This window comes from Lepidochelys olivacea, assembly GCF_965140295.1.
Source record: "Lepidochelys olivacea isolate rLepOli2 genome assembly, chromosome: 1".
NCBI lineage: Eukaryota > Metazoa > Chordata > Testudines > Cheloniidae > Lepidochelys > Lepidochelys olivacea.
This window is the reverse complement of record NC_140411.1, coordinates 214699821-214771909: the sequence shown is the minus strand read 5'-3', so window position 1 is coordinate 214771909 and position 72089 is coordinate 214699821. Positions and strand designations below refer to the sequence as shown.

Genomic DNA, 72089 nt, shown 5'->3' with positions numbered 1-72089 from the left:
GAAATTCACAGGAAGCAGAGGTTTTTAATTTCCCTTATGCTGATAAAAGTAAGAGCATTTAAAGCTCATTTTCTTAGCGATTATATAGACTAATCTCTGAATTGTCTCCTAAATAAGATGGGGCGAGCTCCATTACTTAAATTATTTAGAATTAGACTTGATGAAGTGCTGGAAAATAGACTGTAAGGAAAAATGTTCCATTGGCTTGGTGCTTGGGGGAATAGGGTTTGAGATAAGAGATTACCTAATAGGTTATTTCCTCCCTTCATAGCTATGCCTCAAAAAATTCTCCAGGCACTTAGCCCCCTGCAGCCTCCAGTAAAACTGAGATTATCACATTGCTGTGGTGCACATTATTTTTATTCACTATATTTCAGTACTTTAGTTTCTTTTATAGTTTGGGGATGCTGCAGACAGTAGTCCTGGTGATGCAGTAGAGGGCACCCATCTCATAGAGTCAGCATTGAAGTTAATAACATAGCATAATACTAGGGAGTGCTATGTTGGAAGGTGACTCAGTAGGGGGGCTTACTTCTCCCTGATTCAGTACTGATCTCAATTCTCCACCATAGTGCTAGGGAGCACTGCACAGTCTAGCATTCCACAACACTAGTTAAGGCTGACTCAGAGAGTACAGGCACCCCCTACAGAATCACCTGCTGCACTGAGGTTATTTCTGGGTCTCCAATCCAAGTGTCCTAATCTGAATTTACTTAGCTAAGAGACCCGATGAGATCACAGCTCAGGGGTGGCATGATTGCAATATGGTGTAACAATGCATACCAGTACATATTCCTCTCAACCCTTCTCTTCGCTGCACCGAGAAGTGAGTTACTGCCCTCTAGTGATGTAATGAGAGTATTCGGTCAAGGTTTTGCCATGTTTCTCTGTCATTTACGAACTTCTTAAAAGTGCGGTTAAGGTCTGAAAAATGACAGCTGTGTAAAAATGGCACTTTGTTACGCAACACATCTGCTACCACTGTGCCTGAATCATACCTGTGCCTACTTCACTGACTCAGATACATTTTTTCTCCTGTCAGAACAGTAGAGCCACCAAAACTTGAGAGCTGGAGTTAGGGTTGCCAGTTTTGGTTGGACGTATTCCTGGAGACTTCCTCATATGACATAATCCAGGACAATATTGGAGGGTTGGCAACCTCTAGATGGAGTCTATTCTTCATGCACCATCATCCTAAGTGTCTGCTGGAACTCAGTGAATTATTCACTGCAAAAAAAAGTATCCAACAAATTTGGCCCATGTTTCTGCTCATGAATTATTTGCAAACCTACCAAAATGTCTATGAATCTCTTAGAATCATAGAATATCAGGGTTGGAAGGGACCTCAGGAGGTCATCTAGTCCAATACCCTGCTCAAAGCAGGACCAATCCCCAACTAAATCATCCCAGCCAGGGCTTTCTCAAGCCTGATCTTAAAAATATCTAAGGAAGAAGATTCCACCACCTCCCTAGGTAATGCATTCCAGTGTTTCACCACCCTCCTAGTGAAAAAGTTCTTCCTAATATCCAATCTAAACCTCCCCCACTGCAACTTGAGACCATTACTCCTTGTTCTGTCATCTGCTACCACTGAGAACAGTCTAGAGCCATCCTCTTTGAAACCCCCTTTCAGGTAGTAGAAAGCAGCTATCAAATCCCCCTCATTCTTCTCTTCTGCAGACTAAATAATCCCAGTTCCCTCAGCCTCTCCTCATAAGTCATGTGTTCCAGTCCCCTAATCATTTTTGTTGCCCTCTGCTGGACTCTCTCCAATTTATCCACATCCTTCTTGTAGTGTGGGGCCCAAAACTGGACACAGTACTCCAGATGAGGCCTCATCAATGTTGAATAGAGGGGAACGATCACGTCCCTCGATCTGCTGGCAATGCCCCTACTTATACATCCCAAAATGCCATTGGCCTTCTTGGCAACAAGGCCACACTGTTGACTCATATCCAGCTTCTCGTCCACTGTAACCCCTAGGTCCTTTTCTGCAGAACTGATGCCGAGCCATTTGGTCCCTAGTCTGTAGCGGTGCATGGGATTCTTCCGTCCTAAGTGAAGGACTCTGCACTTGTCCTTGTTGAACCTCATCAGATTTCTTTTGGCCCAATCCTCTAATTTGTCTAGGGCCCTTTGTATCCTATCCCTACACTCCAGCATATCTACCTCTCCTCCCAGTTTAATGTCATCTGCAAACTTGCTGAGGGTGCAATCCACACCATCCTCCAGATCACTAATGAAGATATTGAACAAAACCAGCCCCAGGACCGACCCTTGGGGCACTCCACTTGATACCTGCTGCCAACTAGACATGGAGCCATTGATCACTACCCGTTGAGCCCGAAAATCTAGCCAGCTTTCTATCCACCTTATAGTCTATTCAGCCAGCCCATACTTCTTTAACTTGCTGACAAGAATACTGTGGGAGACCATGTCAAAAGCTTTGCTAAAGTCAAGGAACAACACGTCCACTACTTTCCCTTCATCCACAGAGCCAGTTATCTCATCATAGAAGGCAATTAGATTAGTCAGGCATGACTTGCCCTTGGTGAATCCATGCTGACTGTTCCTGATCACTTTCCTCTCCTCTAGTGCTTCAGAACTGATTCCTTGAGGACCTGCTTCATGATTTTTCCAGGGTCTGAGGTGAGGCTGACTGGCCTATAGTTCCCAGGATCCTCCTTCTTCCCTTTTTTAAAGATGGGCACTACATTAGCCTTTTTCCAGTCATCTGGGACCTCCCCCGATCGCCATGAGTTTTCAAAGATAATGGCCAATGGCTCTGCAATCACATCCGACAACTCCTTTAGCACTCTCGGATGCAACGCATCTGGCCCCATGGACTTGTGCTCGTCCAGCTTTTCTAAATAGTCCCTAACTACCTCTATCTCCACAGAGGGCTGGCCATCTCTTCCCCATTTTGTGATGCCCAGCGCAGCAGTCTGGGAGCTGACCTTGTTAGTGAAAACAGAGGCAAAAAATGCCTTGAGTACATTAGCTTTTTCCACATCCTCTGTCACTAGGTTGCCTCCCTCATTCAGTAAGGGGCCCACACTTTCCTTGAGTTTCTTCTTGTTGCTAACATACCTGAAGAAACCCTTCTTGTTACTCTTAACATCTCTTGCTAGCTGCAACTCCAGGTGTGATTTGGTCTTCCTGATTTCACTCCTGCATGCCCGAGCAATATTTTTATACTCTTCCCTGGTCATTTGTCCAATCTTCCACTTCTTGTAAGCTTCTATTTTGTGTTCAAGATCAGCAAGGATTTCACTGTTAAGCCAAGCTGGTCGCCTGCCATATTTACTATTCTTTCTACGCATCGGGATGGTTTATCCCTGTAACCTCAATAAGGATTCTTTAAAATATAGTCAGCTCTCTTCAGCATTTTCAGATATTTACTGAATAGTTTTTACAAACAAATGTCAGTTTATGGGATGTTCACAAACTAGCAGTTTCATTGATATCTTTGGCTCTTTGCTGTTTGTGGGTCCAGTTGGTTGTATGTTACATCTACTGTTTCTAGTCCTTAGATGGACAATTGAAACTTTTAAAACAGAAGAATAATGATTTATGAGAAAGAGAAGCAATTAACTTTGTTGTCTGAATTTTTGGATGAATGACTATTTGCATTAAAATTCATGAACATTTTGGGATTTATGAACTTCTTCACAAATAAGTTGGCAATCATCTAAATCCTTGTAAATAATGAGCAGTATCTCCCAAAATACCAGCAAAAAAGCTGCCACACCTATAGCTTTTTGGTATTAATACCTGTCTACTGAATTCTGATGATGGAATGTTTATCATTGTTGTAAAGGTGGGACACACAGGAGTGCTGAAGGCTGCTCTTTATTTCCTGTTGTTAGTTGCTTTATGTGGTCAGGGTTAAAAAAGGTTTTAAGGTATAACCCCTGTCACATGGCAGGAGTGAATATCCACTGATTCCAGGGGCTCCTTTTACAACCATGACCAATGATTTCAGAAGAAGAAAGTGTCCAACTAGACACCAAGACAATCACTGCCCTGGACACCTTACAGTGTAGGAGGCAAACCTTTCCTGATCTGTCCTACCTAGGATGTAATTCTCATGTGACCTTCTACCCAATGCCAGAAGCTGTTGCCAATCCTCCTAAACTCCAGCTTCACCCATGATTCACTCAGAAACCCTCCTAACTTTGCCAAGACCCAACAACACCATGTGATCCATCTATTTTCTAATCTGATGCCTCCTAGGTTAGAATGCAGCAGCAGGGTGGGGGTTCAGCCTAGAGTAGAAGTTTGAGGAAAGGCTTGGTGGTGAGAGTCGGGAAAGCAGCAGGAAGGACACAGGATTGAGTAGGGGGCGGTCTGGGGTGATGGAAGAGTTGAAAGAATCATATAAAGGTGGGGCTGGAAGAGATCTCAAGAGGTCGTCTAGTTCATCCCCCCTTGCTGCAGCAGGATCAAGTATACCTACAGGGAAAGGAAACTGGGAATATTATAAATTATTCTTGCATATGTGACCGTCATGTCTGTTGTTGTGAAGGAGTCACTCCCCACTCACCAAACCTATGGGATACAGTTGTAAGAACTTGGGGTTCATCTTCCTGTAATGCATTGAACATCCCATGTGCTTGACTCTTCATGAGAGCAAGAGGGTTACTGACTGGCATAGTGGGCCCTCATTCCTTCCCAGCTTCTTCTAATTTCAAGGTCTTGGGATACAGGGCAGGTCTCCTGGGCTGCCCCAAATATACCATAGGTCAGTGATTGATGGCCTGTTCAGTGTGACCTTCATCCAGACCCTGTGTCTAGAGTGTTTTTCCATCTGAGCATCCTCCATCCACCCAAGGGCATTTTTCCACACTACATTCTTTGGAGTCACTGAGTTTATCCAGAGACATGCTTAGCAAATACACTCTCCTCACTCACATCCTCCTCTCTGTGAAATTAATTATGAGGTTAGAGTCGATAGCTCAGCAGGCAAGAGTCATTTTAATAATAACTTTCCCCCTTTAAGTCCCTATTTTCTGCGATCGATTGGTCAATTATAAAAATTAACTCCTGGCCAATGCTCATTTAATATGCATCTAATCTGCTATCCTGATTCCTACCATTAACAGATCAGATTATTGGCTCATCCAGTCAGGATTTTGCTTCCTGTCATAACAGATCTCTGTAATGTCACTTTCTGGGTTTTCTTTCTCCAAACTATACAATAAACTATCTAATCTCTCTTAATATGGAAACCTTCCTTCCTCCTATGGCTCTAACCTTTCCAGTTTTGCTGCTTTTCTCTGAAACTTTTTAATCTATGTCCTTTTTGAGATGATGTGATCAAAACTGAATATAATATTTGAGGTATGATTATGAACTGATTTATGCTACCTACTGGCATTATATAGACTTTAGTTATCTGTGTGGATAAGAAAGTGTAGCAATCTTTTCTTTCCCTCTCTCTCTTTTCTTACAGAAAGAACTGTATTTTAGCCACATAGAATTCCAAAATGACTGAAGAGATTTTCCTCACGCTACCTACCATAATGGAAATTTTCAGCCCAAATGTATCTTTTTCGCCTTGTCCCATTAGTTGGGGTCAGCTGCTCTTGTTCTTTGTCTCCAAGAGTTCTTCTTAAGTGCATCTTCCAAGCTGATACCAACCTTCTTCATGTTCTCCTTCTGTGTCTTGAACCACTATTTTCTGGGTCTGCCTCGTGGTCTTTGTTCTGTGACTACTAGATTTTGTACTCTTACAAATAGCAATAATGATAATAATAAATAAATACAAAATTTGGGGGTCCACTCAAAAGCATTTTGCAGTTCACATTTGACCCTCTGTCTGCCTATTGACTGCCCCGGCATAGCCTATCAGCTCTCAACTTACCCAGCTTCCACCTGAGCATTCTCATTTTGACAGTGTGAAGTAGTTGTACTTTTCTCTTCATCATTGGCCAGCATTCTGATGCATACATCATGGCTGGCCTAATCATGGTTGTACACGCTTTGTTCTTTAGTTTATTTGTCATATTCTTATTGCAGAGAATTCCTGTCAGTTCCCTCTTCCTGCGACTCCTAACATTCCCATCCACCTTCCCATCATGACTTAATGATGAACCAAAGTATTTAAATTGTTGCATAGACTTTAACTCTATACCATCTAGCTTTACTGGCTTCTCATTGTCCCTCTCAACAAAGCACTGTTAGGATATAGATATTCAGGTCTGTCTGAAAAGGCCTATACTTTAAGAATTTAGGTGTATTCTTACCACTTAGCTAGTTATAGAGGTAGAAAAGAAAGAATCAAAATCACTGTCTGCTGGTGTAAGGGACTTCTCTTACTGTGACAGTCTGAGGCCCTGTTTTTAGGCTAAGGCCTCTGGCTAAGCAGCAGAGGCAGCCATAATGGGGGGAGGGATAGCTGGGTTTAGCATTGGCCTGCTAAACCCAGGGTTGTGAGTTCAATTCTTGAGGGGACCATTTAGGGATCTGGGGCAAAAATTGGGGATTGGTCCTACTCTGAGCAGGGGTTTGGACTAGATGATCTCCTGAGGTCCCTTCCAACCCTGATATTCTATGATAAGCAAACAATCACATTCTTACATTCCAAACTAGTCACATTGAAATAAGGTGCTACTGGGCTGTTAGGCATACAGTCCTGCCCCGTTAATGCCTATCACCTCCAGAGAAAGGGAAGAGCCTAGAAGATGTAAAAGGAAACTTAGTTTGATCACATCCTGTCTGGCAAGAACTCACTTATCAATAGCTGGAATGTGAAATCCTCATTTCTTTGTTGTTCTATCACTGTAGTACCCATTTCCCTATTGTTTGTCTGTATAATCTATGTCTGGTTCTGTGATTGTTTCTGTCTGCTGTATAATTAATTTTGTTGGGTGTAAACCAATTAAGGTGGTGGGATAGAATTGGTTAGATAATCATGTTGCAATATTCAGGTTTCAGAGTAACAGCCATGTTAGTCTGTATTCGCAAAAAGAAAAGGAGTACTTGTGGCACCTTAGAGACTAACCAATTTATTTGAGCATGAGCTTTCGTGAGCTACAGCTCACTTCATCGGATGCATCCGATGAAGTGAGCTGTAGCTCATGAAAGCTCATGCTCAAATAAATTGGTTAGTCTCTAAGGTGCCACAAGTACTCCTTTTCATGTTGCAATAATTGGTTAGTTAAATTTCAGTAAAATAATTGGTTAAGGTACAGCTAAGCAGAACTCAAGTTTTACTATATAGTCCGCAGTCAATGAGGAAGTAAGGTGGGGAATGGGAACAGGGAATGGGGGTGGGTGAATTGGAATCATGTTTTGCTAATGGGGGGAATGGGAACTGGGAGTGGGAACAGGGATACAGGCAAGGCTCTGTGGTGTCAGAGCTGGGAAGGGGGACACTAAGGAAGGAAATTGGAATCATTGCTTGTTGGAAGTTCACCCTAACAAACATTGAATTGTTTGCACCTTCGGATTTGGGTATTGTTGATCTCTGTTCATGCGAGAAGGACCAGGGAAGTAAGCGGGTAAAGGAATAAGCCCTCTAACATCTTGGTGCTATGACTTGGATGCATCGCATTGGGTAGGTGAGTGGCGGCTTGTAAATCCCCCACCCCAACAGTCCGCACTGCTACTTGGAGGGGGTATAGCGAACTCTCGTGATGGTAGTTGCGGATTCTGGCAAGCCAGGGTAAAGGATTTTTTGGATAAATGGATAAGGAAGAACCAGAACCCATACCAGGTGCAGAGGTCAACCTGGGATGAGATTAAAAAGGAAATGGAAGCAGTGTTAGGGGACCCAGGGGGATGGGAGGTGGTTGAGGAGCCCACCCTCCTTTGGTATATGGGTAGTGGAAGAAGGTCCCTGTCCATGGGGACTGAATGCCTTCCAGGGAAAGGAGGCACTTCAGTCCACTTGTGACAGGTTTGAAGTAAGGGCAGCATTTTGGGAAGCTGCCAGTAATCTTTCAAGTTTGGTGTTTCAGCAAGGGCTGCTGAAGGGTTGTAAATTAGTTAGGGGTGGTTAAAGATGATTTGGCACAACAGGGTTTAAAGTCAAAAGCAGAGTTAACAGACTACCTTTAGAGACTGGAGCTGGGACTTGGTCCTGGGGGAGTGGAGAAAAAAAAAAAGGTTCAAAGTGAAAAATTGCAGGGTTTGCAGGAGCAGGTAGATTTGTAAACCATTTTCTTCTAATGCAGCCCTTTTTCATTCTAGATCCCTTTCCAGTTCGTATTAATCTTCACAACACAACATGTCATTGGTGAAAAGCAGATACATAAAGCCTCTCCCCTAATGACCAGAATCAAGGTGTCCATTGCAACAACAAATAGCAACAGACTTAAATCTAATCATTGATGACCTACCCTCACAGTGAATGGTTCACTGTAGCCACAGCTTCTTCTCACTAGTGTTCTGCTACCCTTGTACTTGTCCATGATAGTCTGAACATATATACTTGCAGATTGTGCATCTGCAGGCACCACCATACCAGTTCTCTAGTAACTCTTGTCATAAGCCTTCTCTAAACCCACAAACACTAAATGCCTTGCATGTCTCCCTGTATCATAGAATCATAGAATCATAGAATATCAGGGTTGGAAGGGACCCCAGAAGGTCATCTAGTCCAACCCCCTGCTCAAAGCAGGACCAATTCCCAGTTAAATCACCCCAGCCAGGGCTTTGTCAAGCCTGACCTTAAAAACCTCTAAGGAAGGAGATTCTACCACCTCCCTAGGTAACGCATTCCAGTGTTTCACCACCCTCTTAGTGAAAAAGTTTTTCCTAATATCCAATCTAAACCTCCCCCACTGCAACTTGAGACCATTACTCCTCGTTCTGTCATCTGCTACCATTGAGAACAGTCTAGAGCCATCCTCTTTGGAACCCCCTTTCAGGTAGTTGAAAGCAGCTGTCAAATCCCCCCTCATTCTTCTCTTCTGCAGGCTAAACAATCCCAGCTCCCTCAGCCTCTCCTCATAACTCATGTGTTCCAGTCCCCTAATCATTTTTGTTGCCCTTCGCTGGACTCTCTCCAATTTATCCACATCCTTCTTGAAGTGTGGGGCCCAAAACTGGACACAGTACTCCAGATGAGGCCTCACCAATGTCGAATAGAGGGGAACGATCACGTCCTTCGATCTGCTCGCTATGCCCCTACTTATACATCCCAAAATGCCATTGGCCTTCTTGGCAACAAGGGCACACTGCTGACTCAACAAGGGCACACTGCTGACTCAACAAGTCAGCAGTGTATTTCTGCAATATTTGGGTTTCAAATACTACATCCATCCATTGTTGACCTCCCAGGCATAAACCCAAAGTGGTTGTCATCTACTTGGTGCTTCACTTCCTTACAAAGTATTTTCTCAATAATTCTTTCTAATAATTTCAAAATATGAACCATGAATTTGGTGGATTGATAATTACTATATTCTTGCACATCTCCTTTACACTTGAAGATAGAGACTAGTATGCTCTTCCTCCAAGAGGAATCCCAAATGGATAATTTCTTTAAAAGTTATGAACAAATAAAAACAGGGAGAAAGCATTTTCCAATGTTAACTATGGCTTACACTACCAAGCAAATATTATAATTATTTCTATTATTATCCGTTAGCTAATCTTAACTCTACTATGTAGGCAATTTCTGTAACACTTTTACTAAATCTGTAAAGCCTTTTAAGATCCATTGGTATGAAGGCCATTATATAAAATAAAGGTTTTCTATTAATAATAGCATGTTCAGATCATACATACTTGACAACCCTTAGAAGCTATAAATAAAGGTTCTAGTGGAAAAATACCAGGGACACACTTTATAACTACAGTAAATATGGAGAGTTTGGGGGTCGGTTGTCATATAACATGATAAGAAGCTCTCAGTGAATTTGAACTTGGTCACCTTTGAGATCCAACTCAGCCTTAACATCTATGATTCTGTGATCCCTCTGGAATGAAGGACCAACCCCACAACAACCAGAAAAAAACAAACCCCCACCCCCCGGCAAAAAAACCAAAAACCAAACAAAACCCCATGCTATTTATTTCCTGGGGCAAGACTATGAGGCAAACACAAACAAACTCATCATATATCTAAGCACAGGTATCACAGTGATGAGCATAGTACAAATTCCAAGACAGATAGATTAGATTAGATACTTGGAGGTCATACTGTCAAAAACACTGTGGGAAGAATGCATATTCCAGAATGATTCTCTACCATGGTGCTGTGAGAACAGCAAAGATAGGCCATGGTACCAGAGAATATTTGGGCCAAACATAAAAAGATATTTTAAACATTCAGCATATAGTGCACACTTTATATTAAGTTTGTCTTGTAACAGGGAAGTATTAACTGTTGGCTATTATTTTATGATTATTGTACAGGAAATCTCTCTGAGGAGGAGATGAGAGAGCTCCAGGCATGCAAGAAAAGGAGATACAGACAGGGACACACATAAGTAGAGCAACTCACACACCACCGTAAGTCCCAGCAGTGCCAGTATTTGGGAAGGTCAGTTCTTTATTGTTGTAGCAATCATTTGCCCCATCTGCCTTTTCAAACTATGTTGAAAATGAATTTCAATGGAATATAAATGGGTGTCCTCCATCTCTTTCTCCATATACCTTCATGGGCACAATTAAAATGGTTATATTTCCCACACACAAATAGCAAAACATTCCCATTCAGTCTGGCTGACTTTTGTTTCCTGGTAAGGAGTAAGGAAAGCAACGAAATAAAGTAAGAACAAATATAAGGTGTCTATGGGAGAGCAGAGCATCAAACTCTCCGTACCAGCCATTTTGAAATGACTCACAATCGTGAGTATTTTACCAACAACTTCAATGGAGCCAGGATTTCACCATTTATATTTAAAGGTACAACACCTGGAAAAGATAATTTTTTCATCACCCCAAAATTTACATAGCTACATAAGCTCCACGAATATGGCAGATATGGGAAATACAGATATAGAAACAGGGAGAGAGACTGGGAAAGAGGAACTTCTCCAAGTAGAAGCAAACTGCAGTGATTTCAATTTTGTTACTAATTCGGAAGTTAAAGTCGTCTGGGTTAAATTATAATATTCAGTGGCTATTTGGAGAATGTGATTAGAATAATGAGAATTAAATAAGAATAATCTCTCCGATAATCAGGATTTTTAAATTTTAAACACAGAGTTATTTGTTTACTTAGTTCTTTTCAACCCTGGATATTCTGTCTTGTTAGAAAGGGATATCTAAATGGGTCGGTGATGGAGCTCACTAATATAGAGGCAGTTTATGGCAGCAGCTGAGATAGCAAATGAACCCCTGCACCTCCAGTTTCACAGACACCAGGTTTCCTTGGCACCCAGAGCCTAACATTCTACTGCCCTCATTCATCCTACCCTAATTGCAGCCTGGAAGAAGATTGCAACAGTGATTCGCATGTTTTAGCAAATGAAAAGTTAAATCATGTGCTCTACTTTGGAACAGGGAAATGAAGACAGAATCCAGCAGAACTGCGCATTCATAAAGAAAACATGTCAGAAAAATGTCAGTGATTCTGTGCCCGGGGAGGAATGAACGCAGTGGCCTGCCAGTGCACTCAGTGACTCTGTGCAGCAGCTCTATGCCAACCTCCTACCATTGCTTTCGGTAAGCACATTCACTGAGGCATGGCACCCCAGACCCAAGGTAGCCCAAGTAGATAGCCTGCACTCCCTTTCCAGTGGCCCCCATATCAATAATAGTAATTACGACTGTTAGAAATAAGAACACCTAGCCCTGATGTGTTGCTTTTATCCATATATCTCAGAGCACGTTACAAAGGAGGAGAAGCAGCATTATGCCCACATCTCACAGAGGGTGAACCCAAGGTACATAGGGTAGAATCATAGAATCATAGAATCATAGAATATCAGGGTTGGAAGGGACCCCAGAAGGTCATCTAGTCCAACCCCCTGCTCAAAGCAGGACCAATTCCCAGTTAAATCATCCCAGCCAGGGCTTTGTCAAGCCTGACCTTAAAAACCTCTAAGGAAGGAGATTCTACCACCTCCCTAGGTAACGCATTCCAGTGTTTCACCACCCTCTTAGTGAAAAAGTTTTTCCTAATATCCAATCTAAACCTCCCCCACTGCAACTTTAGACCATTACTCCTCGTTCTGTCATCTGCTACCATTGAGAACAGTCTAGAGCCATCCTCTTTGGAACCCCCTTTCAGGTAGTTGAAAGCAGCTATCAAATCCCCCCTCATTCTTCTCTTCTGCAGGCTAAACAATCCCAGCTCCCTCAGCCTCTCCTCATAACTCATGTGTTCCAGTCCCCTAATCATTTTTGTTGCCCTTCGCTGGACTCTCTCCAATTTATCCACATCCTTCTTGAAGTGTGGGGCCCAAAACTGGACACAGTACTCCAGATGAGGCCTCACCAATGTCGAATAGAGGGGAACGATCACGTCCCTCGATCTGCTCGCTATGCCCCTACTTATACATCCCAAAATGCCATTGGCCTTCTTGGCAACAAGGCCACACTGCTGACTCATATCCAGCTTCTCGTCCACTGTCACCCCTAGGTCCTTTTCTGCAGAACTGCTGCCTAGCCATTCGGTCCCTAGTCTGTAGCTGTGCATTGGGTTCTTCCGTCCTAAGTGCAGGACCCTGCACTTATCCTTATTGAACCTCATCAGATTCCTTTTGGCCCAATCTTCCAATTGGTCTAGGTCCTTCTGTATCCTATCCCTCCCCTCCAGCGTATCTACCACTCCTCCCAGTTTAGTATCATCCGCAAATTTGCTGAGAGTGCAATCCACACCATCCTCCAGATCATTTATGAAGATATTGAATAAAACCGGCCCCAGGACCGACCCTTGGGGCACTCCACTTGATACCGGCTGCCAACTAGACATGGAGCCATTGATCACTACCCGTTGAGCCCGACAATTTAGCCAGCTTTCTACCCACCTTATAGTGCATTCATCCAGCCCATACTTCCTTAACTTGCTGACAAGAAGATATACACAGATTCCACAGCAAGACAGGTAGGTATAGAACCCTGGCCTTACCGCCCATGTCATGCCCCCCTCCCTGTTCCCCACCATTGCAACAGACCCCAAATCAAGGCCTTGCATGCCTATTGCAATGAACTCACTGTGGCCCTGTAGCCTTGCTCCCAAACAGATGCTCTGGATGAAGGTCCTGCAATCCCAAGGACCCTCCATTAAGGTCTTGTGCTCATGGATTCCCTAATTGAAGCCCTGTGCTGCTGTTCTGACCTCCATCCTGACACCCTTAGCCCCTCTGCTTAGATGCTTGTGTTGGGTATGACATAAAATTGAAGTCCTCGGCACTCATGTTCATTAAATTAAAGATCCCACAGAACTTTGTACAGCAATGAGGAAGTTACCCCAGGTTTCTTGGCCAAACACCAATTTGGGTAACTGTACTGTGCCTCCCTACATAGCTACATACTATACTGACCTATCATATAGGGAGATTGAACACTCAAATGGATAAAGAGATCTAGAAGTGAAAAGACTTATCATTAGTGGAATATGTCTGCTGGGTGCCACTGTGGAAATGGTTTTATTTCAGTGCTGCATGTGAGAGATCCTTATATAGCTTGTATATTGGTTTGCAAAGTATTTCGGGATAGGTGAAGTGCAAGGTATTATCTAGACCCTCACTCTTTGTCTATAAATGTCTCACTTTAGGGCAGGAGTGTAAGAGTGTTTGGATGGGTCCCCAAACACAATTCAGAGAGCCCCACTGTCAGGAGTATGGCCAAATGAGCCAGTGAGGCTGCCTGATACACTGCCCTGCCTGATTGACTGAGCAAGCCAGAACGCTGGTTCTTAGGCCCAGCAACAGCAGGAGCTTGCTGGTTGCTCAATGCCCATGCCTGCAGATTCTCTGCCTCCTGGTGCTCATCTTGCTTCTAGCCCTGATCCTCCCTAGATCATGACCTGCATACAACCTTGCTCCAGCCTAGACCCTGCCCTGCACCCAGCCTTGTTCCAGTCCTGTCCCAACCAGTTCCTGCCTCCTCTGGCTCCATGTACTTCTGACCCTCGGCTCTGATCCCTGGCTCTGACTCTGCCTTGTCCCTGGGCTCTTGCATTAAAACTCTGACCATGGTTCTGGCCCTCACTCTGCCCACTAGGACTGACTCCTGCTCCATCCACTAGGCCAAACTGCCCATGACCCAATCTCCTGACACCCTCCCAACCCTACATAACCTGGAAGTTTACATGCTCATCATGTACTCCAGCATCCCCAATCCCTAATGGATCTTGATGTTGCCAGTTCTCATTATTTCATCTTAAATCTTGCCATTTGAGTACATCAGAATCTCAGCTTTTCTTTAAAAGAAAAAGTATCAAATTTCTAGCCCTCCTGGTTGTGCAGACAAACATCTGAAAACATGGACCCTAAGGCTGAAAAACAGAAGGCAAGCAAAACTAGCTCAACTTTAAAAAAAAAAATCCCGTTATTTTAAAGACAATCTTGTGATTTTTTTGAGAGTCTTACACATGATTTTTGAATGCTTGGGGTCTCTGCTCACCCCTTATTGTCTCATCTTACTTACCCCATCTTCTGGTACATGACATAAGTGCCACTACTGACTGTTACTTTCCTCGCTGCTTTCCCAAATTTATTTCTCCCTTTGGGTTGAGGGAGGGAGAGCTCAGTTGTTTGAGCATTGCCCTGCTAAACCCAAGGTTGTCAGCTCAATCCTTGAGGGGGCCATTTAGGGATCTGGGCCAAAAATTGGGGATTGGTCATGCTTTGAGCAGAGGGTTGGACTAGATGACCTCCTGAGGGCCCTTCCAACCCTGATATTCTATGACGTGGGAAGGAGTTGCAACAGACAGATTGTGTGAGCAGCTTCAGACAGAAGAGACTTTCCCCTGCTCCATGCAGTGGAGACAGAGTTAGCCGTATTCCCAGGAAAGTGGGCAAGTAGGGTTCTTTCCAATTTTTGGTTGAGTGACTCATCCAAGGAAGTCTGTGGCGGAGCCTGACAATGAGAGGCACAACTCAGAACTCACAGTTCAGGTGCACAGAGCTAAGGTGTCTTTAATCCACTTCAATGCTTCTCACACTTTGGGCAGCCCTGGGGGACAGGAGGTCTCTAAGATATAGTAAATTTTCAGGCTGCCCTATGAGCAGTAGCACTGCTGGTAATGTCATAAAACTGTGCTATGGGCATGCTCCTTCCTCCATCTCACTCTCAGCTCCCTCCACCCTTGGCATGCCCACTACCTGGGCTTGTGCAGTGTCCTTCAGAGAACTACCTTGGGTGCTTTATGCAGTACCTGTGATGAGGGAATTCTCTCTTTTTCCCTACCAGCTACAGAGTGTTACTTGGGTTTTAATGTTGGTACAGGGGCCGGGCCATGCTGGGCTGGGCTGGGGGAGAAGAATCCTTCCCTAGTCCTGTGCTTGAGCCACTCAGTCAAGTTGCCTCATGTTCAATAGAAAGAAGATACATTTTAGTGGAGATCTGAAAAGGGATGGCAAGCTAATGAGGTGGAAAATAGATAGAGGTTGTCTTCTGCAGAGGCTTCCACTCTGAGAGTAGCAATAATGTGTCAGGAGACAGAGGAGGGATTGTTACCAGACGAACAAAGGGAGCAAGGGAAGAGAGTAGAAAGAAACAAGAGATGTTGCCCAGTCTTGTGATTTTAGCATGCATTTCACACTATTTGGTGTTTTTCTTCACGCTCCAGATCCTGGAGTCAAGTGATTACACAAAAATCTTTGCTTTCTTTTATTTTAAAAAATAAGTTGCTAGCCAGAGAAAAACCTGAACCAAGTGTACTCAGAAACCAGAACGACCCAGAATGTATTATTTAAAAAATCTCAGGCTTTTAAAGCCAGTGTCATTATTTTCTGGGACCTGCCTCATGATTCTAATGTCAGTGAACTGGGAACCACAGGGGCCAGTTTTGTTCAACATCTTTATTAATGATGATGTGATTAGTTGCACCCTCAGCAAGTTCACAGATGACAATAAGCTGTGGGGAGTGGTAGATATGCTGAAGGGTAGAGATAGGGTCCAGAGTGACCTAGAGAAATTGGAGGATTGGGCCAAAAGAAATCTGATGAAGTTCAGCATGGACAAGTGCAGAGCTTTGCACTTAGGAAGGAAGAATGCCATGCACCACTACAGAGTGGGGGGCCGACTGGCTAAGCAGCAGCTCTGCAGAAAAGGCCCTGGGGATTTCAGTGGACGAGAAGCAGACGAGAAGTGGATGAGAACCTTTTTGCCAAGAAGGCCAATGGCATATTGGGCTGTATTAGTAGGAGCATTGCCAGGAGATCGAGGGATGTGATTATTCCCCTCTATTCGGCACTGGTGAGGCCACACCTGGAGTATTGCATCCAGTTTTGGTCCCCCCACTACAGAAGGGATGTGGACAAATTGGATAGAGTCCAGCAGAGGGCAATGAAAATTATTAGGGGGCTGGGGCACATGGCTTACGAGGAGAGGCTGAGGGAACTGGGTGAGAAGAGTCAGAAGAGTGAGTGGGGGTTTGATAGCAGCCTTCAATTACCAGAAGGGGGATTCCAAAGAGGATGGAGCTCGGCTGTTCTCAGTGGTGGCAGAAGACAGAACAAGAACCAATGGTCTCAAGTTGCAGTGGGGGAGATCTAGGTAGGATATTAGGAAACACTATTTCACTAGGAGTGTGGTGAAGCACTGGAATGGGTTACCTAGGGAGGTGGTGAAATCACCATTCTTAGAGGTTTTTAAGGCCCGGCTTGACAAAGCCTTGGATGGGATGATTTAGCTGGTGTTGGTCCTGCTTTGAGCAGAGGGTTGGACTAGATGACCTCCTGAGGTCTCTTCCAACCCTAATCTTCTATGATTCTAAAGGAGCTGCAGTAATCACAGCTGCAACTTGAGACCTGGCCTCTCCCCTCATACCATACTGCCACAGTTATGATTCGCAGAGGCTGCCCCTCCATTTAAGAGATGGGGCTGGCAGTAGAGTGTTCTCTGTTAGAGGCCCTCTGCTCTGGCACAGACTTCCACGAATCCAAATTACCTCCACATGTAAAATTTTCCAAACCACCTAAGTGACTTAGTAACCTAAGTCTCATTTTTAACAGTGACTCAGGCACTCATTTCCCTTCCACTGTAGGGGGCTCGGGCACTTGGTCACTCCTATTTTCTGCTTCTGGCACATACTAGTCTAGTTTAGTCTACGGAAGAGAAGAATGAGGGGGGATTTGATAGCTGCTTTCAGCTACCTGAAAGGGGGTTCCAAAGAGGATGGCTCTAGACTGTTCTCAGAGGTAGCAGATGACAGAATAAGGAGTAATGGTCTCAAGTTGCAGTGGGGGAGATTTAGGTTGGATATTAGGAAAAACTTTTTCACTAGGAGGGTGGTGAAGCACTGGAATGCGTTACCTAGGGAGGTGGTGGAATCTCCTTCCTTAGAAGTTTTTAAGGTCAGGCTTGACAAAGCCCTGGCTGGGATGATTTAATTGGGGATCGGTCCTGCTTTGAGCAGGGGGTTGGACTAGATGACCTCCTGAGGTCCCTTCCAACCCTGATATTCTATGATTCTATGATTCTAGTCTCCTGGGGCTGTAATACTTTGGTCTCTTTTTGGTTGTTGGGTTAAGTGTGCAGATGTTGGTGGCCTGTGATGTACTGGAGGTCAGACTGGATGATCTGGTGGGCCCCTGTGGCCTTAAACAATATGACTTGATAACTTGGAACTCTGGAACTTAAGTTCCATTGACTTTCAATTAGATTAAGGTTCCTAAGTCCCTAAGTCACTTTTAAAAATGGGACTTAGGCTCCTGTATCACTTAGGTGCTTTTGAAAATGTTACTGCTAGTCTCCTGATCCTCAGAGCATGCTGTAAGTCCCATCTATTCACATGGACTGCTGAGGAGGGTGGCCTTTGTGAGAAATCAGCTGTGTGAAGAGAGGGGAGTTTGGTGTTCTGTGGGGAATCTAGTTTTGTTTGGTAATTTATGGCAGGTAGCCCCTATAGGTTTTTTATTATATTTTAAAAACTGTTGTAATGCTAATTAAGGCAAGAGGAGAAGATGGAAGCCCGGATGAGAGAGGCAGAGGGCAAGGTAAGGAAGTGGCATTCATGCACAATGCTGAGGAGGAAGATAAGTTTGCAGAGGAAACATATGTCTGACACAGTCTGTGCAAAGCTTCTAAAATGACTTTCTTATAGCTCACAAATCACCATAACTTCCATCTTATTGCTACAGGCAGCTAAGGAGAGAGAAGCAAGCCATACACTGGGGTAACAGGGTCTCAGGCTTGTTATTTGTCAACTGCTGGCACTTGCAGTAAGAGAAGCAGCAGGATGTTTTCTCTGTGTCAGAGCTGGAAAGGGGTTATTTGCTGAACCCCCATGTCAGGTTTCTGTACTACTTTGCCCTTTCCCCCAAGTCCCCCTTACAGGCCATGAATGCTGCATGAGAAAACAAAGAGCTAAGAGGGCATGCCTAGAGGTGGAATGCATATGAGAAGCATGAAAAACAGATTCTGGCAGAATTGCTTAACACCCTTATAATAAGCAGGACAGAGAGCTGTAATGGATTATCTGTCCCAGGGGGAATGGCCACTCAGACCTTGCAGTGTACTCACTGACTCCCAGCACAGATACCATGCTGTTCCTATCACAGTCTGTAATCACTGTGCCAGTCTTACTGTGGGCTCTGGACTGAGGCACTTCATTGACAATTCCCCTGGAGCCTGGTACGAACTCCTTCACCTCCATCCCAATAGGTTTACATTCTGATCTGCAGCACCCACTTCTATTCCAGCCCTGGCCACTTTCCCCCACAGCTCTGCCAATGTCACTTAGTCCATACCAGTAACATTCCCTACTAGTCCAGTCGTGGGGCTCCCATAGAGCTTTCCTAATGTACCTGTCTCTGACCTGCAGCACCCCCTAGTACTCCTAGTGCAGTACTCCCAACACACCTGTGCCAATGCACTGCTTTGCTGACCTGCAGTTCAGTCTGCCTGACTTCCTGTCCCTGTGTAACTTCACAAATGCACCTCAATCCAAATTAAATGCACTCCTTGCTGATTCAGTCCTCCACCCCTTCCCTCTTTCCCCCACAGTCCTGCCCTGCAACCTCCATTCTATCCCAGCTCTGGGCCCCCATAGTCCCCTAATTCTGCCAGTGTCCCAGCCTGCTGCACCTGGTGCTCACAGACAGGTTGTGGGAGTCTTTGTGTAATTTAACTCTCTCCTGTCCTTTGAGGAGCAGCACCTGGGGGGAGGATGCAGAAACCTCACTGATATGATCTCTCAATCCATTTCTTTTCTTCCCTCCACTGGCTGCTTTTTGCCTCGAGGCTTTCACTCCCACATCTTGGGAATGACTTTACAGCCTCTCCACCTCCCCCCTGCAAATGTATTGGAGTTCGGCCTCAAAAGAGGAGAGTCATCAGATGTGGAGAGTAATAATCCCCCTGGTGTGGCTGATGGCTCTGTGCTCCACTGGACCGTAGAGCTGCTTGACTGGATTTCATGTGCCAGCTCACTCACCTTGGCGGGGAAGAGGGTACATTAACCCTTCTGTCCTAGCCCTCTCCCACTGCTGATCCATGTGCAGTGGCTGGACCTGCCTCTGTTGGAGAGTGGCTGGGAAATATGGCCTTTGTTTCTCCCTCCCTTTAGATCATGTCAGAGAGCACTTGCTAGGTAGAGCCCTGAAAGATGTAGTCACCTGCAAACCCCCTGAATGCCCTTGTCCTGGGCTTCCTCCTACTTCATTGCTACTTTCCTACATTGCTACTTCATTGCTTCATTCCTCCTTTCTCTTCTAAGCAGCTTATCCCAGAATCCATTTAGGGGGCACAGGAATCCAGTTAGGGTTGCCAAATTTCTAATCACACAAAACTAAACACCCCTTCCTCCCACCTTCCCCGCGGCCCCAATCCCACTTGCTCCATCCCCCATCCCCCCGTCGCTCGCTCTGTCCCACCCTCACTCACTTTCACTGGGCTGGGGCAGCGGGTTGGAATGTGGGGGGGATTCAGAGTGCGGGGTCCCAATGGTGTTTACTGCAGCTCCCAGGAAGCGGCTGCCAGGTCCCTGAAGTGCGGTCCCTAGGTGCATGGGCAGCCAGGGAGGCTCCGCACACTGCCCTCGCACCCGCAGGCGCCACCCCCGCAGCGCCCATTGGTCGTGGTTCCTGGCCAATGGGAGCTGCAGAGCCTTCCCAAGGGGTGGGGGCAGTGCACGGAGTCTCCATGGTTGCCCATACATTTAGGGGCTGCAGGGACCTGGAAGCTACTTCTGGGAGCTGTGTGGAACTAGGGCAGGCAGGGAGCCTGCCTTAGCCCCGGGCCCCTGCTGCATCGCCAACTGGACTTTTAATGGCCCAGTTGGTGGTACCAACGAGAGCCACAGGGTCCCTTTTCGACTGGATGTTCCGGTGGAAAACTGGATGACTGGCAACCCTAGATCCAGTCAGGCTATTCTCTCGCACCTGGGGCTGCCTTCTGCAAGGGCTATAGGAGCTGCACCTAGACTCCATTGCAAGGGGCACAGAAATTCAGTTGTTTCTGGCTTTGGATGGTGAAGAGCGGGGGTGGGCCGGGGTTGGTAGCTTGTAGGAGTCAGGGTTGATATTAGCAGAATGGGGCTATTGCCACTGCAGGAGGGGGAAGAGTGCGGTGAGGTTTCCAGGGGCACAGGGGAAGCCGACCTAGTTCAGAAATGGTAAGTGGTGTTTAATCTGCCTTGCAATCTGTAAGAGCGCAGGCTGGGGGAGTCCAAGCGTGAGGAGATTCTGAGTACAAAGAACAATTAGCTCAGACAGGGAAGCCAGCAATGCAGAATGGCCATTCACACTGCAATGTCAGAGCCAGGGGGCTTTCACCCCCTCCCTCCCCACTCCAACACACACCTGCTAACCTCTCTCTCTTTACTTAAGAACATAAGAACGGCCATACTGGGGCAAATAAATGGTCCTTCTAGCCCAGTATCCTGTCCTCTGAGTGTGGCCCATGCCAGATGCTTCAGAGGGAATGAACAGAACTGGGCAATTATTGAGTGATCCATCCTCTGTCATTCAGTCCCTGTTTCTGGCAGTCAAAGGGTTAGGAACACTCAGAGCATGGGGTTGCATCCCTGACCATCTTGGCTAATTGCCATTGATGGACCTGTTCTCCAGGAACTTATCTAATTCTTTTTTGAACCCAGTTTTACTTTTCTCCCTCACAACATCCCATGGCATCAAGTTCCACAGGTTGACTGTGTTGTGTGAATAAATACTTGCTTTTGTTCGGTTTAAACCTGCTCCCTATTAATTTCATTGGGTGATCCCTGGTTCTTGTGTTATGTGAAGGGGTAAATAACACTTCCATATTCACTTTCTCCACACCTTGTCTCTCCTGCCCCCCCTCCTTTCTCTCCTGCCCCCCCCCTCATCTGATTCACACCCTCTCCCTGTCTCCTGGTCTCATTCTCTTAGGCCTGGACTACACTTAAAAGTGTTATTGGTATAATTAGTTTGATTAAAGGGGTGATTTTTTTAAACCAAACTAGTTGTATAAATAAAAGCCCCTAGTGTGGACACAGTTATTTCAGTAAGAAGGGGCCTTATACTGGTACAAGTTATTCCCCTAACTGAACCAGAATAAGGCCAACTCTAGACTACAGACTTCTGCTGACTCAGCTCGGTTGCTCAGGGAGTGTGAAGAGGTGTGATCCCTGACCAACTGAGCTGTGCTGGCAAAAGTTATAGCAGCAGATCTGCACTTTTATAGGTATAGCTTATTTCACGTGGGAGGGGGGTGGGGGGGTGGTAGAAGCTATGTTCACAAATGTGCAGCTTTTCTGACATAAGCTGCATCCCTACTAGGAACACTTGGCTAGTATAGTGCACTGGTATTCTTATACTGGTAAAGCCTTCCTAGTGCATACATGGTCTCAGCTATACTAGTATAAGCACCTTTAGACCAATATAACTATATCTATACTTAGGGGTGAGGTGAAGTGGATTTCATTATACTGGCACAGCTAAAGTGGTAAAACTTCCTAGTGTAGTCAAGCCCCCACTCTCACTCTTCCCTTTTCCCCTTTTTACTCTGGCTATGCCTACACTAGAGAGTTTACAGTGGCACAGCTGTACTGATGCAGCCGTGCTGCTTGGAGATCTCTCGTGTAGCCGTTCTATGCCAGTGGGAGACAGCTCTCCCATCGACATAATTAATCCATCCCCAACAAGCGTCAGTAGCTATGTCGGTGGGAAAAGCGCTCCCGCTAACATAGCGCTGTGCACACTGGTGCTTAGGCCACCGTAACTTATGTCACTCGGGAAGGTGGAATATTCACACCCCTGAACAACATAAATTTTGCCAACTTAAGTGGTATTGTGTACATCGCTAAAGTCTCTCTGATACTTATTTTTATTAGGGTTTCATTCGGGACACAAACCAAAATCCCACCTCTGAACAACCTGCTGTTCAATCCAGATCCCAACATCCCAGCTGACCCATATCCCTTTCACTGAAAAAATATATATAAAAGTTTAAACATTCAGTTGGCCTGGTGCTATACACAGACAAGTAGTGGAACCATCTACAGTGTGTTGTCTGTACAGGAGAAAATACAAGGTCAGAGTTAAAGTTGTGCATCTGAGCACATGGTTGGACCTGAACTATTGCTGCAGATCTCTGGAGGAGGTTACAGGCGGGAGGGATAACTTAACCCTCCACAGCAGGGGGCTTGGCTGGTGAACTTGCTAAAGCCTTCCAGGCAGGGGCCCTATGATGAACCAAGGGAGATTTGCCAAAGGAGAATGCTGTTCATCACAGCATGTAGGAAAGACTATGAAGAATCATATTGCTAAGATTGACACCAGCATTTCCCAAACATGGGGGTGGGGATGGGCATGAAGGACTAGCTGACCAGAGCAGAAGCTGGGCAGGCCTTTAGCAACAGACCATGATTGGGGTCATTTTCCTGAAGGGGGAGGTGGGGGAAGTCAGCTTTCAAAATGTGGGAAAACACTGGATTGCACCATACTAGTTGCTTGGGAGCCTTATGAAATTACCAGGCTCCTCCCCTGTGTGTATTGCCTCACTCATAATTTCGCTGTGCTGAGTGTTTTATTAGCTTGATGGCCTAGGCAAAAATATCCCACTGCCCCAATGCCTCCCAGTTCCTTACAGACCCTGAGCTTCCTCCGACGAGAGTACCTGCCTGTATCTGGGGATGGGAGCATAGAGTCAGAGCAATATACACTCAAGTGCTGGAAGGGTGGTGCCTGAGCACCTCTTTCTGATGCGGCTGCTAAGGCAACTTGCCTCTTCCTCACCAATCGGTGCCCCCCAGTTCCACCCTGCACAGAGTCTCTATTTTTAGGAATTTTACTTCCTGATTTTTTTGCTCAGTCAAGAACTGTTTTTAAGTAGTGCTGGCATTAGCCCAAAGTCCTATCACTCTCTACAGCACCTCTGTATGGGTTAGTGCTATCTCAGTTACGTGTCTGCTCTGCTGCCAGATTCATTTTTCTGTGGGTTAAGTGAAAGCAGAGTGGCCAGACCTTTGTGTAATCAGGGGAAGATAATACAATCATCCTGTTCCCGTTTCATGGGCTGTCAGGGTTCCTTCCCCACTCTGAACTCTAGGGTACAGATGTGGGGACCCGCATGGAAGACCCCCTAAGCTTATTCTTACCAGCTTAGGTTAAAAACTTCCCCAAGGTATAAACTTTGCCTTGTCCTTGAACAGTATGCTGCCACCACCAAGCGTTTTAAACAAAGAATCAGGGAAAGAGACCACTTGGAGATGTCGTCCCCCAAAATATCCCCCCAAGCCCTACACACCCCTTTTCCTGGGGAGGCTTGAGAATAATATCCTAACCAATTGGTTACAAAATCATCAAAGACCCAAACCCCTGGATCTTGGAACAATGGAAAAATCAGTCAGGTTCTTAAAAGAAGGATTTTATTTTAAAAAAAAAAAGGTAAAAATCATCTCTGTAAAATCAGGATGGAAAATACTTTACAGGGTATTCAGATTCAAAACACAGAGGATCCTTCTCTGGGCAAAACCTTAAAGTTACAGAAAACAGGAATAAACCTCCCTCTTAACAAAGAGAAAATTCACATAAAACAAAAGATAAACTAATCCGCCTTGCCTGGCTTACCTATACTGGTTGCAATATTGGAGACTTGGATTAGGATGGGTTGGAGAAGATGGATTTCTGTCTGACCTCTCTCAGTCCCAAGAGAGAACAACCATGTAAACAAAGAGCACAAACAAAAGCCTTCCCACCCCCACCCCAAGATTTGAAAGTATCTTCTCCCCGTATTGGTTCTTTGGGTCAGGTGCCAGCCAGGTTAGCTGAGCTTCTTAACTCTTTACAGGTAACAGGATGTTGCTTCTGGCCTGGAGGGATTTTATAGCACTGTATACAGAAAGGTGATTACCCTTCCCTTTATATTTATGACATGGGCCCATGAGTTTCTAACCTAGGACTCAGCTCCCTAGGTACTGCACCTCCTTTAAACAATAAATATGTCCCCATAGGGATAGACCACTGGGATACACACTACACCATCCTTAAATTGGGAACAGGGTCCAGTTGGTCCCCTGGGGTCTCTGTAGGGAACATGCTCCTGGGAGTTACCTTTCCAGCGACTGCACCCATTTTAAACAGGGACAAGTTGATTGCAAGTAGTGATCAAGAAATGAAAAACTCCATAGCCCAATCTCATTCCCCTTGAGCCATCCGGTGTGCACTGCCTATATCTGGGGATCATATGGAACCTGTGGTGTCTTGTGTACTAGAGTATCCTTGAATCAAGGCACTGAGACTTGATAGTGGTATTCATAAACAGTGATCTTTATTGGTCTCACCTGCACGGCAGGACATATATACAGCACTCATTAAAGGCCAGATATTCAAGGGAGCTCAGCACACTGCAGGTCCTATTGTGGCACTAATGGCCGTCACTGTGCTGAGCCTTTGTGAACATTTGGCCACAAACTCCTGAAGTCTTGTCCCAGCCAGCATGGCCTGGGCTCATGGTAGAAACAGGGAAAGATTACCTGGGGCAAGTCTCTTTTTGGATTGTTTCAAAGTCCCAGTCAGGAATCTGGAGATGGCCGCAGAACATCCCAGGATGTAGAAAATCATATTCCAGCCCATTCAGTCTTCTGATAAATTCCTAGGCTTGAAAGAAATGGTATCCTGAGCATAAGGCTAAAAATCCCAGGCACCCAGGAAAGAAGCAAATACCTGAGAGTAGAAGCAGCATCCCCGAAGAAAGAGTGTAAGATTACTTTGGGTTTGACACAGATAAGTTTGTTAACTGGCTACTGCCCAACAGTTATATCCAGGAAAGAGTAAATAGCCCAGGAGCCTGTCCCATAGTAATAGATGAAAGGTAGAAAATGTGAAACAAATAGGAGGAATAAGAAAATGTGCAGGGGCGGGAGGGCAAAGGGCAGAGGACCAGCCTATAAATGATGGTGCAAAACTTTCTGCTTAAAATTCCACAAACTTTGTCAGCATCTCCTAACGGCAAATGGAGTTGTGGTTACACCGTGAGTCTGAAAATTATTAGAGAAAATTGCTTCCCAAGCCACACTCTGGAAACCCCATCACTTGAGACATATAACTGTGGTCCAGACAAAGACCTGAACGCTAAACTGTAGTGGACAATCCACTAGAGGCTGGGGGAAAGAGAAGTGATGGACAAGACATGACCTAAAATAACTTTTTCATCTATAATATAAAACTACTCAATAACAGCAGCTGTGTCTCTTCACTGATGATGCTAGAGCACCATCTGGAGGCTGTTTTAGGGCATATGCTTCTATTTAAAGCATCTTGAAATCTAGTCATCTCCTTCTTAAGTAGAATGTAGTTTTAGATCCCACCTCTGCCCCTGAGTCCCTTTCACATTTTTTATGGTTTTACAAGCACATTTTCCTATTTTTAAAAATGTGATTCTCTCCACTAAAAGAAAAGGAGTACTTGTGGCACCTTAGAGACTAACCAATTTATTTGAGCGTGAGCTTTCGTGAGCTACAGCTTCACTTCACTGCAGCTCACGAAAGATTATGCTCAAATAAATTGGTTAGTCTCTAAGGTGCCACAAGTCCTCCTTTTCTTTTTGCGAATACAGACCAACGCAGCTGTTACTCTGAATTCTCTCCACTGGTGCTGTGTGAAAGATCTGTACAAACAACAGGGATTCTAGCTAACTGGTAATACAGGGAAACTACTACACAATCCCTTCCCCCTGGCACAAAAACAGAGACAAATATGATTTGTGAAGTCAGTTTCTGTTATAATGTATGAAGTGAAACTTGTAACAATCATAGGTACAACATGTTCAGAGTGAAGTGTGATTTTCAGATCAGTGGTCTCCCTTTAATTATGGTCTTAGAGTTTGCTAGCCCAATTTCCTTAGCCTCCCTTTTAGTTTTGTACAGTCTTTGCTGTAAGTAAATCATGATCTGACAGATTCCCAAAGTGCTTTCCCACTCTCTCCATATTCTAGGTTCTTGTTAGCAGTGAGTCCTTGCTCCATTCTGAAGGGGACTCTTCCTCCCCCCACCACCCCCAGTTCACAGGGCAGATGCACAACAGAGTATGACATCACGGTATGTCACAAGGGCCTAGTGATGTCATAGCCCACCCTGAGCTGGAGTCAGTCTGCCAGGAGGATCCTGGGTCCTTCATTAATTCAAGGGGCAATGAGTACAGGCATCTCCTGCTGGACGGGAGAGGTGGAGGAGGGGTGATCCAATCCTGATGGTTTCCCTGGGGTACACCATCCATCTGTTGGCCGCACTCCTGGCCACCCACTTCTTGGTGTTCTCTGATGCCTTCATACCATCAAAAAGCCAGACCATGCTCCATGGAGTCAAGGACAGGAAGCTTGAGGGAAGGAGCTCACCACCAGGTTAGAGAGGCTGTCTCTGGCTTTCCTATGTGGAGAGACAATGAGGAGAGAGGATGGACTGAGAAGATGGCAGAGTGGGAAGGAAGAAAGGATGTGGTGAAGGAGGGGTTAGAGTGTGAGGATTTAAAAAAAAGGGAGGGTTCAAGGGGACAGCTAGAGATGGAGAAAGAGGGAGGGGAATGGATAGAAAAGCGGGAATGGGGTTGGCAAAGAGGAATGAGAGGGAAAAAGGAATGGGATGGGGAGGGAAGAAAGGTGATAAGAAGTGACAGCATAAGGGAAGGGTACATATAAAGAGAGGCGATTTCAGAGGAGCTTGTTTTTTAGTTATCTATAGGTGCAATGCCTCAACTCAATAAGGCCCTACTCTGGACCAGGGCCTCTGAGTGGTACTATGATATGTAAATGATGCATACCCAGTCTGGCACTCTGTCCTTCTCTAGGGATGGCTAGGCCAACTAGAAATTGGTAAGCCTGCTGCAACTGTTGCTGAAAATTCTGTCTTTTAGCTCAGGCAGCAGAGGGCTCCTGCATTAAGATCCAGAGGTCTCAGGTTTGCTCCCCGCTGCTGATGACCCATCCAGGAGTGTCGGTGTTACAAATATAATTACTAAATGATACAGTCCTGCCATTTTCTCACTCATGCCAGCTGAAATGCCACTCATAGGCAGGGAGCAAGGTTTCCCCTTCATCCGCTCAGCTCCCCTTCCCAGCAGGGCTTGCTCTCAGACCTTCTCTGAACAGGCATCCAAGGCTTCCTCCCCTTGCCCCACCCTCACTTGGCCCCACTGCTTTCTACCTCACTTGGGGAGAGAGAAGTGAGCAGGCTGTGAGCTTGTGCACATTCCACCTCCAGCAGCCTTCTGTGCAATGAGGGAGATGGGACCAGAGTTCACAAGTTCAGGGAGAGCAAAGGCTCTGGGAGAGGGGCACTGGATCCCTGTGGGAAGAGGGAAGGCAGAAAAGGGGAGGTGAAAGGGATGGGAGAGACCAAAGAGAGAGAGAGGGCCAACCATGAAGAAATAAAGGTAGGAGGGACTAGATGAGAGATTGTTGTTGAGAAAGGGAAAGGGAGGAGGGAAAATGCTGTAGGGTCATGTGGCTCATGCACAGGCCTGGAACTCCAGAGTTCCATTGCCAGATCTGCCACTGACTTGCGGTAGGACCTTGGGCAAGTCTCATCCCTCTTCTTTGCCTCGGTTTCCCCATCTATAATGATCTTGGGTCACAGGTGGGTGAGAGCACCTTCATAGCCTCGGATGACAGTGTAGCATTCATTTACTAGCATTAGCTTTCATTTATTAGCATTAGATGATTTTGCTGGTGTAGAAAAAGTTCATTCACTTCACACAAATCCATAAGCATGTCACACAAGGAGCTACATAGAATTTGGCAGCTATGACAACAATATGGTGAGGGATGGGCTAAGGGGACATGTCTAGGGAGAGGAAGGATAGTGAGGGGAGGGAGTTCGGAAGAGAGAAAAGGGAACAGGAGGGGAAGCAGTTAGGGAGCTGGAGGGGACTGAGTACAGAAGGGAGTGAAGGAGTGAGAGCATGGAGATGGGGTGAGGAGGAATTGAGGGAGAGAATGGAGAAAGGAGTGGGAGGAGAGGAGAGACAGACATAGAAGCAGTAAGAGACCAAAAAGAATGAGAGAACAGACAGGATGGACAGTGAAAGAGGCAGAGAGGACTGAGAGAGGCAGAGAGGAGAGCTTATTCCCCCTCTCGGGTTGCAGGCTGGGAGCAAATGGAAGAAACCTTTGTGGCCTCGTCAACAGGGGAAGGCATGGAGGTGATTGACATGGTGCAGAACGAGGATGCACAAAGACTGAGGAACGCAGTGGTGAAGGATTTGCTGTTGGATCTGGCCATCTCCTTGAACACAGGCAGCATCATGCTCTTTTTTTTATGCGTGACATAGAACCAGAAATCATTGCCATGCTCATGGATGAAGACAACCTGAATGTCTACCTGCGTTTCATGATTGCCTACTAGGCAGCAGTGCTTTTCCCCACTACCCACACCCCAGGGAACCTGTGAGACCAAGTGACGACAACAGGCACCTTCCCCATCACCCAGACCTGGCTCATCTCCCAACTCCCTTGAGAACAGCAATAAACCCTCAATCCAAAGCTTGTGGAATCTCTTATAAACCAGACTTCCCCATCTCAGGATCTCCATCCTCTGTCTCCCATCTGCTTTTTATGGCAGAGCAGAGCACTCCTCAGTGAGCTGGGCCAGGGGGCTCTAAAGGGGCTTATGCGCTGCATTGCCATGTTGGTGACCTACCTATGGGTCACAGTCTCAATTCCTTTCTCACCTGGTGCTGCTAAGGTGACAGAGACCCAGTTTCTACAGTGTGGCAGCCAAAATACCTAACGGTCCACCAGCGCAGTGACTCACCCTGTAGGTACTTAATGGTTAATAGTTAAACCAATGACATGGATTGTTCACATGAGAATGAGTGAAAGGAACTTGCTACACAAAGGGCAGCAGCTGGTCCCTCTGGTCTGGTATTCTGTCTCCAACAGGGGCCATTACCAGATGCTTCACATGAAGCTGCAAAGTCCACCATAACTATACAAACATGTGCTTACAGGGGAAGGTATTTCTTAATGCAAGCAGTTAGTGTTTGTTTGATCCATAAACTAGTAGGTCTGATATTCTTTATAAGAGCTGATCCTATCCAATGTCCCTGCAGATATTTTCTTACTCAGATACATCTCAGCCTGCTTTGAATCCCACTTTACTCTGCATCTCCATAATATGTTGAGACAATGAGTTCCACAGGCCAACTATGCCCTGTGTAATAAAGTCAGACACTGTAATGGCCAAAAATGTCCCATATTTAAAGATGTTTCTGTCTTTGAAAGAGCAGCAGTGTAAAGGGCTTACACAATTATGTTACATACATTGCTGGAAAAGAAACTATTGAATGACAAACATTTTTCTCAACTACATTTCAGAGAAAATGTTTTTTTCCTGATTAACAAGGAGTAAAAAAGTCAAAACAGAGCCCAATGTAGATTACTGTAAGAATCAGTTTAAATAATAAAGAATAGGTTTGTTGGAGACATAACACAATCTTTTTTTGATGATGAAAATTATGAGTAAAATAACTAAATACACTTTGAGATACCAATTATAAAAAGAAAAGGAGTACTTGTGGCACCTTAGAGACTAACCAATTTATTAGAGCATAAGCTTTCGTGAGCTGTAGCTCACGAAAGCTTATGCTCTAATAAATTGGTTAGTCTCTAAGGTGCCACAAGTACTCCTTTTCTTTTTGCGAATACAGACTAACACGGCTGTTACTCTGAAACCTGTCAATTATAAAAAAAATCACCAAAATAGCCAATAGAAAGCATATGAGAAATATTAAAATTGACCTGCAAAGGATTTTTAAAAATTGGGCTTGTGCCAACTTTTGCTGTCCTGGGAAGGATTTATTAATTTATTTTCCTTCTTTTTTTTTTTTATATTTGAAATTCAGGTCTTGTCCATCCTAAAAGACTTTACAGAAATTGGATAAGTAGAGAAAAGATGACATTACTAGAGTCAACAGAGACTGAAGTCTGAGCAATTGTGATGGGAAAGGTTTATAGATAGTTCAGAACTCTTTGTTTTTATTAAAATCCAATGAATCAACAGTTTGGACAAAGGATGTCTACCCCTTCAGCTGAGCTATGGAAGCTCACAATACAGGTATTCGCAAAAAGAAAAGGAGTTCTTGTGGCACCTTAGAGACTAACCAATTTATTTGAGCATGAGCTTTCGTGAGCTACAGCTCACTTCATCGGATGCATACCGTGTGCTGGAAATGGCCCACCTTGATTATCATACACATTTTAAAGAGAGTGGTCACTTTGGGTGGGCTGTTACCAGCAGGAGAGTGAGTTTGTGTGTGTGTGGGGGGGGGGGGCGGAGGGTGAGAAAACCTGGATTTGTGCTGGAAATGGCCCAACTTGATGATCACTTTAGATAAGCTATTACCAGCAGGAGAGTGGGGTGGGAGGAGGTATTGTTTCATGGTCTCTGTGTATATAATGTCTTCTGCAGTTTCCACGGTATTCATCCGATGAAGTGAGCTGTAGCTCACGAAAGCTCATGCTCAAATAAATTGGTTAGTCTCTAAGGTGCCACAAGTACTCCTTTTCTTTTTGCGAATACAGACTAACACAGCTGTTACTCTGAATACAGGTATTATGACACCCCACAAGAAGTCCTCTGGAAAAACCATGAAAGATCAGGCTGATCTTTCTAAAGCAAACACCAACCAGAAAAGAAAGCCTTATTTTTTGTAAAGGTTTTCTTTATAAAGCCTTCTTGTAAAGAAGCAAAGGAGGAGACATGCAACCCAAGTACAATGGAGTGAGTCAAAATGAGCTGAATCATTCTCAGTATATATTGCTCATAATTCATTAGGTCAGGCTGTAGTATCTGAAGGAAATAAATGCAAAGGAAAGAGGAGTATTTTTCAGGGAGTCTTGCTTGAGGTGACTGAACTAGGAATTAGTGGAACACAGAGGAAAAGTTCGGGTGTGGGAATCAGTAAACACTTTAAGAGTGATCTGCAAAGGATAGCAACATTTGGCTTGTGCTCTTCTTTGTGAGGGACAAAAAAGGCCTAACAGGATTTGTTAAGGTGGCACCCCAGTCATGAACCTGGACTCCATTGCTAGGCACTGTACAGATACAGAACAAAAAGGGAGCCCTACCTAAAGAGTTTACAATCCAAGTAAGGGTGTGTCAACACATGGAGTTATTCAATAATAGCTGTCCCTGAATAACTCCATGAGTAGTTAAGCTGTAAGGTATTCACCACCTTCTTTTTTTTTTTTAACCTTAGAAATAAAAGGAAAATAAATCTTGTTTTTCCTGTTTTGCTAGAGGTCTTTCTTGGAAGACATGGATATGTAGATTCTCAGATCTCACAGCCCATACTGGAAGGGCAAGGGTATGCCCTATTTACAAGAGCTTTGCTTCACACTGATTATTCAGGTATTTGAGTTTGTTAAACAGATGTTTAAAAAACAAAAGCATCACCACCAACAACCAAACAAATGGTTTTAAACAGTTAGAGTAGAAAAATATCTCTTTCCATCTCAATGAATCAGGTTTCATTTGCATGATTTCTCTGATGTCATAAAGATCCTAGCTCTCTGGTAGTCCAAGAGGCTTCCAAGAAAAGCATGGCTCACAAGACCTGAATTTCCAATGTAAAAAAAAAAAGAAAAAATATTGGCGGAGGGGGGGAATGCCAACACATTCAGGAAGCAAACAAATAAAAGAAAAGAAAAACCCCAGAAATCCACATTTGTTTCTCATTGGAAGTAATCTTAAATATGTAATATTAGGTTGTTTTTTTTAAAGGGAGTCAGTGTGATGCAGTGGATAATGCATAGGGGTAAGAGTTGGAAGGCCTGGGGTGAAATCCAGCCGTATTAATATCATAAGGGAGTTTTGTCACTGACTTCAAGGTAGCCAGGATTTTATCTCATTTGTGCTGGAAATGGCCCACCTTAATTATGCACATTGTAGGGAGAATGGTCACTTTGGATGAGCTATTACCAGCAGGATAGTGAGTTTGTGTGTGTGGTTTTTGGGAGGGGGGTGAGGGGGTGAGAGAACCTGGATTTGTGCAGGAAATGGCCCAACTTTATTATCATGCACATTGTGTAAAGAGTTGTCACTTTGGATGGGCTATCACCAGCAGGAGAGTGAATTTGTGTGGGGGTTGGAGGGTGAGAAAACCTGGATTTGTGCTGGAAATGGCCCACCTGATGATCACTTTAGATAAGCTATTACCAGCAGGACAGTGGGGTGGGAGGAGGTATTTTTTCATATTCTCTGTGTATAAATAAAGTCTGCTGCAGTTTCCACGGCATGCATCCGATGAAGTGAGCTGTAGCTCACGAAAGCTCATGCTCAAATAAATTGGTTAGTCTCTAAGGTGCCACAAGTACTCCTTTTCTTTTTTCTCTCATCTCTGTCACTGACCTGCTGTGCGATAATGGTTAAGTCATTAGTGTCTCTGTGCCTCAGTTTCCCTATCTGTAAAATAAAGATAATGATATCTAACCCTCTTTGTATAGTGCTTTGAGATCTATGTATGAAAATCACCAGCATATGTGCTATTACTTATATCAAACTGTGAGTTTGATATACACCATTTTCTCAAGACTAGTAGAAATGTTTCTATGATTTTCTTTGTTCACTCCAAGGAATACAGATTTTTGTTTGGATTTAAACATTCTCCTGCAGCATTTGTAACTCTGATATTACAGCAATGACCTAGTGCTTGAGAGCTGGAAAATAAAACTGACAGAAAAAAAGTGAAATTCAGCAGTCTATTTTCATTCTCTCATACTGAGTGAAATTCAAAAATGAATCAATCAGCATTAATAGTAAATAGTACATTTAATATTTTAAAATTATTTCAATTATAATTTTTCAGTCAAAAGTGTTACTAATAACAACACAGGTAAGGAACCTTTTATTCATGTACATTCTCTTTGGCTTTAATCAGTGAGAACAGAACAGTGGAATAGTCTTTCAAAAGAAGTGCTGCTGAAGAATATACTGTGTTGGCCTACGCTGGCTGGCACTGGATTCATAGATTCCAAGGCCAGAAGGGATGATTGTGATAATCTAGTCTGACCTCCTGTATAAACAGGCCATAGAACTTCCCCCAAAAATTCCTGTTTTTTTAGAGCAACATCCAGTCTTAATTTAAAAATTGCCAAAGATTGAGAATCCTCCACAACCCTTGCTAATTGTCACAGTCATAAGACAATTAATAGGTCTTTTCCAGCTTTAATTTTGATGCTCATTCCCAATACCAGTATCTACTCCCAAAGAATCACCACACTGGTAATACAGTAAGTCCTCACTTAATGTCCTCCCGCTTAATGTTGTTTCGAAGTTACGTCACTGCTCCATTAGGGAACATGCTTGTTTAAAGTTGTGCAATGTTTTCTTATAACAGGTTTGGCTGCCTGCTCTGTCCACTGCTTGTAAGGTTCTGTGGAAGAGCAGCAACTTTACAAGGAAGCATTGCACAAGTTCCTCTTCTCTGCCTCCTCCCCCTCCCTTCCAGCGCTTCCTCTGCCACCAAACAGCTGTTCCTCACTGAACAGAATCCTCTTCTCCGCTCCTCCCCCTACCTCGCAGAAAGTCCTTAGCACTGCCAAACAGCTGTTAGGACTTTCTGGGAGGGGGGAAGGAGCAGGGATGCGGTGTGCTCCAGAGAGGAGGTGGATTGTGGGTGGGAAGAGGTGGGCCTGGAGTGGAGCGGGGATGGGAAGAGGCGGGCCTGGAGCATTCCCCGGCAAAGTCAGAGCCTGTTCTTCAGGGGGGAAGTTTCTGCTGCTGCTGCGAAGGTGCTTCCTAGTGTCCTTGCCTGCAGCGGGCTCTGCCTGTGTGGAGTAAGCCAGGGGCACTTTCCAACCACAGTACAGTACAGTACCGTACAGTATATAATGCCTTTTGTCTGCCCCCAGAAAATTTCCTTGGAATCTAACCCCCCGCATTTACATTAAATCTTATGGGAAAACTGGATTAGTTTAACATCATTTCACTTAAAGTTGCATTTTTCAGGAACATAACTACAACATTAAGTGAGGAGTTACTGTATAATGGTCAGAATAAAACAGCTCCCACCATTTAAAAAATTTCCCAGAGATAGCTTTACAAAGAAACCAGGCATCCGTGAGCTGCAGGAGGGGTGTGTTCACCAATTCTAGTGAATTTTAGGTTTTTTTGTTTTTTTAAATATAGGTCTAATTATCAGGGCCTCCAAATTGATAGTTTTCAGGCTGTTCTTAGTAACACACAAACATTCTTAAATGCCAGTTTTCTTGCTGCTCCTGAAATCCACTATATCTTCACTCTTTGCCTCCCCTACACTGCATTGCTACAGGACATTTGGTTACAACGATACTAGGTCACAAAAACATAACAGCAGCAAAACTCCCCTATCTGGATAGCAAAAATTCCTGAAAAGCAGTTTGGTATTTGGAGAAGCATTCTAAAATCTGGATGGTTAGTCTGACTCTGGAGGCTCCCATAAACCCTGGAAACCATCCCCTACCATCCCAACCTTTCCTTAAACAGACCCAGGCCCTAGCTAAGTTTATGTAGGGTGATGATATTTTCCCAAAGGGAAAATGGGACACCATATGGGGCCAGCCCAAGGCACCATAGAATATCAGGGTTGGAAGGGACCTCAGGAGAACATCTAGTCTAACCCCCTCAAAGCAAGACCTATCCCCAATTTTTGCCCCAGATCCCTAAACGGCCCCCTCAGGGATTGAACTCACAACCCTGGGTTTAGCAGGCCAATGCTCAAAGCATTGAGCTATTCCACCCCCGCCTGCCTTCCTGTGTGGAGCCAGCCCAAGACTCCCTGCCACCCACCTGTGGAGGGCTGGCCCAGCTCGAGCCGCTCTCCCAAGCCCTCTTCCTGCAAAGGGCTGGCATTGCCGCTCGCCCTCACACACATGTTCCTCCATGCCCCGCTAAGGTTTGCACTCAACCTTTTTGGAAAAACTGAGCATGTGTACAGTTTCCTCTTGCTAACTGATCAGTTGACATGAGCAATGGGACAAATGCCCAGTTTTGCCAAAAAAAAAAAAAAAAAGTCGGGACAGCCAGGACAGGGCTTAAAAAAGAGACTGTCCCAGCCAAAATGGGATATATGGTCACCCTAACCCAATGCCTTTTTGTGAGAGGGAACAAGACTTGTCTGTTATCTTCATATGGAGTGACTGGGGGCAACGAGTAGGAATCTCTAACACCCTCCCAGACCCCATTTCCTCCTGACTGTACACGACGAGGCCCTGGTGCAGGACTAGGTTAGGGGCTCCCTTCCAAAATCTAAAATGTTGCTTATGCCCAGCATTGGGCCCACATCCTACCCCACCACCTCCCACATCTTCAGTTGTCTGCCACAACTCCCCCCACCTCTCCCACTTGCCCCATAGTACACCAACACCTCACACCCTCAACCCCTCATTCACCAGCCCCCAGGACTTTCCAGGCCACTCACCAGTGCCCAACTCAGCACTCCGCTCCCATCCCAGGCTAGGGACGCAACTCCTAATCTTGGCTGGCGGCTGCCCTTCAGTTCCTCTCACCCCATTGTCCACCCCACATCACACAGCAGACCAAATCTGAGTGATGAGTGGTGTCACCTGGGTCACAATGCCGCTCAAATCTGGCCTGGGCCCCAGTGGGGTAAGGGCAAAGTTGTTTGAGCGACATTGCCACCCTATGGACCAAGTGACGTGCCAGAGCGCCATTCCATCTGGAAGTCCCCCATAACCTCATAACTCAATGGTTCTGGTGGAACTTCATTACTTGCAACATTGTATCTACATCACTGACTCCTGAGATTCCACTCCTTGTCCTGTCCATGAATTGCTTCCCCACTTCCTCTTCTCCACAGAAGGGGTTCCACCGTTCCAGCCTTTCTTCTCCCTCAGCCAGTGCATGCTCTTCCCCTTCTTCTGAGTGTGAAAAAGCTTGAGCATAGCTGCTACTGCTGCTGCTATTCCTTCTCGGCAGAAGTCAGCAGGGGGAGCAATCAGAAAAGAGAGGCAGCTGCTGCATTGGAGGAGTGGTATCTAGGGTCTGATCCAAAGTCCAATGAAGTTAATGGAACTGAGCTTTCCATTCAAGCTGGCACTGGGCCAGGCCCCTAGTGGTCAGAGGTAAGAGGAACAGGGGAAAAAACAATCCCAAAGAGCTAGGCAGGTCAGATCCAGGACACTAGGCTAAGTAGCAGAAAATAAGATAAAATCCCAGGACCATCCCACTCATATTGGGGTGCTAAGACAGGTGTGCCATAACATATCTAGCTGGGGTTTTTAGCAATGTACATTAATTAAATGTCTCATCTTCCCATCTGGAAGCAGTAACCAGCATGTCTCTCCCTCCCCCCCACCCCAATGTGCTTTCAGAGTGAGAGAACCAGGTTCTTCTATCCCTGGTGGTCCAGGGTGGGTGGCATGGGTGGGAGGTGTGCATGGGGACTTGTGAGGTTCCCCCCGAGTTGTTAATGATTGCAGCTTGTCTATTGACCTTGCAAGCCTGCGCCCCCACACTCTGAAGAGCAAGTTTGGCCTAACTGGGGCAGGGCATGCGGAGCAGTTGGGGAATAGCACACACTGTACTGGCTGCTATGTTTAGCCTGTCTTCCCTCCTGCTACCCAGACCTGAACCTTCTGCCACCACGACCTGTTGGCGGGGAAAAAGGATGAGAAAGAAGGGATGGGGAGGAATTGGTTAGGTTCCAGCATGTCTCTGCGTGAGGGCAGGCCATTCTTCAGCAGGGAAAAGTTCTACAAAGCTCCAGTCTCCATACATCTGCCCGTCTCTCTTTCTCCCCCTCCTTCTCCATGTGGATTACCAGATGTGGCACTTGAAGGCTGGATTCATTGGTGTTGTGCTGGAGCAGTGGAAATGCCTGGCAAAGTCCTGGCTGTTGCTGAGGGGTCCGCGGACACGGAGTGGTGGGGGGCTGTGCGGGTCCCTGTGCAGGAAGGCTCGCAGTCTCTCGGGGCTCTGGTGCCCACACATCCCCTGAAGGGAAACAAAACAATCATGTCAGCATCTAAGAATGATCCCAAAGGCTTACTTGCCCACGAGCCCTCACATAGGTTCTGCAGGGTTCCAGCTTGTCATCCTTCCTGAGCAACATGAGCATGACAGGAGAGACAGAGAGATATGCTGGACAACCGTGCCAGGAGAGAGGATGACACTCAGATCAACACCTGGATACTGCCATTTCCTAGTACATAGCAGAGGGGTAGATTTCCATGTATCCATATCTATCTGTCCTAAACTTGTCACTATTTTATTTCAGTGTGTTGATTTAGTCACAGCCCTGACAAAGCAAAAATTATGCTGGCTGGAAGGGGAAGCACCTATAGGACAGGCAGTGCTGTGAATATGTCATTCTTTGGAGGGGAGTGTCCAGCCTTTATTCAGGTGGTTTGCAGTGTCTGGGTCATACTGGACTCATCATTGTTGCTGGAAGCCCAGTTGATCACTCTGGTTAATCCTGCCTGCATTCACTGACAGCTGGTCCTAGAGCTGCCACATCCCTTCTCTAATGCAGACCTTACCAGAGTGACCCAATCCTTTGTAGCCTCAGGACTGGATCACCTTCTTCTGCACTCTTCTCAGGGCTACCATCAATAAGCACCCTGAAGCTCCAGCTAGTGTCAAATACAATGGCTGATCTCTATGTTCCCTGAACCTCTATGAGAGCATAACACCAGCGATCTATGAAGTGCACTTCACTTGCAGCTCAAGGGTTTGGTTATGTATAAGCCCTAAACTTGCTAAGAGGAAGGTACCTGAAAAATCTCACTCCATCCATCCATCTATGTGCTTGACCCCCATCACTAAAATACTTGATCAGCTCTCTCCCTAAAGCCATCATAGTGGCGGTGCAGGTTCACTCTTGCTGTCTTTTCCTTCCTGCAAACCTAAATTTCTTCTTGTCCACTCTTCCCCGGTAAGTAAATTATCTTTTGACAGGGAAGTTAAATATAATTTGTTTTTTTTATTTCATTATCATCAGTCATCATAACCAAGGGTTCTTAGATATTCCAGTGACTGCTGCCTTAGATAAACCTTAGATGATGGATAGTAGATAGATATTGTTGTGCTTGGTCCCTTTGACAGTCTGTTATCGCTTCAGAGCCCAGTGTAAGTTGTAGGTCTTCAGTGAGGCCTTTGATCAGCATCTAGGGAGCAGTTCAGTGCTGCGAAGTTGGGGGAGAGACTCAGACCAGAAGGGAGGGAGATGGCGATAATCAGACACACAGACCAGAAAGTATGAGAGGAAGATACATTAAAAGAGGCCAGATGGGCTGGGACAGACAAGATCAGCAGGATGTTCTTTACATTGGCAAAGCTGATGTAGAAGAGCTGATGGTGTGAGAGTCCACTCCTGGGTAAATTCCTCTCCTGTTTGTGCTTTTTCAGCCAGTTCTTATAGGCCTGTGGGGAAAGAGGAACAGATAAATTAAAATAAAAAACCTCAGATTGTGTCCCACAAATATCATTAAAGTTTAACGCACAAGGGAGAGCTGAAATCAGGAGCCTTCATCCTCCCAGTGTGAATGCTGGTGCTGCCTGCTGGTGCTGCCCTGGAGCTCTTACGCTGGGACATAGACATCCATCCACCCACTCACTGAGAAAGTGTAGCATCCTTTTCTCTCCCGTCCCATCTCCTTGCTCTCTGAGATGGCTTATCCCTGCCCTCTTCCCTATCAACCTAACTGTTGTGCTTCCCATTCCAGACAATACCACACAGTGGCAGCAGAAGGTCAGAAGATGATGCTGTTTGATGCACTATAATTGAATAAAAACTATTTCAACTTGAGTCACCCATGCTCAAAAAATTCCTGCCATGCTTTTCATATCACTGGTACCTTCTGTCTAAAGATCTGAAGGCATGTGACAGACATTATTTAATTAAACCTCATAACTTCCCCAGCAACAGAAAACTGAAGAGGAACTTCCTTCTACAGAGTACTTTCACCTCCATAGATATGGGTATTGATTCATCAAGGACCAAGACAAATGAATTGAAGGACATCAGTTTAGTTTCCAGGGGCCTGTATCAGCTTGAAATAATAGTCACCTATTTTCATACAAAGAACCGTCTTGGAATAAAAAAGACCAGGGACTGGAATAGCAGGGGGTCTGCAGTACAGGACTGAGGTTCACTGGCAGAGCTGTGTGGGAAACCCAGGGCTGGAATAGCAGGGGGGCTGCAGGCCAGGACTGAGGGCATTACCAGAGTTGTGAGGGGAGCCCAGCACTGGAATAGCAGGGGGCTGAGGGGCATTGATAGGGCTGTGTGAGGAGCCCAGCACTGGAATAGCAGGGGGCTGAGGGGCAGGACTGAGGGGCATTGGTAGAGCTGTGGGGGAAGGAGGGAATGGGGTGGAGGACTGGATCAGCAAGGAGTGCAGTTAATTTGGATTGAGGTGCATTTGTGGAGTTACATAGGGACAGGAAGTTGGGCAGCCCAGGACCAGAATAGCAGGGCAGGGGGTTGCAGGGCAGGATTGAGGGGCACAGGCAGAGTTGTGTGAAACTACAAGACTAGAACAGCAGGTAGTTTGTGATACCTGGTAAGCGATGGCGAGTCCTCCTGTGTCAGCTGCATTCTCCAGCAGGGTGAAAGTGCCATTGATTCTCAGGCCCTGCAGAGAGTAGCGTTCATACTGTTCCACCAGGCAGTCTGTACCCCGCACTAATGCATCCCTGTTGCATCTAGGACAGCTCTCAGGCACCACTGTGGAGAAGAGGGAAATCCAAGAAGGTAAATGCAATATCAGTATCCACTGGGATTCAGTCACTTCTCCCATCAGTAATGAGCATGGTCTGGGATTGAGTCTTTTGAATTTACCAAACCCACCTTTGCACTATACATTTAAATAGGGAGCAGGTCCTGGAGGAACTCCCCTGAGCTCTCCAGAGGGAACACACCCCTGAGGCCTGTGACAGTGAGCAGAGGGAACAGATTCTATTATAAATTACCAGCAATGGTTCGGGTCACTGGAACTATTTTTAAAGTCAGGGTGCTGAAAGTGGAAACCATGTATTTAGTTATTATTACTACTTCAAACCAGGGGATGTTGCTGCACCCTGAATGGGTCACAATACGCACCATAATCATAGACGGCATGAAGCAGCTCGTGTGCCATGATGACTCCCATGGCTCCAAAGTTCACAGCACTGAAAAACACAGAACGTAAAGCGGTATCAGCTGCTAAACCTGCAGGAGGCAGGGGAAGCACGGGTTTCTCTGTACAGCCCTGCTCCATCAAGTATGAGTCTACTCTGCCAAATGATGATGTAAAACCAGTATCAGGGGCTACACGCTTATCGTCTCTGTTATTCCATATCAACATGTTCAGTAAATGTATAATGTAAAGACAGTGGGATTGTACAAGTGAACAATTGCAACGGGATGTTTGTTAACAAGTCTGCTAAAGACGTGCAAGATAGTAATCTAATCAGGAGTTTCACTAGAAATAGTTGTGGTACTTCCACAAACTCCACCCACAAACCAAGCTCCACCCATTTGAAACACCAGAATGAGTCCACTCACAATCAAATTTCCACAGTATGATCATCCCTCTCCTTTCTTACATGTCTTGATCAATAATGAAAAAGCAAAGAACATTGACATGTACGTAGTGATCATTACTAGATTTCAGAATCAATAGGTCACTGAAGTGAATAGGAGCAGCTCGCATCTCTCTAACAGCTGCTGCTTTAAGAGTTCTGCAGACTCAGTAGACATCACTGCACTGGTTACACTCAGTTCACATTTTAAAGGTTATCTGCAACTACAGCTGGATGTATAACTGATTTTTCAGTTTACTGGTCATTCTGAAAAATCAAAACTAACTTTTATTTCAGGATTGACGAGAATTTAATTTTTTTTCCGCAAACTGCTGAAAAAAAATTTGCTGAATGAAACATTCAGTTCCACCTGAAAAGAAATTTCATTTTCAGTTTTTAAAAAAGTTTCTTTAATAAAATTGAAGTAAATTTCAAAATGAAAAGTCATTTAGTATTGAAAAATCAAAACACTGCATTTAAAAAATGTCAAAACAAAATGTTTTGATTTTTTTTGTTTTTATTTCAACTGAAACAACTTGGAGAATTCAAAATGAATTCGTGAAATGTTTTTGTCAACCTCAAACTGCATTTTTGGAAAAAAAACAAACCAACCCTGGATGTCTGACTCCTGAATCTAATGCTCTCTCTCTCTTAATGGTTGGCTCTGCTGGGCTAACAGTCGTAACAAACGCACTTCCGTCACAGTCAATTTAATCGGCTGATCAGACTGATACAGGCGGCAGATCTGCTGATTCTGAAGTGACTCACTCATTAAGTGGAAGCACATAGCATTAGAAAAGTATATTTGTTTTGCTATTATTCATTTCAGCTGTGTCCCATTCTTAATCCTGTTATGAGTTTTATGAGTCATCAAGGGCACATGGGTGTTCTACAGATAGGGGGTGTAAGTTTCACTATAGACTAAAAAGAATTATTATATTGATCAGACCACCTGTTTCATTCCTTCCCATAGTGAGAGCCTATTTTTGTACAATAGGAATTTAATGAGTCTGGGATTATTCTCTCTGTGCAAACCTTTCTCCAGGAGGACAAAAAATTACATCAAACAATGTTTGATGTGTCTCAAATGACCACTCAATGACAACAACTGGTTGCTCAACAGAGGTGCTCTCATTATAATAGAGGAACAGAATTGTACTATTGGATGGTTCACAGGAAGGCACACAAACCTCATAATGCAAAAATAAATAAATAAATAAATGGTTGCTTAGTAGAGGTGGTCTTTTTATAAAGGGGAAGCAGAGTTGTCTTTGATCCATTTGAAGACATTTTGGACAGGAGATTGCCGAAAGGTTTCACAGGATTTATTCTTGGAATCTAGAAAATAATATATCCCCATCTTTGAGTGACTCAATATTGAGGTGGGCTCAGGAACTGTCTTCTTTGTAGCCTGTCTTGATAAGCCTCATGTCTTTTTTCCTTCTGCTCTAATATATTCTGCGTGCCTGTGAGGGCCAGGAAAACTGCCCGCCTGAGTCTCAGGGTAAGAGTCTGAGGTTACTCAGCGTCAGCGGCTTATCTCAGCCCCACATGGAAATCACTTAGGCTTTGATTTTGCTCTCACTGAAGCCAGTGGCCAAATTCCCACTGAGGTCAGTCAGAGCAGGACCCTCCCTCCTGCTTTTTGGCTTTTTGCAGTGAAACAGTATGCTGGAAACCCAGTGTGCTGAAGGGGTGAGATTTATGTTGGTGGCTTTGCAGCCTCTTAGTACCTGGGGAACTCAGCGTGGAAGAAGGGGCTGCGGAACATTCCCGCAGGGAAGACCACCGTGTGGCGCCTCATTGAGTAGTAGGAATGGACAGACCAAGGGAAGACCTCCCAACTAGAAACAGAAAAAGAAAGGAGAGAGAACACCCACTATTAATGGCTTGGGACCTTCTCCTGATCTCTCTCCCTACTGGACCTTTGTGGGAATGGTGGTGACATAGAGAAAGGACTCCCCAGTGCAATCCCATACAGAGAGGAGGCAGAGTTATAGGTTCACATTATTCAGAACCTCATGTGTTCAATACAAACACTGTATCTGCCTTTATTTATTTATTAGGCACTTATTACCATTGAAAACATTCATGGATGTACCCTCCCCACACCACTGTCAGGTAGGCCAGTGCTAGTAGCCTCATTTTACAGAGTGGTGAAGAGACTTGCTCGGGGTCATGCAGGCGGCATGTGGTAGAACAGGGAAATGAACCCAACTTGTCTGACTTTCTGCTCAGTTCATTAACCACAAGAGCAACTTTCCTCCCCACTGTCTTGGCCCATTCCTATACCATATCTCAAATCCTCTTTTCAGAGTAGCAGCCGTGTTAGTCTATATTCGCAAAAAGAAAAGGAGGACTTATCCTCTTGTTTTTGTTGTATCGTCTTCTGTATCTGATCAGCTGCTCCTATACCTCCTCTCCAATGCCTATATACCTCCTAGAACCTGCCCCCTACCACACATCACCCCCACCACCTTTGGCTGAAACATACTTATCCTGCAGGTGGGGCTGAAGGAGCCTCAGGGAGAAATTTTCCCTCACAGCCTTCAGGCAGGCCACCACATTGAGCAAAAAGGTATTGTCATGTATCTCCAGCTGAGGAAAGAGAGAGGCAATGAGAGCGTATTTAAAAGGACACAGAAGAGAGAGTAAGAGAGAGATGAGAATCAGAGAGAGGATGGCGCAAAAGAGACAACACCAAACAGGGCAGAAAATGGGGTTAATCAAAAATCAAATATTCTCTCTTTTCTCTCCCAACCCTCAAAATCTCCAACCTAAGATGTGGAAAAGGACTGCAGGAGATATTATCACAAGCAAAGCAGAGCATGCCTTCTTTGGGGGATGAACTGTGCCACCCCCAACTTCTCCTTCCGTAACAGGAGGCAGAGTAGGCAAAGACGCAAGAGCACTGGCTGGATCTCCCAGCTTCTCCAGACCCAACCTCTTTCAAAACAAGACATTGGAGGGAAAGGAGAAGGTATGCTAGTTGTATGGAGTATGCTCTGCTCCCTTCCCCTCCAGCAGAAGGTGCCCTTGGGTATGGAACAGGTATATTACCAGTAACAAGACAGGTATGTTTGCATTGTATAACTCACATCCTGGAATTCCTGGTCCATTTCAGCAGTTTGGAGGATGCTGTCTGGATAGCCAATTTCCACCTGAAGCTTAGAAACCTTAAATCGTTAAAATAAAATTAAATTAAATAATTTACATAACCAAGAGGATTCCTTACATTTTGAATGTCCGTATAATGTGTTTCAGGGCAGGGTAAGTAGGACTTATAAATTAGCTCTGTAAAAATAAGAGCTGTCCTATTTGATTTCTCCAGGGAACACATCTCCCCTTGCTCTTCTCCTTTCCCAAGTCAGTGCCCTAAGGCCAAATATATATGATATAAAGATATAAAGATATCTGATATAAAGAGCAGCTGCTCTCATGAAGCCCATGGAATTGTTTTTTATCTCCCTCCATGTGTAAGCTTGTTGGTGCTCATATATGTTGGCACGTATGCAGCTGTGGGTCCGCATGGATAAACACTGAGCTTCTCCATATATACATGTCAGTGTATGACCATGTGCATATGATGGTATATATGTATCCACTTAAAAGTGTTGAGCAAGTATGTATAAAATTGTCCATGTAGGATCATGTACATGAGCATGCATGTCAAAGTATGTGCAGGTGCAGACACCCATCCATTCTCCAGGGGCTTCTGGGACATAAAGACCCCAGTGACCTGTGTCTTCCACACATGCCTTGTCCTTGGCCTCTTGTCGGGTCTGCTCATCCATCCACTCCACCTGATCCAGCCGACTTTGGAGGGCATCTCGGACCAGAGAGAACATCTTCTCAGCCTGCCAAGGGGAAAAAGAGATACACTCAGGGCTACAGAAAAGCAGCCGCTCCTTAGAAAATGCCATATCTGGGTCTGAGAGGAGAGGGGAGCAACTGGGGCCCATGTTTATTCAGTCCTGGGCTACTCTCTCTCCATGCTCCACAAATTGAGCTACAGCCCAGCCCTGGTAAGGATCCCTCTTTCCAGGAAGTGAGAAAGAAATTCATTCTTTACATCGGTTTCAAAGTAACAGCCATGTTAGTCTGTATTCGCAAAAAGAAAAGGAGGACTTGTGGCACCTTAGAGACTAACCAATTTATTTGAGCATGAGCTTTCGTGAGCTACAGCTCACTTCATCGGATGCATACCGTGGAAACTACAGAAGACATTATATCCTTTCAGCCATGGGCTTGTCCCTATACACTGCTCCCTTAACCCTGCCCTGTTCTTCTCATCTCCCCCTTACCTCTGCTTAGGTGAGAGGAAAACACAATCCCTTGTTCATTCAGTTCTAGACTTCTCCTCTCCTAACATGGGATGGGATCTATTCTAGACTACTTTCCCTTTGCTTGAATTAAAGGAAAATTCAGAATGCATTTAGTTCCAACTCCCTCTATTACACAATCTGACCCTCCTCTTTGCTGGTGGTATCTGAGGGGGATTCAATCAGTCCGTTCAGGGCTTCGCTACAAGCATGTACACACACACATACACTTCTCCCACAGTGGAACCTATATTCTGCCCTGGAGGAAGCCCAGCAAATTCACTTCACTGCTGCCCTTACAAGGTGCTGAGTGCTGTACTTTGACATGCTCTCCTGTGTCCTTCTTCCCTCTTTCTCTTCTCTGCTTCTTCATTGCTCTTTCCTCTTCAGGTCTCAGTCTCTCATTGTCCCATGTCCCTGGGTTATTTTTTCATGGCATTTTCCATACATTGCAAACCCTTTATAAATTCAGTGCTTGTGCCAATAACTTTGGTGTAGTGGGGTGGCCACCTGCTACTGCCCTGAAGGGCTTGAAATCATCCCTGGGAGAGGGCTGAGGTGGCCGAGAGGTCTGCTGCTAGGAAAAGCAGCAAGCCTCGGCTGATTGGGGAACCAGCCACAGACACAGCCATGCCCCAATCAGGGCCGAGCTGGCCCTTATAAGAGGGCAGTGGGCCAGGAGCAAACACTCTCTCTCTCTCTAGATGTGGAGAGGGATGGGCTTGGCTGCTAGGAGCTAAGCAGTGTACCAGGGCTGGGGGAAGGCCAAAGGAGCTGGGGAGCTTTGGCCTGGAAACCCCCCAGGTTGCAGGCCTTGTTAAAGGCTAAAGAAAGGTACTGGGGTTGTAGAGGGCAGCCCAAGGGTAGGCAGAGGCGGCAGGTCCAAACCCCCCTTGCTGATGATGAGTGGCACTTACACTGCAGTCTGCCCCAGGGAATGGGGGCTAGTTGATGACTGGCAGTGGCCATAGAGTGAGGTGGGGATAGAGGGTGGGGGTTCCTTGGGGAGGGGAGACCCAGATCTGTGGGGATACTGCCAGGGGGCAGTACCCTGGCCTGAAAGGGGCACCAGGATTGAGGAGGGACTTGGGCCCAGTGGCAAGCGGGACACCAGCCTGCAGAAGGTGCTCTGGAGGCTGGAAATGCTAATTCCCTGGATGACCAGCAGGAGGTGCTGCAGGGGTGAGTCCCGCCCCATTACACTTGGAAATGGAAATGGAAATCTGATCCCTTAGCAAAAAGGTTCCCCTTCCCCAGGGTATGCAGACTTGTTTGTTATTACTGAACCATTCAGAAGCCCTGGCATTTTGGTTTGTTAATATAGGATTGCTCACAAGCACTGGGTAATCTATGCTAGTTTGTTATCATGAGATGGCTGGAACTGCACTTACTGTTCTAGGGTTGTTCATAAATGATGTTCATACTGGTTGTCATTGTATTGTTACTCATGAACATTAGAAATGTATGCACTGGTTTGTTATTGTAGGCTCACATGAAAGTACTGACAGGTTTCAGAGTAGCAGCCGTGTTAGTCTGTATCCGCAAAAAGAACAGGCGGACTTGTGGCACCTTAGAGACTAACACATTTTTTTGAGCATAAGCTTTCGTGAGCTACATGCACTAGTTTGTTATTGTAGGGATACTCATGAACATTAGAGCTGAACTGGTTTGTTACTGTAGGTTGTGTATGAGTTCTGGGGCTGCATGCACTGGCCTGTTATTGTAGGGTCCTGTATGAGTGCTGGGGCTGCACACAGTGGTTTGTTAGTGTAGGATCACACATGAGTACTGGGGGCCCCACTCTCTGCTTTGTTACTGAAGGGATGAGGATAAGGACGGAGGTCCTAGTACTCACTATTTTAGCAATAAGTATATTGATCCCATAACCTACCTCACTCCCAAAGAATGATGGGACATTTGTAAGGAATAAGGAAGTGACAAGACCCTGACAGTGTATCAGCTAAGAATGGAAAGAGGAGAAGCAAATGAAGCTGAGTTTGTGTTTGGGTGGGGGAAGAAGAATACCTACGAGTTCCTTTGTCTCTTGAGGGAAAATCTCTTGCACAATCATCTCCGCAAGGACAGGCTCAAAGAAAGTGCTGGTGTCCCTCAGGCATTTCCTCCAGCGATGGGCCAGTACCTGGGGGGCAGGGAGAGACAGAGAGAGAAAGGAGGAAGGCAGAACAACACACAGAAAGAGAGGGACAGAGAAATGTGTACATGTGTAGTAATGATCATAGCAAATCAAGAATTTAATTTATTTTAATTAGATTTTTATCAACCCTAAAAGGCTTTGAGCACTTCAGAAAACATGACCATAAAACTCAAGGCTGGTTCACCCTCTTCACTTCCACAAGTGGAGGGGACTCATATCCTGGCTGGAAGGGACAGAAAAGGGAAACCTGCCCATCTATATGTTGTTCTCCAACCCCTGTCCTTGTGGAAGCCTCTTAATGTGGATTGGACTCCATGGGTGCGGTAGGTACAGGGCTGGCTTCCTTGATGGCATCATCACTAGGGGAAAGTGCTGGGAAATAGGAAGTAATACTGCTATCACGGTCAGCATGTCCTTCCACTCTGTCCCTCCAACATGAGAAACTCTACTTCATTTAGGTTGGATATTAGGAAAAACTTTTTCACTAGGAGGATGGTGAAATACTGGAATGCGTTACCTAGGGAGGTGATGGAATCTCCTTCCTTAGAGGTTTCTAAGGTCAGACTTGACAAAGCCCTTGCTGGGGTGATTTAGTTGGGAATTGGTCCTGCTTTGAGCCGGGGGTTGGACCAGATGACCTCCTGAGGTCCCTTCCAACCGTAATATTCTATGATTCTATGACTAGAGATCGGGGGCAGCAGCCAGTGGGGGTGGCCATGGGAGCAGAGCATCTATAGAGCTCCCTTGGGGGTTGGGGGAACTGAAGGGAAGCTGACTCACCATCCCAGATTCCCCTGTCTTTCCATGCAGCTTTTCAAACAGCTCCCTGCGTGCATCTTGGAACCGGCTGTCAAGGGCTGGGGAAAGATTTCCAACCAGGCAGAGGATCATATAGATCTGTAGGACCCTGGGGGAAAAGACACAAAGCAGCACATTTATAGGGATTAATATATAAGGAACACTTCAGCCAGCACCAAATGCACTCATATCTTGGGTAAACTGTGGCAGCTGTTTAACTTCAAATAGCAATACCATTTAACAGCGAAGACAAGGAATGATTAACAATACCTCTGCCTGGAACTGCAGGAAGAATTTAGTTTGGCAGAATATAATTGCCTGAGCTGGAACTGGGCCAGGAAACAGGTCAAAGTTTGCAGAAAGTGCCATAGGATCTTTAATGACTACAAGTGGGAACAGCCCCTGCTGGGTCATCCTCCTGCAGCGCCTTAGTGTTTCCTTGGCCATCTCCCATCTGAACACTGACTAAGTCCATTCATGGTTAGTTTAACACCTGAAGCTATCACCACCTCCTCAAGGCACAATGGCTACGGTATCAGACATCAGCTCCTACCTCCCCTTCTGCCATTTTTCAATCAGCCGTGACATGCCTTTCAAATAATCCATGTCGTGCACTGCGATTGGCTGGGAGATGTTCAGCTGCACAGGATGGAAGGCTGCCTGGAGGCATGACAGCCAATCGATTGTGGGTGCCTTTTCCTAAAGGTAAAGCCAAACAGAAATGCTGAAATGTGACTTCCCTGCCTATCCCCAGGACTGAATGGGGAAAATAGGAATGTGTGTCTGCCCCCTTGTGGTACCAATCTCACCAGAGTGAGATTCAGGGGCAGTGACAGTGCAGGGAGAGGAGTTACCAGGACTGAAAGGGTGAAGAATGGAAGTCTCACCCTGGAACCAGCAAAGAACAACCTCAGCAGATTGGGGATGCACTGATAGCTCAAACAACGAAGAGTCCTTGTGGCACCTTAAAGACTAACAAATTTATTTGGGCATAAGCTTTTGTGGGTTAGAACCCACTTCATCAGATGCATGGAGTGAGAAATACAGCAGGCAGGTATAAAGATACAGCACATGAAAAGATGGATCTTTATACCTGCCTACTGTATTTCTTACTCCATGCATTTGGTGAAGTGAGTTCTAGCCCACAAAAGCTTATGCCCAAATAAATGTGTTAGTCTCTAAGGTGCCACAAGGACTCCTCATTGTTTTTACTGATTCAGAGTGGTAGCCGTGTTAGTCTGTAACTGACAGTTCAGTGACAGAGGAGACTCTAGGAGGCAGGAGAGTGGCAATTTTTGCCAGGCTCCTTCAAGGGGTGCCACACATCCTCTCTCACCTGGAAGTTCAAGACACACACCTGCAGCTCTCTGATAGTGGTGTGATAGAAGAGCATCCTTCTCTCCTGCCGTTCCTGCAGTGGGGTGACCTCCTTCTGGAGGTTGGAGATGAAGGACAAGGCGAAGGAGATGACGGTGGAGGTAACATTCTGTGGCCCTCCCAACAATGTCCCCAGCTTCATCAGGTATGAGAAATACACACGGACAACCTGTGATTTAAAACCCATCACCAGTAGAAGAGCTTTGAATTGGGATCTGAGCCATCCCACCCAACCCTCAATCTTTCAGGGGTTGCTCCCCACCATCTCATCACCACAAACCACCCCTTTCATCCCAATGTTCCTGTGTATCTGCCTGGAGCAAGGTTTGCTGAGTAGGGCTGTTGGACCTGTGAACAAAACTGAATTATCAGTGAGAAATAATAGCTTATAGTTCCCTTACACTTTATAAATGGTTTAAATATAGGGATAATTTTAGCACTGAAATGCAGCTACTTTTGGGTGAGAGGAGGCAGCTGTTTAATTGCATGAAGCAGAAGTGAACAACAGTGAACAGTGTGGTACTGTTTTCTTTGGTGCCAGCTCAGGACGGGGCTGTAGCTAATTCATCCATATGCTAATAGAAATCAAAAGAGTGTCATAGAATATCAGGGTTAGAAGGGACCTCAGGAGGTCATCTAGTCCAACCCCCTGCTCAAAGCAGGACCAATCCCCAACTTTTGCCCCAGATCCCTAAATGGCCCCCTCAAGGATTGAACTCACAACCCTGTGTTTAGCAGGCTAATGCTCAAACCACCAAGCTATCCTTCCTCTCCAAAGGTATTGGAGTGTAATCAGGCCAATTCATTTGTGAACACACAAAAGAACTGTTAATGGTATTGTCTTTGCTTATCTATAACCTGTTGATTGCTATCACATTACATTATGTATATCCCTGTAACTAGATAACCCTAGATCAAAGGTGTTTGTGTTAAAATGAGGGTGTACTTGATGTGTAAACTTCATGAAAACTAATGAAGGATTGTTTGCTATTACATTACCTCTTACATTGTATATATCCCTGTAACTAAATTACCCATTAAAAGTGATTGGAGCCTTGGAAATCTAAATGAAGAAGGACAGGTTTCAGAGTAACAGCCGTGTTAGTCTGTATTCGCAAAAAGAAAAGGAGTACTTGTGGCACCTTAGAGACTAACCAATTTATTTGAGCATGAGCTTTCGTGAGCTACAGCTCACTTCATCGGATGAAGTGAGCTGTAGCTCACGAAAGCTCATGCTCAAATAAATTGGTTAGTCTCTAAGGTGCCACAAGTACTCCTTTTCTTTAAATGAAGAAGAGTGCTAACTTCAAAGCAAGGGCCATTGTATTTGACAATGGAAATTTACTGGCCCATGTGGTTGAAGACTCTCTTCAGATTGTCTTCTGTGAGCAGAAACTATAAATACTGAGTCAAAGGAATAATTGTCACCTCTGACTGTTCATGTTTGGTATCTTCCCTGTAAAAGTCCAATGTGGAGATCCCCAGAAACATCTGTGTTCCCTGAAAAGACTTTTGGGCAACTAGAAGTTTATTATATCAGCTGCTATCATTTTGGACTTACAAACTTTGACTCACCTATTAATGTATTTTGCCTGCTTTAACCTCTCATTAATTCTCATTTCTTTTCTTATCTAATAAATCTTTAGTTAGTTTACTAGAGAATTGGCTGCCAGCATTGTCTTTGATGTGAGATCCAGAGTTGATCTGGGGTAAGTGACTGATCCTTTGGGATTGGGAGTAACCTAATGTGATGTGATTATTGGATTATACAACCTTTTATCATAAAATCCAGTTTGTCTGGGTGGCAAGATAGGCTGGAGAGGCTATGACTCCATGGTAAGGCTGATGTAGTGATCCAGGAGTGCACATTTGTTACTGGTTTGGTGAAATCTAATTATAGAATACACCACCAGTTTGGGGTGTCTGCCCTGTTTTCTGACAGTCTGCCCTGAGACTGGCACTCACAGTTGTTAGCCACTCCAGACAGTGAGTCAAACAGAATGGAAATTTTGGACAGAGATAGCAGACCAGACTCCTGTTTCTACTTGGATTATCAGGGGATCTTAAATATCCACAGTGGGAAGACAGAATTTTGGTATTTAAGATCTCTGAAAGACCCACACTCAGTAAATTGCAGTCAATTCAGCTGATCCAGTTCAGGAAGATGAAGAAGATGAAATGATTAAACGGAATTGGATTTTCTGGACTGAATTCAAAGGTGATTGATTCCAAGGGCTCTCATCCACGCTAGGATGAAATGCGTTACATTTTAGCTAACAGATTATAAAGTCCTAGTATAATCAGGACAAGTTTTTTGTAAGCCATGTTCCCTTTGACAAGCTAACACATTAAAAAACTTCAACATGCCCTTCCTACACCACGACTTAAAAACCTGTTAGCTAAAAATGTTCCAAAACACCCCCATCCTGTCCTAGTGTTGACAAGCCCTAGAATAGCCCCATGATCTCATCCGACACTGAGCCCATGTGATCACCACTCACAAACCATTCCAAATCAGGGGACATTTCAAAGTAGATCCCTTAACCCAGTAGGCATTTTTTGCCTTGCCCCAGCCTCTGATATGGTACCTCGGGATAATTTGCTTTTTCATTGTAGTCACTCTCTGGTGGCATCTCAAACTCCGGATGGTCAATCTGAGGAACGAAATGAAGGAAAAACACTTAGTTAATACCAGAAACACTAGAGATAATGTATTCAATGACTTTTGTTTCTTTATCTGTTCAAGAAATTTGTCTGCAAGCAGCTTACGATTGTCATAAACTGATTTTATTGAGACAAATATTTGCACTGTAAAAATGATAAATAAAAGAAATAGTATTTTTAAGTTCACCTTATACAAGTACTGTAGTGCAATCTCTTTATTGTGAAAGCGCATCTTACAAATGTAATTTTTTTTGTTACATAACTGCAATCAAAAACAAAACAATGTAAAACTTTAGAGCCTAAAAATCTATTCAGTACTACTTCTTCAGCCAATCGCTAAGAGAAATAAGTTTGTTTACATTTACAGGAGATAATGCTGCCCGCTTCCTATTTACAATGTCACCTAAAAGTGGGAACAGATGTTTGCATGGCACTCTTGTAGCCGGCATTCCATGGTAGTTACATGCCAGATATGCTAAACATTTGTATGCCCCTTCATGCTTTGGCCACCTTTCCAAACAACATGCTTCCATGCTGATGATGCTCATTAAAAAAATAATGTGTTAATTAAATTTGTGACTGAACTGCTTGTGGGAGAATTGTACGTCTCCTGCTCTGTGTTTTTTACCAGCATTCTGTCATATAGTTCACGTTAGAGCAGTTTCGGATGATGACCCAGCATGTTTTTCGTTTTTAAGATCATTTTCACTGCAGATTTGACAAAATGCAAAGAAGGTACCAATGTGAGATTTCTAAAGATGGCTACAGCACTCGACCCAAGGTTTAAGAATCTGAAGTGCCTTCCAAAAATTGGAGAGGGATTAAGTGTGGAGCATGCTTTCAAAAGTCTTAAGAGCAACACTTCGATGCAAAAACGACAGAACCCAAACCACCAAAAAAGAAAATCAACCTTCTGCTGGTAGCATCTGACTCAGCTGATGAAAACGAACATCCGTTAGTCTGCACTGCGTTGGATTGTTATTGAGCAGAACTCATCAGCATGGACGCATGTCTTCTGGAATAGTGTGGTTGAAGCTAAAGTATGAAGGGACATATGAATCTTTAGCACATCTGGCACATAAATATCTTGCAACACTGGCTACATTAGTGCCCTTCAAACCTCTGCTCTCACTTTCAGGTGACATTGTAAACAAGAATTATCTCCTACAAATGTAAACAAACATGTTTGTCTGAGTGATTGGCTGAACAAGAAGTAGAACTAAGTGGGCTTGTAGGCTCTAAAGTTTTACATTGTTGTTTTTTATTTTTGAATGCAGTTATTTTTGTACATCAAATTCTACATTTGTAAGTTTAACTTTCATGATAGAGATTGCACTACAGTACTTGTATTAAGTGAATTGAAAAATACTGTTTTTACAGTGCAAATATTTATAATAAAAAATATAAAGTGAGCAGTGTACACCTTGTATTCTGTGTTGTAATTGAAATCAATATATTTGAAAATGTGGAAAATATCCAAAAATATTTATATAAATAGTATTCTATTGTTTAACAGTGAAATTAATTGTGCAATTAATGCAATTAATCATGACTTTTTTTCATCACTTGACAGCCCTAATTATTATTACATATAATAAATAAAAATTCATAACTTGTTTATATAAGTGATGCCAAGAGACCCATCTGAGACCAGGGCCCCATTGTGCTATGCACATAACAAGAGCCAGTCCCTTCTAAGACAGCTTACTATATAACTAGACAAGGGCAGATAAAGGGTGGGAGAAAGGGAAATAACTTTATCTGCATGTGCTCACCCTAACCCACTCCCCATATGCTCAATTTCCAGAAATGAATGATAAAGGTTGTTGTTTTTAAAAAAGTAATTACAAAATTAAGAAATTAGTGGAAAATGTAAGAAAATGAACTGGTACAAAATAGTATCTGGTCTCCAGTCTCTGACAGACAAAGGCTTTAAAATATCCACAGCATACCTTATTATGTAATATTATACAACTGGAGCAAGGAGGACTCCTTGGCCTCCCAGCTCATGAGGATTGATGACCAAAACAATTTGTCCCTTACATAGTGTTACTGCTGGTGTTGGTTCAGTTCATGAAAGTTCCTAATCCTCTTCTAGTCTCAATGATCTAATAGCATCAATGATATCCTGCAGCAGTGAGTTCCACGGCTTAATTACACTCTGCATGGCAAAACAGTTCTTCTTGTTTGTTTTAATTGCATAGATTTGCAGAGATCTTTTTATGGAGCTAATGTGTTTATAATACTCGTAAGATATGTCCAGTTTCCACTCGCAGTAGCTTAAGCAGTTGTTTGATCCTAAAGGCCAATAGGTACTGCTCTGACTCTGTCCTTTCCGACTGCCATCTCCTGCTGATCCTCTCACCTGGATAATATTGGTGCTGGGGTCAGAAGAGCTGGGTCCCACATATACTCTGAAGAAGGGGAAAGTGTTGTATTTGCCCATGAGTGTTTGCAGGGTCTGGTTAAAATCGGTTTGTTTCCCAGGGCCTGTGAAGTTCCAGCCACCAACCTGAGGAAAGAGTGACAAACAGAGAACGTACTGATCACCATTGGTGGAAAGAGAAGCAAGAACAGCTGCTGGATACTGATTTCCAAATTCCACCCCATGGAACATGATGAATATGACAGCCAAGGTTCAGGATCAGTATAAATAATGAAGAAGAAAGGGAAGAACCCATGAAAATCTTCACACTCACTCTGTGACCCTAAAGTGACCCTGTCACTTTATCTTTATGGAATGACATAAAATTGCCATACAGGGCAGGGGAGGGCAAGAGGATGAGAGAAAGCCACATGATGGCCACAGGTGACTTAAGAAGGTAGAGGGGGATGAAAGGAAAGTGTCTACACTTCACTGTGACCCTCAAGCAGGGCAGTTAGGGCTCATTTTTCATACTTGGGGATTTAGGTGCTTAAATCAGATCGTACATTCATTGGGCCCCAAAATTCCATCTGTTTTTTGCAGGGAGTTTCCTATCCTGCAGGCTGGATCTTACTGAATTACACTGAGTTTCTGTTAAGAAAAATATCCCTGCCTTCAGGATGGGAGGAATTCTGAAACTGCAAGGCTGCACTAGCCTGAACGGACATTAAGGTAATAAATACATAGTCAGGGCCTGAAATCAGGCAGCCAAGTATGAGCGTTGGGCCCATCATATCTATTAGGGAAATGCTGTTTGTGCCATGGAGTCTCGTCAGTTATAAATTAGGCTATGACTCCTCATTTACAAATTATACTCATTCTATGGGCAGAAGCCACCAACTTGCCATCACTGACACCTGAGTCGCCAATGACCTGGTGCTAGCAAGTGCAATAATGAAGGAGCAAATAATGAAGCAGATTACCTTTCCCCCTATTGTTTTCCATCCTTTTTCCTGGTAGAACTCTTTTCTGAAGTGTAAGGGTATACGTATGCTCAGAAATAATATAGTGTGAACAATGATCACCTGATTTATGAGCTCCTTCAAGGGCTGAGCCCCTTCTGCTTCTATCTGTTGGGTATCCATGCAGGAGTGGTAGAACTGGATGGCTTTTCCCTTGGCTGAGCCTTCAACCCTGAGCTGTGGAACCTCTGAGAAAAGGAAAGCACACAACGCTAACAAGCCAAAAATTAAAGAGCAAGAAGCCGCATCAGGTGAGGAGGTGGGGTGGGTAAGAGGTAATGTGCATCCTGAAGCAGGAACTACAGCTTGTTTGATAAGCCATGACAAAATACAGCATACTGGAGCTGCATAGAGAAACGCCATGGCCACCAGTGCAGATCAAATCTGGATTTTCCACACTAAAAAGTACAACTCACAATCACCTAAACCAAAGCAGTAGCTTCAGCTGTAAGCAAGGAGGTTTCTGCTATAGTTTCTAGGGGCCAAGAGAGTAATGAGAGACATGATCACATCCGAACTCTACGAGACAGAGGGATACAGTCACAAGTCAGCACTGGAGAATCCCAAGAGAGCTTTATGTTCCCATCTAGGATGGTTATAGCTCTGGTGGCAATGACAGGGAGATAACATGGGGGTGGTTGTGTGTCAATGCACAGTTGGTTGTATTGCTGCCTGATTGGCATGGCTACTTCAACAGTGGTGGTGTGAGATGTCAGGAAAATGATTTGGACTTTAAGGGGCTGTAGTGAGAGACCATGTGGTTGTCACTGTGTCTATGGTGACTGAAATTGTTTGATCATTTTCTGGGGAAGGTTGTAGTGATGCATGTTGGTGGTTGTGGTGACGGGGATGGTGTTATTCCCAGCGGTGCGGTCCCATACTGGTGCATGCTGGGGCTCATGCTTGTGGTTGCAGTGACAGAGAGGTGACGGGTTGGGTTTGGTCCCTGTTGGGAATGGCTGCACTGTTGTATGTCAGTAATCACATCTCTGACTGAAGAGGATGCTGGCAGTACATACACCATCCATCTCCCCTCCCTACCTAAGAGCCTCTTCAGGATCAGCTGGTTTTCTTCCAGCAGGACATCAAACACATTTGATGACTCCATAGTCTCCGTGCGCAAGTGGTTGGCTTCCCAGTTGCCACAGGCATAGCCATAAAAATCCTCACAGGGGTCTATGGTGGCATTTCTCACCTCCAGGAGTCTGGCCAGGAGCATGAGACATTCCTCCGTGTCACAAGGTTCTGGGCAAGAAGCAAAGACAGGAGCCATCATTAGCAGGGTGAAGGAAATTCAGGACAACTGTATGAAAATATAGGAAAGAGGTTATTTTGAAGTTTTATTTGTGGTAAAAATCCTATGCTTTTGGCACAGTGTTGGATTCTTTGAAAAACGATTGCTGAACAGAGGATAAAGTGTTATCCTATGTCTGACTTTGTGGATGGATGACAATAAGTACCAATTAAGGGAAGCCATTAAAATAAAGGCTGTAGGGTCACCCCAGGGAGGAGGTCCCATCTTGGCACAACCCAAGCGGCCACAAAGCTGATTATCAGCGAACTTCTCCTATTTCCATCTTCTTACCACATTCACTGTGTCAGTGGGTGTTTGGCCAAGTAATGACCCCAAGGGAACATGATAACCACTACAAGGTTAGGAAGGGTGTAAACACCAGAGAGGAAGAGAAGGGCATAGCTAGGGGAAAAGAGAGAAACCTGAACAATGATATATCAGGAAGCATTTCCCAAAAGTGAAATCTGTCAGACCTTTTCTACGGAGGAAAGTTGTACCAGTCCAACTTATGTTGATTTAAAAACTGATTTAATTAAGCCTGTGTAAACTCCTGGGTAGACACTCTTATTTTGTTTTAAGAGTGGTTTATGTTGGTTTCCAGTTAAGTCAGTTCTTCGCTGAAATAAGCTACTCTTCAGTCAAAATAATAATACATCTTTAGTTAAACCCTTGGATGTTTGTGTCTAGACAAGGCCATAGGCTGCAGCATAATGTCTCAAGGTGAAGGGTGGAAGGGCCATTGTCTGAGACATAGGAAACTGGCCTAAACAAATTCTGTATAATATACAAGTAGGGCTCAGACCTTCACTGGTTGGTATGATGTACGTGGGAAAAGGTGGGAGATTTGAAATAATGCAGCCTTCTAGGGGTCTATAGTGAGGGTATCCCCAGCCCTCACAAATGGGGAAAGGATAGGAGAGGAGTTAAAAGGAAATGCCAGCTAAGGGGAAAATAAGTAAACTGGGGAACAGGATATGTATGACTTGGCCTCTTCATATTTATAGATCCTTTATAGCAGAGATCTGTCTAGTGGTTAGAAAAGTGGACTGCTTGTGGATCTGGATTCCTGGGCTCTATTTCCAGCTCTGCCACTGACAGGAACTCTCTAATTGTCTTATTAGTACAAGGATTCCATTGGTTGGATCTGTGAAAACTAAGACGGGCCTATGAATTCAGGGATGGAAAGGAAGGGCAATTCCAAGCCCCAGCCCCAAATTCCAGACTTATCCCTATTTCTGCTGGGTCACCTACAGACAGACCAATACTGCTCAGGGATACAGAAGCTGTGGGTAAGAGAGAGGGGATGAGAGTACTGTAATACAATAGCTTTTAGAAGGTGCAATGCTGCTCTTCATGGAAGCTGGGCCAGGCCACACTAGGTTGGGAAGTGTGGGAGCTTGGAAGTGAGGAGACCTTCATATGGCAGGGAGGGCTTGGAGAGGGGTAGGGCAATATCTCTTTATTACAATTTATTTACTTCAGACATTTGTTTTCCTAAGATTTAGGAATCATCCAGGGCCTGGACCTAGTATAGATGCTCAGCCCAAAAGGCAATGAAGGGAGAGGAGAGAGGAAGGGGTCTCACTGGTGGGTCGGGTGTGAGGGAAAGGAGAAGGACTGTCATGTCTTGTACCCAGGCCACCGGTCAGGATGGTGTAGGCAAGAAGCAATGCAAACCCAAGGACAGTGCTGAGCATGAGAGCACACAGGAGCAGGCTCTTCCCCCGGAGCCATCTTCCTTTCTTTGAAGCCTCTCTCGGATCCTCCTCACAGGCCTGAAAAGGGGGAGTGAGGAAAAGAGAGGAGATGAAGAGAGAAACATTCCTATTAAAGTCACACCAGGTCACATGCCCTCCTAGCTCCACCTGTTCAACTAGTATTGACACAGGAGGGGTGGTAACCAGAGACATTACTAATTGTACCAGTTCCCCAGTTGCTTCTATCCATGCCTTGCAGAACCCTCAACAGCAGTTTCTGCACCTCTTCCTCACCAACTGCAGCGATCCTTCCCTTTCTTTCCATTTAGCTGACTCCCCAAATCCTCCCCCAAAATCATGGCACTAACATGCTGCCATCCCATTGTTCATTCTGCTTGTGTTTTACCCCCTTGCCCCAACCCTGTGTCTCTCTGGTCTGTTCAGACTGTAAGCTCTTTTGGGCTGGGACCAGCAGCTGCTTTGTGTTTGTATCTAGGCCTTGGGCACTACTGCCATAAACATGATTAATAATAAACAATAATCATAATAAAAGCAGAGAAAAGATAACAGAAAACCCAGGTGGGGGAGGAGGAATGTGGAGATGGTATAGAAACAGAAGGGGGAGGGATAGCTCAGTAGTCTGAGCATTGGCCTGCTCAAACCCAGGGTTGTGAGTTCAATCCTTGAGGGAGCCATTTAGGGATCTGGGGCAAAAATTGGGGATTGGTCCTACTTCGAGCAGGGGGTTGGATTAGATGACCTCCTGTGGTCCCTTCCAACCCTGATATTCTATGATTCTATAAGGTCATTGGTGCAGGAGACAGAGCTTTCTCAGGGGCTGATCTGAGAGCGTGGAATGGACTCCTCCAGAAACTAAGGTTGGTAAATACCTTACAGGGTAATCAGATTCAAAACATAGAGAATCCCTCTAGGCAAAACCTTAAGTTACAAAAAGATACAAAAGCAGGAATATACATTCCATTCAGCACAGCTTATTTTGCCAGTCATTAAACAAAAGGAAATCACATTTCTAGCTAGATTACTTACTAACTAACAGAAGTTCTGAAACTGCATTCCTGATCTGTTCCTGGCAAAAGCATCACACAGACAGACAGACCCTTTGTTCTCTTCCTCCCCCCCAGCTTTGAAAGTATCTTGTCATCTCATTGGTCATTTTGGTCAGGTGCCAGCGAGGTTATCTTAGCTTCTTAACCCTTTACAGGTAAAACGGTTTTGCCTCTGGTCAGGAGGGATTTTATAGCACTGTATACAGAAAGGTGGTTACCCTTCCCTTTATTTTTATGACACTCCTACACACTCTTCTCCCCATGTGAGAATATGAGAGAACTAACCAGACATGGCAGACGTTAGTCCCGCTGCTTAATGCACTGCTGGAAAGTGCTCCTATCTCTGCTGGAAGCTGCTCACACACTATAGTGATGAGCATGATATAAGATCCTATACAGAGCTGAATAGAAGAAGAGCAAAAAGCAGGGTTCTAGCCCCAGATCCACAAAGGTATTGAGGCTTCTAACTTCCATTGATTTCAATGGAATTTAGGAACCTGCCTCAATATTTTTATGGATCTGGGGCCATAATGCTTAGCACATCTAGTATTTTACATCCTTGAAAGGCAGCACAATCATTAATGTGGGATTTTCAAAGGCAGACATTCCAGTTAGGTGCCCAGTTCCCATTGGCCTTCAATGGGTGCATAACTGTGCCTTTGAAAATCTGCCCCCAACTAATTAAGGCAGGATTTGGAATAGGAGAAAGGAAATCAAATACACAGGAGCTGGGCCTACACATATAGGGTAGAAAACATAGAAAGTGACCAGACCAAACACAAAAAAAGAAGAAAAATGGTTTTCTTCCACCTCACTGTGACGGTAACACACACTGGGTTTTACTCTAAAAGTGAAGACAGTCTCAGGAAGGGGGTGGAAAGGGAGGGAGAATTTGCATGGCTTAAGAACAGAGAGGAGTGGGTACCCTTTTCTTCTGTGTGCAACTCCTTCACTCCCTCCAAAACTATCCCTTGTGCCCCCTCCTTGCCCCTGCAATATGTTTCTCTGTTTTTCAGGTTGGCAGCCTGATTACAAGGTGTTCAAAATCCTGGAGTACTGTGGTCTTGTGGTCTTTGAAGGGTACTTATATCTCCTCAAATGCTGAAAGTTGTGGTATAAGAAGACAGGAAGCAGCAAGATATGACTTTTCATTCGCTGTGTAATCTATAATTCACAGTAGACCCTACATAAAGTGTATTAATATGTTCCTTATTAAATAATGCCTCTGTTTAAAGAACAGTGATTAAAACAAAGAAGCAAGCAAGCAAGCAAACAAACCGGATATTTACAGTGCTCCCTCCAAACCCACAATTCTGAATAATGCGAAGAAGCTGAGATTTTAGGGTCTGTGCTGTGAAGATCATGACAAGAACAAATGTTCCTAAAACATTTCATATTTCCTAAATAATAGCGTTTGGATTTAGCTTATCTGTATTTTATGTTGGGTTTGAAGGAATGACATTCAACTTTTGAAATAACAATGTCCTGGGTCTGCTCAGAAGGACACTGATCTCCTCCCTTAGTGCTGTGGGAAGAAGATACAGAATGGGGGAATGCCTCCTCTGCCTCTCATGGCTAGATACACATGGCCCAACACAAACTAACTACCCTTGACCTTAGGTCCAAAGGGGATAAAATGTCTCTGGGAAACTGTAGGGGGCAAGGGGTGCCACTGATCTACAGAATTTTTCATATAGTCTCTGGCTTCAGTCTGGTCTCAGCTCAGGTAGGTCTGGATACTCAAAGGGTTTTGGCAATGGGATATGGAAGCTTTTACATCTTCCAATCTGGCCTGAAGTTGTGGGGTGCAAGACAGTTGGATAGCTTACAGGGGACTGAGGAATGGGATATGGAGCCTATCATGTGCAGGTTGCCCCTTCCAGGTAAGAGAGGAGTGAGTGGGTAAACTGGCTGTCTGGTTGGAGGAGACTGAGGAAGAGGATAGAGAGCCTTTCACCTCCAAGCCATCACTAGCTTCAATTCATGAAGGAGTGTGGAGTCTGAATGGTTTACAGGAGACTGAGGAGTGGGTCACATTTCCAGTGCTGCTCCATGTTGTGGGGACTGGATATTCCAGGGTGGGGGATGGGCATGGGCAAATGGGGTATGGACCCTGTCATTTATAGGTTACATATGTTAATAAAGATAGGATTGCCAGGCATCCAGTTTTCGACCAGAACACCTGGTCGAAAAGGGACCCTGGTGGCTCTGGTCAGCACCGCTGACCAGGCCGTTAAAAGTCCATTCGGCAGTGCAGCAGGGCTAAGGTAAGCTCCAATGTCAATAAAAGCAGATCTCCCAAAAGCTCTGCTTACTTCATGAGCTCCTCACAGAATAAATGGCCAAATTCAAATTTTCTGTTTCAGTCTTTAAGGTTAGACACAGAATCAAGCCAAGCCAAGTAAACACCTGGGCAGATACACTTGTGTGTGTGTGTGTGTGTGTGTGACTCCAAAAATAGGGTTTAATTCATTTTTTTTGGTGAATAAATATATAAAAATATATTATTGTTGATGACTTGTTTGTTTAGAAAAATTTCTAAACACAAATGTTAAAATATCCAAAACTTTTAAACGTTTGAATTTTTTATTTCAAAATAGTTGGAAATTTCCCAGTTTCTCTCAATTTTACTTACTTCCTAACTTCCTTCCCCTGAAAAAGGGGGATAGGAAAGGTAAAGAAGTTAGAGAAATACGTGGAAAAACCCGACTATCTCTATTTAAATGATTCACTACAGGAAATGTATGAAAATGTGTATATATAGTGAGAGAAAATCACTCCCCTCCCCCGCATTTTTACACCCCCTTGCCTTTTTAAAAAATGGGCAGAAGTAAAAACTGATATGGGGGGCGGGGAATCCAGAAATTCAAAACACATTTTTTCAAAAGTAATTTTCTTTTCCCTTTTTTTTTCAAAAATTGAAAACAATGTGAAAAATTTTGAACAAAACAAAACTGTTCAATTTACTTTTGAATTTTTTTGCTGAATCTTTGGCCCATAATTTCAACTAGTGCAGTGCTAGAAAAGATCTTTGTCCATCTCCATAGATGTCTAATAAGGAACTATGAAAATGTTAGTCTGGAAAATTAATCCTGGGAGAGGAGAAGGCAGAGCTTTTTCAGCAGTTGTCTCAAGCGGATAGAATTCACTTCCCATGAAAAATAAGCTCAGAGCTCACAGCTCTTAGTGCAAAGTATAAAACTTGTTTCTTCAGCTGATCTTTCCCCACATCTGCAATAACGGGGATGATAGAGGAGGAGAGGAAATCGCTGAAAAAAAACAACCCAGAGTGTCTAAGGAAGAAGCTTTTGTCTTGTGGTAATGATAATTTTGTAAAGTGCTCAGATACTGAAGTGCTGAATGTGGGAGAAATTCTTGGTGGTTGGAGGGAGAGGAAAGAGAAAGAATTTAAAGCAAAGATATATCTAGAGGTGAACAAAGCAAGGAAACAATTTTCTAAGAATATTAGTCTGAAGGGGAAGGTGTACTTTGACTCAGCCATGTTCACAATCCTATTTGCTTCCCATGAAAATTCAGGCACTCAAGTTTTACTAACACCAACTCTTGCCAAATTTGCCATGTCAGCCCAAATGCTTGAATAGTCACTGGAAGCTAATTTCTAACTGATTATTTAAGAGTAAAATACACAATTTGGAATTTACAGTGCGTAGGTTAATTACATAAGTCATCTACTCAGTTTTGCTGCCTTATTTTAGAGTTCGGGATGAACTTTCTTTGTTTGATGGCTGTGTGCTACGAGGTACACACTGGCTCCTTGTGCCAGAAGAATTACAGTCAAAACTCATACACCTGGCACAAGATACACATCAGGGAATTGTCTGAACCAAACAATGACTACAGGATCTGGATTGGTGGCCACAGATGGACTCTCAAACTGAAGCACTCATAAAATCCTGTGTCACTTGCCAAATGCATGATAAGACAGCAGTGATATGTACCCCTCCATTACAGCCTGTTCCTCTTCCTGAATCTGCATGGGAAAAAGTGGCAATTGACATTGTAGGACCCTTTGATACTGCTCCAACTGACTGCCATTATGCCATGACTTTAATAGACTATTTCAGTAAATGGCCTGAGTAAACAGTAAACATTTGTGTTTACATCGCAAATCTATTCTGATACAGTAATTAAGTTCCTCTCTTCAGTTTTTAGCAGGGAATGTAACCCCAAAGAACTGGTTTCAGATAATGGTAGTCAATTTACTTCCCTGGAGTTTGAAATTTTTCTAGCACAGAGGAACATTTTACACAGAAGGTCATCCCTATATTACCCTCAAGCCAATGGGGAAATCGAACCGTTTAACAGAAGTTTGAAAGAGAGTATGCAAACGGCTATACTGGAAGGACGATTGTGGATACCCTTCACTACTGATTTTCTTGCAAGCATACCAGGCTACAAGATATGCCACAACGCAAAGATCACCCGCAGAGTTACTGCGTGGAAAACAGATGAAAACTAAACTGAACATTGCTGGATTGTTAAAGGCAAGACCTGATGCCCCAAACAAGGACGATGTGAGAAAAACAGCTGAACAGAGCCAAGCAAAGTATAAGGCTTTCACAGACAAGCAGTGAGATGCTAAGGAACCAAAGTTTGAGTGTAGTTCCTTTGTTAGAATACGAAAACCAAGAATTTTATGCAAAGGGGACCATAAATTCACAGCTCCTCTTAAAATCATGGAGAAGAAAGGACCTTACACCGATTGACTTTCTGATGGGTGGGTATGGAATGCTTATTATCTTGCACCTGCCTATCCACCAAGAGGAAATTATGCCAACACCCAGTCTGCAGTGGATGACTTCACCGTAATACCAACACCACAAGACATTACACTGGAACCAGGGTTTGAGAGACGGCCTGTCAGACCCAGACGACCTCCTGTCTGGACTAGAGACGATTTATGTAGTATCTACAGTGTTTTCAGTGTAATATTTTTGCCAACAATATAGTGTCGTGTTTCATATTTGTTCCTGTGGTTAGAACAACAATGTTTATTTTAATTGAGAGAGTTTCTTAAGAAAGGAGGAAATGTGGTGTTTAGATGTTGTTTGTAATTATTAGAATTGGGAGCACGGGCTGTTGGGAGTCTGAAAGGACAGGAAACAGGAAGGAGGGGGGAGGAGTTGAGAGGCTGGGAGAGAGCTAGAGAGGGTGCAAAAGCAGCTTGGTAAAAAGGTTTCCACTTTGAAAATAAAGTCCTCTTGAAGCTTGTTAGTACCTTGTCTGGTTGATACAACAACCATGTGATTTATAAACTAAGAGGACATGAACTGAGACTGTTACAGTTAAAGCTAGTAGAATTATTTGTTGCAAATAAATTCTCCAAATAATTTAGCCCTTTTTCTGTTTGTGACAGATTTCTGCCTATGCATTCACTGGGCCTGGTTCTCCCTTGTCATTAACATTTATACTTGTGCAAAATGAGCACAAAGCAGGTGTAAAACACTACCAAAGCAGAATGGTAGCATTTTATATCTAATTTGCACTCAGTTAGTATGGGTGTAAATGATGAAACAAAAGGTGTAAGGCAGTGGTGAATCAGAGCTATTATTTGTAAGTATTCTCTAAATAACTTGAATGAATTATTTTCAGCCATTGGGTTGTTCACAAACTGTTCACTTTGACCATTTGCTATTCAGTGGGCCTGAGGCATGATTTGCCACAGTAATCACATGCAGGGGTGGATGTAGTCTCCCGATTCAATGGGAGGCACAATGCCTCTCCTCCTTGCCCTGCTGCGGGAGCACTGGCCACAAGCAGCAGCACCCTCCACCTCAGCACTACAATCCTAATACTGTCCCATGGCAGATGGGAGGTCCCAGGGAGCGGTGGGTGAAGTGGGTGGGTTGGAGAACAAGCCTGCCTCACACTCACCACCCGGGCAGCGGTTTCTGTCCCACGGGGCTCTGTCCGGCTCCCTGCTCCAGGCATTGTGACCTGGCACCCAGGGTCACACTACCACTCAGATTTGGCCCAGCGCCCTCCTCCATCATGACAGAGGACTGGCTGATCCAAACCTGAGTGGTGCTGCAACCTGGTGCAGAGGGTCCCAACACCCCTCCATCATAGTGGAGGGGCAACTGGGCAAAACCTGATATGGGGGGCCCTGTGCAAGTGCACCCAGTGCACATTGGTTAATCTGGGCCTGATTTCCGTGGATGCACTTGCACCAAAGACCTTATCCTCTCAGATTTGGAGCCCCAATCCAGCAAAACACTTTAGCACATGCTTAAATCCATCTCTGTTTAGCAAGGCACTTAAGCACGTGCATAAATCCCTGGAAAATGTGGGATTGAAGCACACATTGAAAGTGAAGCATAGACTAAAGTGCTTTGCTGAACAGAGATGGTTTGCTGAACCCTGGCCTGGAAGACTGAAAAGTGTGAAGCATAAAAACAGCCAATAAAAAATTGAAATAATGAATGACAACTACTCTTGTTCTCATGAGAATGTGGGTATTTGTATGTAAAACAGCCATTCCCCAAATATACATGCCAACAAAACCCCATTTGTCTGAACAGAAAATAAAAATGGGTATGAACACGAACAAATGGAACAGCAATTTAGAATACAAACAAAGGCTTATGAACTCTGCTTTTTGCTGAATTCAACAGCTTTAATTATAACCTAATAGACATTTTGAAATTAATGTTATGTTGATTACTTACATAACTCATATGGTATTGTTTCTGTTCCATTTGGATCTTATATATTTAACCAAATTAGCCCTGCTTGGCAAATGTACATTTGATTATAAATGTGCAGTTATGTTGATTAATTACATAAGACATCTAGTCAGGAAAGAGAAACAAAACCACATGACATATAATTAGCCAATACAATGTGATTTTCAATTTGCAAATATTTCCAACTGAAGAATGAGCTCACACTAAAAAAAAAATGTTGAAAAAAATTGCAAATAATTCTGAATAAAGAGTGTATCTGGAATTCTGCAATTTGTGTGTGGACAAATTGTGGATACTATAAAAAAAACCTCATCAGATACATTATTTGTTGCAAATTGTTCACTTAGGTCTCAGTATAACCTCAAAATGGCCACCAGTGGGAACCAGTTTTCTAAAATCTTTAACTGTGGACAGCAACTCCAAGACAAAACTGTCCACTCGGATGACTCTGAATTGTAGCTGGTGGTTCTAGCAGCAGTTACCAACTGGAATCGTGCAAAATGAGCCTCCCCTGCAAATTCACTCACTCTGATACAGAGATATGGAGACAAATGTGGGCAAAGCAGGGGATACAGATAAATATAGAGACAGAAAACTCTGATATCTTGTCTCACCGGCAGCAGGGAGGGAGGGCCAGGAGTTATCTATGTGTAAATTAGGCAAATCCAAAACAAAGTTGAAACTCAAACTTTGTAGATCCCCATGCTGGAACCTGAACCCCTAGTGCTGGGCCCTGTGCAAGTGCTTTTGTACCCCAACTCTCAAGTGCGATTGAGTCCAGCTGTTCAACCCCCCTTAGGGCACAGAGCAGGATAAGAGTGAAAGAGAGACATAGAAAGGAAGGAAAAGAGAGGGAGCACAAGTGTGTTAAATGATATGAATAGGGGACTAGAGCTCTTTCCCTACCTGCTGAGGCGTCCTTATGCCATTCATTGTGGAGACTCTCCTGCTCCCTGTATGGTTACTGCTGCTGCTGCTAGGTTGTTTATGCCCTACTCCTCCCCAAGAGCTGGTAAAGAACACAGTTCAGATCACAGACAGTCTCTCTTTCCCACCTTGGCTGAGTGCTCGGAGGAGGAGGAGATGAGAAAAAGGGCTTTGAAAAACACCCTTAAAGAAAACAAGAGGCCGAGAGAGAGAGATATGGATACATTTCTGCAACTCCCCGCCCACCTTCTCCTTGTGATACCCGTTCCTCCCCCGTCAGTGCATTTTCGCTTTCTCCTTCCCTTTGGGGGAACAAGGTTCCACCACAGCCTATCTGTCTGAGTTACCCTGTGGACCTGCCCCCTCTCCGCCATGCCAGGAACCCATGTTGGTCACAAATATGCAATTTTTTCCCCCTGCCAACTCACCGCTTCTTCTTTCCTACCCCAGCTGCCCTGCTGTTCCGTCCACTCCACATGCCTGCTCTGATATTCTAACTGCCTGTCTGAACCTGCTGTTTTGGGCCCTGAGGCCTCTGCTAACCTCCAAGATAATGACACTTATAATGAGGAGCACATTCTGGTGCTCCTCCACCCACAGAAGGTGCAAAAATCCAGATGTGCTTCTCCTGCTGCTTCTACAAAAGCACCAGTATCTATTTCCAGCAGGAGAAGAAATGGAATTCTGATTCTCTTCCTTCTGCACCCAGTATACATTCCAGGGTGGCAGGTGCACCCTGTGTGCATTCCAGCTTGGTACAAAATAGCAGCAGCCCACTTCCCTGAAGACCGTTCCTGGGAGGATTTAAGAGGCGTGGTTCCTCTGCTTAGAGAAACCAGCTGGTGGTCCCTTGAAGGTTTCATGAGTGGAGTGGGAGTCTAGGTTACTTCCCTCAAGACCCCTAAAGCTCAGTGACAGGGAAGGACAGTTACAGAGGGGTGGCTGGGCCCTATTTGGGGGGGGTGAGAGTTTACAGAAAGGTTAGACCTGAGCAGAGGTCCAGGGGCAGGGTCCTCCCTCACCACTCCACTCTGACAGACTCTCCAGATGAATGTGCTATTGTCTTCCCACACTGCCTTTGGGATATACAAATAGGCTTGGATTCCAGTTCAGGCATTCAGAAATTTCCCAAATATTAGCGCCCCCCCCAAAAAAGATCTTAAAGTGAGGTTATTTGTGTATCCGTGACGTGCACATGCAGATTCATAGTTTTATAATTATGAGATAAGGATATTGATCCCTTATGAAGCTGAAGTCAATTACTTATCCCCAGTTCCTTGTACTTCTGTGTCACCCCAAGTCATACATTTCCATATCCATCTGATGATTCTGAATAGCCTGGAACATGGAGGTCCCTGTAGAAGTTTTCTTTTTGTGCAGTGTTTTATCCTGTGTCACCCCCAGCTCAGCCTCCATTTTACAAATGCTCCTCGAATTTGCATCTAGCTGTGTATGAGAAAATAGCTCTTGGGTCACCCCAAATCAAGTCTCTGAGACTGAGGGCATCATGTCTCAGAATGTTCAGAACCATTTGACAGACACAGGGACACATGACTTGGTGTGACCTGAGAGATGTTATGTCAAACTACCAGTTACTTATTTAAATTAGGAGCCCCTGAACAATGAACCAGGATCCTGAATAGGGTGGGAATAGGTAACCCACTTCAGCCTCGTGGTTCCTTTATTTAGCACAGCCTCTGTCATCCCCTGAGCAACATAAACTATTGTCCCCAACCAGGGTAGGGAGAATAACTGTGAAGTGACAGAGTGATTTATATCATGTGACTGAGGTACTCAATCTGTCCTCAGACTGGTTGATAAGGCTCTCCTGACAGGTGGCCTGGACCCTCATGCCCATGTCTTCACTTTGGTATGTGTTCTCTCAGACAACTGGCAAGATGAATCACAGCAGTATTTATATTCATATTCAAGCTCTTTGTCTTTGCCTTCAAGGCCCTGCACAATTTAACTTCTACCTACTGCACAGCTCATGATTACTTTTGCTCCCTGACCCTTCCAAGCTGTGTCTAGCTGATCCTTTCATGTCCCTCTGCCACACTTGTCTCTGTGCCTTCACTCTGGGGCTCACACTCCTGTACTCTTCATCCATAGGTCCCCCATTCCATCCTCTCCTCCTTCATATCCCTTCTCAAAACATAAATCTTCCATGACACCTATAAGCATCTGTGAATAAACTAGCCAAATTTCTTCACTTCTATCTGCTCTCTGACTCTGTCCCTCTGTCACCCTTGGTCTGAGAGGTGCTGGAACTAGGGGTCCTGGGGGTGCTGCCACACGCACTGGCTTGAAGTGGTTTCCATTATATACAGTTTAGAGTTTGGCTAAATGGCTTTCAGCACCCCCACTATACAAATTGTTCTAGCACCCCTGCTTACACCTGGTGGTGCTGGCAGCAACAAGGGCCAGGTTCCATATCTAGAGATTCCTGTTAATATTGCAAAACAGAAATGCCTCAAGCCCCCTGTTAGGGGCTTATTCCTTTTCCCGCTTACTTCCCTGATCCTTCTCGCATGAATAGAGAGCAATAATACCCAAAGTCCAAAGGTGCAAACAATTCAATGTTTATTAGGGTGAACTTCCAGCAAGCATGATTCCAGTTTCCTTCCTCAGTGTCCCCCTTCCCAGTTCTGACACCAGAGAGCCTTACCTGTGTCCCTGTTCCCATTCCCCCCCTTAGCAAAACATGATTCCAACTTCCCCACCCCCATTCCCTTTTCCCATTCCCCCCTTTACTTCCTCATTGACTGCAGACTATATAGTAAAACTTGAGTTCTGCTTAGCTATACCTTAACCAATCATTTTACTGAAATTTAACTAACCAATCCTAACATATTGTAACATGATTAGCCAACCAATTATATCCCACTACCTTAATTAGTTTACACCCAGGAAAATTAATTATACAGCAGACAGAAACAATCACAGAACCAGACAGAGACCATGCAAATAAACAATAGCAAAGTGGGAAGTATAATGACAAAACAATACAGAAGAGAGGATTTCACAACTACATCTATAAAGACATAAGGGTTTCCCAGCTGCGTCGATTGATAAGTGAGTTCTTACCAAACAGGATGCTATCAAACTAAGTTTCCTTTTATGTCTTCTAGGCACTTCCCTTTCTCTGGAGGCGATAGGCATTATCAGGACAGGACAGTATTCCTAACAGCCCAATAGCACTTTATTTCAGTGTGGCTAGTTTGGAATGTGAGGATGTGACCGTTCGCTTCCCAGCTTATGGCTGCCTCTGCTGCTTAACCAAAGGCCTAAGAACAGGGCCTCAGACTGTCACAGTCAGAGAAGACTCTTACACCAGCAGACAGTGATTTTGATTCTTTCTTTTATATCTCTGTAACTAGCTAAGTGATAAGAATACACCTAAATTCTTAGAGTATAGGCCTTTACCGACAGGCCTGAATATCTATATCCTAACATCCCCACACAAAAAGCTGGGAGAACTAAATACCATCCCGGGCACCTCTAAGAGGCAATACTTCCCCTCTTGCAAACAGGAGTCTGTGAATAACAAAAGAAAACTTTTATTGCAAGGGAAAGGAAATGCAGCATTAATTTGGGAAAACACCACAATAATGATTCAAAAATATGCAAACTACAAGTGAACACCTCCCCACAATATCTTGGGCAATGTCCTTTGCCTCAATTTCTCACCTGGTGGAGTGAAAGCCTGACAGACAAATGTCCCTTTAACATGCTGCACCTCACTCACAGTCAGTTGTCCAAAGTCAGCAAAGTCCCAGAAGTCAGGGGTGCTTTCACGTGGGTTCAGCTCCCACCCCTGAGGGGGGCATTGAGCAATGCCCCTTCTGCTGCTCACTGCTACCGCTGTTGTCTATCCTGTTGCCTGCCACCTCTGCATCTAGCTGTGATGATTCCACTACCTAGTCCAGTTCTTAGTGATTTCATTGGGTAGTGATTCTTAGTGATTTCATTGGGAACCTTACTGTTGCTGTATCCTTTGTGTTGTATTTCAGTGCAATACTGTCTCTACGCAAGGTCTAAGGTTCAACCCCCTAGACCAGCGGTTCTCAAACTTTAGCAACCTGAGGACCCCCATTTTGATTTTAAAATTTTCATGGATCCCCAAACCTCCCGATCAGTCCCAGGCCCCATCACCCATTGCACCTCTTCCCATCCCCGCTCCACCTCTGCTACTCCTCTTCCCTGACTCTTTCCACACCCTCCCCCAAGTGCACCCCGTCCCCATTCCTCCCGCTCCCTACCAGCGCCTCCTGCACGCCACTGAACAGCTGTTCTCCAGTTCGCAGGAGACGCTGGGAGGGAGGGGGAGGAGTTGATCAGTGGGGCCCACAAGCCCCCTGGAGTACCCTTGCAGACCCCCAGGGGTCCACAGACCCCAGTTTGAGAAGTGCTGCCCTAGACCTTGCCATCAGTGATTTCACCTCTAGTGAGTAATTAGTGAGCAGAGACAAGGACTCTCCTTTGAGTCTGATCAGCTCTGTCTTTAGACACTGGAGGGGAGTATCAACTGGTACAGGCTCTTTAAGTAACACCACATCACCCAGTAGGAACACCCATTCCAATCCTCTCTGACTTTCCCTTGGATTTGGCTTCACTACTCCCTGCTTAATGAGCGAGGTAAGA

At 44.6% G+C, this 72089-nt stretch overlaps 1 protein-coding gene across 1 annotated transcript; it reads right to left on the bottom strand.

The window, feature by feature from the left end:
* Positions 1–36877: 36877 nt before the first annotated feature.
* Positions 36878–67615, bottom strand: KEL (Kell metallo-endopeptidase (Kell blood group)). The gene is made up of 18 exons (XM_084633988.1): positions 67425–67615; positions 58633–58822; positions 56795–56998; positions 55817–55941; positions 54732–54878; positions 52291–52356; positions 49683–49871; positions 48879–49024; positions 48308–48434; positions 47402–47512; positions 44809–44907; positions 44149–44226; positions 43545–43648; positions 42784–42894; positions 40590–40657; positions 40048–40214; positions 38813–38908; positions 36878–37480 (listed from the first exon to the last, which is right to left on the bottom strand). Exons 1-18 carry the CDS (start codon positions 67449–67451, stop codon positions 37304–37306), a joined length of 2232 nt encoding a protein of 743 aa, XP_084490114.1. The 5' UTR covers positions 67452–67615; the 3' UTR covers positions 36878–37303.
* Positions 67616–72089: the final 4474 nt, after the last annotated feature.

Coding starts and splice junctions, on each gene's coding strand:
- KEL (XM_084633988.1), bottom strand. CDS start 67,451: ATGAATGGCATAAGGACGCCTCAGCAG. Junction 43,649..44,148: donor TGGACCAGGAATTCCAGGAT/GTGAGTTATACA, acceptor CTCTTTCCTCAG/CTGGAGATACATGACAATAC. Junction 40,658..42,783: donor TTCCACGCTGAGTTCCCCAG/GTACTAAGAGGC, acceptor TGTGTTTTTCAG/TGCTGTGAACTTTGGAGCCA.